This window comes from Bacillus rossius, chromosome 6, assembly GCF_032445375.1.
Source record: "Bacillus rossius redtenbacheri isolate Brsri chromosome 6, Brsri_v3, whole genome shotgun sequence".
In the NCBI taxonomy this organism is placed as follows: Eukaryota; Metazoa; Arthropoda; class Insecta; order Phasmatodea; family Bacillidae; genus Bacillus; species Bacillus rossius.
This window is the reverse complement of record NC_086334.1, coordinates 60,740,408-60,812,496: the sequence shown is the minus strand read 5'-3', so window position 1 is coordinate 60,812,496 and position 72,089 is coordinate 60,740,408. Positions and strand designations below refer to the sequence as shown.

At 38.1% G+C, this 72,089-nt stretch overlaps 1 protein-coding gene across 3 annotated transcripts; it reads left to right on the top strand.

The window, feature by feature from the left end:
• Positions 1-34,636: 34,636 nt before the first annotated feature.
• Positions 34,637-71,862, top strand: LOC134533251 (gastrula zinc finger protein XlCGF57.1-like). Of its 3 annotated transcripts, XM_063370681.1 has the most exons (7): positions 34,650-34,810; positions 38,797-38,910; positions 41,404-41,583; positions 43,441-43,528; positions 53,221-53,387; positions 53,881-54,015; positions 55,403-57,459. In XM_063370681.1, exons 2-7 carry the CDS (start codon positions 38,800-38,802, stop codon positions 55,940-55,942), a joined length of 1,221 nt encoding a protein of 406 aa, XP_063226751.1. In that variant the 5' UTR covers positions 34,650-34,810; positions 38,797-38,799; the 3' UTR covers positions 55,943-57,459. The 3 variants fall into 3 exon arrangements, with proteins under 3 accessions (XP_063226749.1, XP_063226751.1, XP_063226750.1); XM_063370679.1 differs by lacking the exons at positions 53,221-53,387; positions 53,881-54,015; positions 55,403-57,459 and adding an exon at positions 69,187-71,862 and having other exon boundaries at positions 34,637-34,810; XM_063370680.1 differs by lacking the exons at positions 34,650-34,810; positions 53,221-53,387; positions 53,881-54,015; positions 55,403-57,459 and adding exons at positions 34,819-35,587; positions 69,187-71,862.
• Positions 71,863-72,089: the final 227 nt, after the last annotated feature.

Below are 72,089 nucleotides of genomic sequence, written 5' to 3'. Positions count from 1 at the left end.
TTAATCCTGTATATAGTTAGGCTCGTATTTGACTCACTGACTCTGTAACGCCAAAAAGATATTTATACTTGGGAGACAAGCGTATCATGAAGCACAAATATTAGCCTACTCCACAGAAATATGTTTAAAATAGAAAATGGAAGTGTGACAACAGAGTAACATTTAAAATACAGTTACATCAATGGAACACTCCTTAATTATTAAATTAATGTAGTGCCTTAAGAAAGACAGTGCTTATAATCACCATAAAAGCTTATTACTCATAAAGTTTAGCTTTAAAACAAAAACGGGAAAAATTTTCCCTTTTTGAAAATGTAGGTAAGTTTGCGTCATTGGGAATATTTTAATGATTTTTCGAATTTTGTATTTATGCCCTTGCAAACATTATTGATTTTATTTTTTTAATATACTTATATCTTTAAAGTTTATAATTTTATTAAAAAAATATAATTTTACACTTTATAAAATCAATTTAAAACTATTGTTTTTCTTTCAAAACTGAAACTCATCTTTCTAGTAAACAGTAAACCAACATTTACACTCTATAAAAATAACACGTTTACATTGTTGAATAATAAAATAGCATTTTATAATTTTTCTTTCAAACTGATACTGCTGACTTTATCAGTACTGTACCAAATAAGTAGGATTTGATTTCCACATATTTAACACTTATATTAACTAAAATTGGGGTGGTGGATCACAGGGAAGAAATATAAACCTTGCATCATAAACAAATCGAACAGCCGCAGGCCTATGTAAATCACTCTGAATCCTAGAACCAAATTGCCACTTTATGAGCCACCCTACTTGATTGATCGAATGAATTCAATTGAAAAACTGAGGCTTATTTCACAACACCGTTCACTCTATTCATGTCTGGCAAGATATCAAATGGTTCGCATTAAGAATATAGGGGAGAGTTGGCTAAAACGGGGTACTTAGTGTTTATATGCTCATTAAGTGGCTGGTAATTATACCTGAGTATCCATTATTTGCAAGGAAACGCTATATATATCCCTACTGATATTGTGCATATGAAGAGTCGGATCCAGGCAATGTGAAATAAAACATTAATATTTTTCTTTCATGTTGCTTAGTACCCTGTTTTATCATACCGGTCGGATAAAACGGGGTACATCAATGTCGAACATATTAGTGCAGGTATTTCGATACAAATTGAGACATATTTAATAAAAAGTGTTGACAACATTATTACATATGATTTATGACTTGCATGTATATTACAGTTTACTATGATACATTAACAAATAGCACAATAAGGATGTAAAATGTCATCATTATCAGTTTCTGAGGATCTCATTTTTCAAAATGCCTGAAATCACAGACTCTCTGAGTATCAGTGCAAGTTATACAACACATTTATACCAAAAACAATATTCTATCGATGGCACTAATCACAAGTGTAAGAACCAACATCATCACTGTCTATACCTGCACACTGTTCGTGTGCCCATTCATCGCACATAACACACTTAATCCACCCTTCTTCTGATTTGGAGTTTGAATACAAGTCATAGCAGAAGAGACATGCTGCATTTGTTTCCTCTTCATAAGATGTTTCAGAGTTGTCCTGAGTCATTACGGATATTTTACTGCATTTTTTATTACTGTGGCCTTTGCGAGTTGTAGACTCATTAACATGTGACCTGTCTCTAGATGAATTCAGTTTTCTTTTTACTGTTTTGGTATTGGCAGTAGAACTATGCGCAGATGTCTTACTTTGTGCAGCAATTAGGCCTAGTTCATTTTTATAAGGGGAGCTTGTGAGGATCACAGTTTTGCCATGTCTCCTGTTATTTTTAGTTTCAACCTTCCTCTGAGCTATAGGTATGGGTTTAATGTCTTTCGGTGACACAGCAAATGCCGATGTGGCTGTTGATGTGGATGCTTCGAAATCCAAAAGACACTGCGAAAATGGCCCATGAGATTCACGTTGGCTAGATGCAGGTTCAGGTGTGCTGGCCATAGGTTCAGATTCAGCCATGGTAGGTTGTACCAATGGTTGGTGGATGCTTTAAATGGCCAAACTTTGCTGACGAGACATTTCCTCTAGAGGCCTTTCAGTGTTTTCAGCAGGTTGAAACATCCAGCCCAAGCCTAAAACATAATAACTCACACATTATGATGCTTCTTATTTTAAAAAGTCAACATTCAGCAAAATAATAGAGATTTTATTTAGTTTTTTTTTCCAATAAATATATTAAAAAATTAAACATATTTATTTTTTACACTTCTTAGAATGCAATAATTTTAAAGTGCTTGCCTTTCTTAGTAGCATCCTCAAGCGATAAACCAGTTCTGGCTTTTTTCACTCTCGCTTTAAGAAGTTGATTGTGGGACGCCAAACATTTTAGAAGCCTTAAGGTATCCCATTCTGGCAGCCCAAACCTCAGCAACTGCATTTTTCATAGCATCTTGAGACCAAGACTGTTTGTTGGTTTGGCGAACATAAGGCATGATGATTCACTGTCTAAATAAAATACTGTACATTAATTTGTGCCCGAAACCAAATAAATAATGGTTTAGAACTTATGGGTAACAATATCAAATGATCATTGTACTTAAAGCTATAGTTAAGAAACGGTTTGATAAAACAGGGTATAGTCGGATAAAACAGGGTACTACCCTGTTTTAACCGACCACGCAGTACCCTGTTTTGTCAGACTACGCCTTGCTACAAAATAAATTCATTTCTAAGGAAAGATGAGAAACGTACAAGTTAGTACACACACGTATTTATAGTGCATACTACACTCATTTATATGCCCAATCACCTGTATAGTTTGACAGTTTCATTCATCTGCAGTTATCATACAAACAAAAGCCAAAAATTACATCACATCAGTCAGAAAACACACTTTTCTCAATAGACAACGCTTGACGCTGCCGACTGCCACGCTATTTGTTGCTGGCTAGCGGTACTCGTACGAGTAATTAACTGACACGATCAGAGGTAGATGGCAGCACGGTATAGTGGAAATAACAGCGGTACCCCGTTTTACCAGACCACCCGGTTTTGTCCAACTCTCCCCTACTTTACTAGAGTGATCCAAAAAAATGAAAACTCTATAGAATAAAAAAATTCATAACAACTTTGGTTTGAAAACCAAAACGTTTGTTTAGTTTTTTTTTTTTTTTTTTTTTTTCGCAACTGCTACTTCTTGCTACTTGTAAACGAATATTTGTTTATCACACGAAAACATTGAGACCCATGAGAATCGTATCTTGTACTTTGCCAATTTGAATTAACCATTTGGATGGCTTTCTCACAAATTACGAGTTAGTTTGAAAAATATTTTTCAACATAGATAGATAGATAGATAGATAGATAGATAGATAGATAGATAGAGGGAGAGAGAAAGAGAGAGAGAGAGAGAGCTGTTTGAGGCATTATTGTTTTCACTCCTTCAAAAGTAAAGTAAAAAAATGCTGGCACCTATTTTCTGGCTTACTTTGAAAGCCACGTGTTTGTTACAATGACGGGTTGAGTGTGAGGAGAGGAGGGACTAGTTTCACAAGTCGCCACCAGCGAGCGGTAGCTGACATTACTTCCTGTCTGTGCCGCGCCCCCGCAACGCAGGCTGACGTCATTAAAGCGCTGCCGGAGAGTGTGGAAGCGGCAGGGCGTGTGTGTTCAGCAGGCGAGGGCAGCTTATTGGATGTCCGTCTATCAAAGTGACGGGCTTGTTTGGACGAAACAAACAAGATCGTGCCGGTAGCGGCGGGGACAAAGGCAAACGCACACTAGGCCTTGCCCTTGCACGACCTTGTGTTCGCGTCAGCCGATCACAAGCCTTCTCGCCTTTTTGACGCGAAACATGCTTAATTAGAATGCGTTGGTACACATGATGACGTTAACAAAAGAAAATCTCTTAGTTTAAATGTTCTGCTTTGTTTTATGGATTTATGTTTGCATTAGGAGATTTGGTGTGTTTACGAATGCACTGTTCAAAAGTCTCTAAATTTAACTTAACAACAATAAATATATAGAATCTCCGTACTATAAAATTACGGATCATTTCCGTACCTCTTGAGTAGTATATAAAAGGATTTCCGGACATTGGAGTCGGAGTGTGGTTTTGGTGGCGGTGTCCGCCATCTTGGATTGCGACGTCACGGCGACCATATTTGATAACCTGGACCTTGACTTTTGACAATAACCTCGGTGGTCATCTTGGATTTCACCCTCTAGAATTTCACCCTTTAGTTTTTGCCATTTTGGATACTACAAATTTCCCCATTTTGAAAGATGACATCACCGTTGCATTTTTCGTTACGCTCTACATTTTGAAAATATGTAATCATCAAGAAATAGCAGGAAAATTTTTAATATTTATAAAACAATTTATACAATATAGTTTTAATAAAAAAACGTTCCATAATTATATTTTCCGCCATTCAAACTGTTAATGTAATATGTCAAACATATAGACCCGCTCCCCGAACAGCTTCCTCCATGAGAAGCACGTGCTTCCTGGCCTGGTTCTCCATCCTGCTACCTGCATAGGGAGCACCCACTCTCCAACCTGTTGCCTCTATGGGGAAAACCCGCTCCGCGAACAGCTGGCTTCATGAGAAGCATCCACACCCCGACCTGCTGCCACTATGGGGAGCAACCGATCCTCGACCTGCTAATTTTATGGGAAGCACCCGCTCCCCGATCTTCAGCCACTATGTTGAGCATATGCTCCAAACTGCTGCCTCCATGGAGAGCACCTGACTGTGTGTGTGTATGTCTGTGGCATCGTACCTCCCAAACGGATGGACCAATTCCATTCCGGTTTTATTTTTGTTAGTTCTTAGCTATGTTTGATGAAACTCTGTTCAACAATTTTAAAATCATCAGCTCTTTTCACCAATTGGCGTAGGGATCTCAACCATATGATAGATATTTACTTACTTCCACTTGTATGATTAACTTGAAAACTGGCACTGCAATAACATGGTAACCTTGACCTGATGCTGCAACCAGGACAGTATACAACTCATAGCAGATATGTCGTGTTTGGGCTCACTGAGTTCAGGGCCGCAACTAGAGTCTCTGGCACCCGGGGCATGAATGGATTCATGCGCCCCCCCCCCTTTTTTTTTGCACATACCACACCAATAAAGCATGGAAAAATGGTGCTATTTAAGCATTTTCCATACCGACATGTAACAGTTTCTGTGCTACTGTAACTTCCATGCAAATACTTTTTACCAGTTACCAGTTGTAGTAGGAATTACAATGCAAGTGATTTCGGCGCCCCCACAGCTTTGCGCCCGGGGCGTATGCCCCCCCCCCCCCCCCCTAGTTGCGGCCCTGACTGAGTTGGTCTCGGTGAGTCGTTGGCTTACAGGTGGTGACCAAGTTCTGATGAAGTTGGACGCCGGTTGCTGGAATCCAGCTTTATTAAACGCAGACCCACCGAGTTTGGACTCGTTGGCCGGGTCCAGCAAACGTATTCCCATACAGTTTTGTATTTATTGTATTACAATCAGGGGCCTAGCCAGGGGGGGGGGGGTTAGGGGTTCAACCCCCCCCCCTTACCCCCAAATATTTAATTAATTTCTTATTCATCACTCAAACAAATTTCATATTAAAATTAATAAAAAAATTTACCATTACAATATTTAAATTTAAGAACCGAAAACTGCTAAAATAGCATTATTTTACACCTTAAAATCCAAATTTTCCCGGGGGAGGACCCCCCGGACCCCTCGCTTCAATACGGGGGGGGGGGGGCATGCTCCTTAACACCCCCCATACACAAATCCTGGCTACGCCACTGATTACAATTAACGAGTAGTTGCCTGGTAGATGGTGATCAGTTATGTATATTTATTTAAGCTACTGTAGGAAAATGCGCTGTCCCTTAAAAATATTGGTTGTCTGTAAAGTCGGTTTTACGGACGATAATTTAACGTGACAACGTCATAGCAAAACATTGATGAAATGATTGCATACTTTTATGAATAAAATTGAATCATTTTTATTGAATTATCACTATTTTGTATGGATACAAAGAATGAGTGAAATGAAATCTACAATTTAATTGATAAATTTACTTTTATTTGCACTCATTAATTCAAATATTTTTATGACTTTAACGAAGAGATTATTTTAACTATAACTTTTATACATGGTTGCTATTTAACTTCTTCCAAACTGTGTTATTCTGTTGATAGGACGATGATAGAAAAAATAGGAAACGAATGGGAGTGTTTCAAGGATGATGTGAAGGAAAATGGCTTACCCAACACCAAGATGCAGTTAAAAATAATATATTTGCGCCACGGACTCTGCAGCAATGCTAGGAGGAACGGGTTAGCAAAGAGCAATGAAAATGTTACATTGAAATGCATGCAAACAGAATTACGCCACGGACTCGGTCGAAATACTAGGAGGTTCAGGTTAGCAAAGAGCAATATAAAATGAGCGTAACGGGACACAGCGAAACGGGACAATCCTCGTAACGGGACACTTTTTCGTGCGTGCAGCCGGCGTTCATCGATTTATTAGACGTTGTCACGTCAAAAGCTAATCAGAAACTTTCAATAGATGTTGGACGGTTTGCAAGTGGCTCTGCACGACCCGGCCAAGTGCGTGACAGCTCATATTACAGTTGCAGTTGGACGGCTCGGCGACGACTCGGTGCTCATAATTCCGGTTGTGCTGGGGTCGGGGATCGAACCCACGAGCATAGTCGCATGAGATATGAGCGTGACGCCTCGGCGGCCACAGCTGCTGAGGACGCATTGGCAGGAGACGAAGTTGCGTGGTCGGGAGCCACTTCTTCAGCAGCACTCTCCTCTCCTGGCGAGATTTACAAAGACTTAAAGAGGGAGCGGAACGACTCCCTCCCTCATTATGTTTTCATGAACTTTGTGGCTTCTTTTAGCGCCCAATTATCGTAAAGTCGCCACGCCGTGTTCGTGGTATTTTATCCCCTCCCCCAGGCGCGGCGCATTCTCCTCACCGCGCTACGCCGAAGCTGCTTAAAAGCTTCCGCGTCACCTCAGAGTGGTCACCTTGTGAGTGAGGGATTTGACAAGATCTAAATGCTGGAGTGAAGATGGAGTTGGTTTATGCTTCTGGTAACATCACTGTCAAGGAAGAACATACTTTTTTTTTAATTACAGCCGGTAGAGTAACTTCAGGCGATAACCCATCAGAGTGTAAAATAAAAGTAAAATATTCAGGAGTGGAGCACTCGATGGCAGATATGGGATCAATGAATACATTAGTCAGACCACTATAAGGGGGAGGGGCGTGAGAGTCTTACTCCACTTTTCCGGTACGTCCAACAATTATTGTGTATCATACCATAATTATGGTATGTTTAATGGTAGTTATAGTACATGTGCAGGGGTTTTGGGAAAAATTAAAGAATTCAGTATGTGTCACAGAAATAATTTATGGTACACACTCCTAGTCCCACACAACTCGTCCCCTCACCCAGGTTCGCCTGCAGCGATCGTCAGTTGTCGACGAAAATGTCAAATGATGTCACAAACAATATTTTGATTCCATTACTTGCTGCCATTCGGTGCTAGTGTCTATGCAGATGTCCGCCAACTTGGTTTGAGTTACAGATAGTTCTATGTTCTGTTATCGGGAAGTGTTAGTGCAGCTGTTGTGTTATGTACTTTATTTTAAGTTGTATAAAAAAACAGAGTGCGATGGCTTGGCATCGGACTATGAGCACCGCAGTGATTTTGGGGTCAGAAGGCAGACTTTCTACAACTGGACCATCGCCACAATTGAAAAGTAACTGGTTAAATAAGCTATACAAAAGTTTACAGGTAATCTGAGGGAATGTTTTCGAAGTCTGCTGATGTAACTGTTGTAGTATAAATTCCCAATGTACTCGTAAGCGAATCAATCAACCGCTGTTGTAGCGAAACTTTTACTTTCTGCCGCGCAGTAGGACTTTTACATATCTTCAGGTGTCTTTTCGGCGTATCATTCCTTGTAAATTGCTTGTGACATTTATACAGCTTAACATTTTGCGTGAAAGATTCTTAGCACATTCACTCTTCTCGTGCCATCGATCATTTCTGTTGTTCAAAAATATCTTGTCGCAGTAACGAGATCGATGCTCGATAATTGTTGACGAATCACCAGCCATGGAAGTTTCTATCTATGACGAAACGTCGTTCATCGTGGTTTCCTGTACAGCCAGCATGCAGACATTAAAGTCTCATCTGCTGGTGAAACCACGCCAGTTGAAGTCTCCTCTATTGCTGTTGGTGACTATGTTACACATTCCACCGGGGTCTGCGTCCTTGCTGAAGAGATCTCCGCAGTCGATGGCACAGCTTCCATCAAGGTCTTCATGGTTGTCATCGACGATGCCAACGGGATCTGCACTGCCATCGTCGTTGCTACCGTCAGGGTTTACGTAGACTTCCATGGTGTTCAACTTTAAGGATGGTAAATATGGAATCGAGTTCACAAAACAGGTAATTACACGACTAATGCACCAGATGAGACAAACTATGTGATAATTACACCGCCATAGCCAGTAACAAACGGAGAGTCACTTATATACCCGCGGCCGCCGGAATAATATGCAAGTCAAAACACGAACAATTTACATTAATACACGAGTCAAAACAATATTAAAAAGGAAGCACACAAGAAAAGGACAGGCAATTGACACGCAATACACACATGACACGCAATGAACACTCATTACTTGCAATGCACACACAGTACACATGCAATGGACATGCAATGGACACACAGTGCAAACACAGTACACGCAATAAACACACAGTACACACGCAATGAATACACAATACACACACAGGACACCCATTTGACAAAAAGGAAACACATTTGGACGAAAATTCAACTTGGTGTGCACCATAAAATGACCTGGGGAAGGAAGTAATTAGAAAAAGGTTTTAGGTCGATGAATTATAGTTATCAGAGTTAAGAATCAGTGAGACAAAGATGAAGTCTCCCCACGGTACAGTGCATCTGATGATGACTTCCAGAAGGTTATGGCACGAGGGGGTGACAGCATCAACTCGCGCCCAAACTCACAAAAAAATTAATGGTAAATAATTTTTTTATGCGAAACTTACATGCTACAAATATTACAATTCCCTTGAATAAATTCCTTGGTTGGTAAACGCTGAAAGCTTAAAAAAGCTATTGTTAAGATCAATTTAAATAAGTAGTTTAAAAATGTGAGTCAAAATGGAGACTGTATGTTGCTTGCTGTAACTACTCCGTTTAAAGACTACAAGGCTGTCTTAACTTTAGGAAACATACTCAGTTGGCACTATGAATTAGATTAGGCCCAAGGCCACTAAAGGGATTAAGGACGTTCATTAAGCACAGTGCCCTTAAGGAGCCAACACACATGTCTTACATCTCACTTTCCCTTGTGGGCATAATTGGGATTTTATTGATTTAATTACACATGTGCGGTAATTTTTTGTGAACCCTTTATGGAGGGTAAATAATATACACAGTTATACATATTTATGTGTTTGAATAGTTGTGACCTTGACTCGTGCGGGCTGTATGGAAGGGTGTGTTCCACTAGCGGGAAACTTGTACTTTTTGGGTTGGGACCGGACATTACTGCTGCAGACGTACATCGTCAATTTAAATGTGCGTGTAAAATTTAGATTCAATTGATATGTGTAATATATTTTAAATTAAAAATTATATTTTCAATTAAATATGTAGCTCTTTATTTGTAATTATTAAATATGTTAAAAGATTAACAAGATATACAAGTAATGAAAATTTTGAAGCATTTTGTATTAATCTTTGTGGAATAAATAGAAACTGTCTTTGTAATACTGATGAATAATTGACTAGCCCCATAATTAGGTTACTTATCAAATATATTATCAAGTAACAAGAGTTAAGTCAAAAAATTTAAAATGATTGCAAGAAGTAAAAAAAGTTGGTTTATACCTAATGGTTCTGGTGTGTTTTAAACAATGAAGCCACATCAAGTATAGGTAAATGGTTATATTAATGAACTACGGCCTTCTGCCGACTGTTGTCGATACTGATGGTGAAGGCGAGAGCACCAACTAGCTTATATTGCAGCCCTGCGAGCTAGTCCACGGGTCGAGCAGAGACATGACCTCAAGGCGTGACATCACCAATGGCCAGCAGATGGCAGGAGATGTCGAGCAAGGGTACCTCTGGTTGTTATAGCCGTCATGGACGCTATACTATTACTACTGACTTGGAATGGAAACGCAGTAATACTGGTGGTTTCTTTATTGACACACTGCCGTCTTACATGGCGCTATTGTTAACAAAGCTTGTGTTATAGAGCCGGGGATCGCCGCGGCGCCCTAGACTGAGGCGTGAATTAAAATGCTTCAACGAATGGCCATCTGGCCTTTAGACTCTACACAAAGTGCACAGCTGCAATGGGCATACTGCACTGAATTGAAGTTATGATTCCTGATGGTGGTAGGCTACATGAGGTGCTCGAAATACGCAACGAAATTACATTCATACATACTCTGTGCTTAATAAGTAGCGATTACTCCCCAAGTAGTCGTACCACAAACAAAACAAGAACACTAACACTTGGATGCATGTGCGCATACCAAAGGATCACTAGCATGATGAACACTTACATATAATTCTGTAGCAAGGTGATGTTGGGTCATAACACATTAAGAAGCAGTGTGGATGGGATTAAAAGTGGGCCCGAAAGTCATCGGGCCTTAACTAAAAATAATGGTAGGTACCCATTTCACCTAACCGGCGGCCCTGTGCGGGCGAAGCTGAGAAAGTCTGGCGTCTAGTATATGTTACATGAGGTTGGGGTCGCAACCTGTACCCATTCAAAGAAAGCACAAAGAATTATCTAGTACATGAAAACATACCTTACAGGCACGCATTAATAAGTTATGCGACTGGTGAGTTTATGCCAGTCATAAAAGGGCTAATTTAAAACTCGACATAGTGTATGAACTGGCAGTTAATTTTATTTGTGAAGTGGCAGAAGGTAAAAAAAATAAGAATATGCACAGTTCCTTTATGTGTGAACACAAATACTCTGCATCGGTAAGGTCTGGCTCATCTCCATTCAAAAAGATGAAATGGTACAATTCCTTGATGTTTCTTCTGGATAAGAATACGTCTAGAGTGGGATATTCAACTGATGTGGAAATAGAAGGCAATTATGAAGTAAGCAACCACAAATTTTTAATATTTATTTACAAAACTATAAAAACTGTGTTTTTATATTCTTAAATTATATAAGGTAACATCGTACAGCCGAAGGCCACCCCAAAGCCCGACCTGCACCCGCCAGTACTCGGCTCCGCTAACGGAAAGCACCCCTAGCCATGGCCCACCTGAGTCAAGTGAGCGGACCGCAGCCCAAGGTAGAGAATAGCGAACCATTTTAATTACACATGCAACGCACTCCCCGTGCCTACAAAATTCCCCACACAATAATAAATTAATCAGAAACAAACAAAAGCCCCTAACTAATAGAGTGCGACGTAGGAGTGCCCGGGTCACTCACGTGTAGCTTTCTACTAAAACAGCTGTGAGTGCAACCCTTGCGGCCTTCAGCCTAAATTCAGTAGTGAAACGTGTGACGTAACGCAAACCGCCCCAAATTAGCATTATCATTCGCCACTGGAGTAGTTATCAAGAAACAGACAGTCTCCAGCTTGACTCTAATATTCAAACTTATTTTAGACAAACTTATTAAATGTCAATTCTAAAACATATATAGATATTAAGTTAATCATTAAGTTTTATTGTATGAATTTAGAGCCACTTGCTTTTTATTATTAATGTAATTTTTTACGAATAACGGAACTTTAGAAACTCTGGCGCGACAGGGAGCTCACCCCTCCCCTCGCGCAAGGGCCAGACGCGAGTACAGCGCGACTCGCGGACCGGGACGGACGCACGGATCACGGGGAGCCATCATTTATTTGTGTTCATCGAACGTCCATCTGGTAATTATAGTCACAACTGAAACCCTTTATTAAATACTCCCCGTGTGCGCCCGGTCCTTTTCCAGTGTAGGGCCTATCCCAGCCGCGTCATTTTAACACGCCCCACACAAAGCATTACGTGAGGCCGTGCAGTATACGGTACGGGTCGTCTCCCGCCACCCCAGAACTTTAATTAATCGCCCAGTGCACAGGCACAGGCTACATCCAATCGTAGACGTGTTTTTAATTTAGTAGCGAGCCGCGGTCCACACAGGTGGGCCCGCGCGTCGCAATTTACCAATTACGGGATTAGCCGATGCTAATCGAACACTCTCCCTCAACTGCGACTGGCGTGAGGGCTTAATAAGTAAACACACGTAGAGGCACGCAGGTGTCCCTCTCAGATAACGTGTGGAGTGTAATCGTGTACGTAAGAGCACCACAGGGTGCCGTTTTGTCAAGTGTAATTGTAATAATAGTGTAACCAAAACTTCTACGTGTTCCGACGCCTCACTGGCAGTCATGTACCGCTGAGTAGACCTCGCGCCCAATGTAATGAACCAGTGTAAATCGTGAGCAATAAAACGTCCACCCCGCACCACCCGTGCGCGACGTGCGACCTGTAGAACCAGAACAGTGTATGTAAATTAACCTAAACAACCCAACCTAATCAGGAAACAAATTTCATCACCGCCGACGGTTCTAGCGGGCCACGCTGGGGCAACGAACCCACGACCATCACACGGTTAGACACCGAGCTAACCTGGCGCCCCCCCCCCCCCCCCCCCGGAACAGAAATCTCTAAGAAAGCCAGCCACCCCGCTAGGACTTGCGCCCGACCTCGAACACGAGACCGCGGCGGACTGCAAAGGTTCTGGTGCCATAATTTATGGTTTTCATGAATTTAAAACATGTGAAACGAAATGCTGTTTACTACAATTAAAAGTTGTTTACTACAACCATCGTGGGAAGCTCGGCGACAACTGGCGAAAGTGAAAGGCAACGGTATTCTCGGAAAAAGTGATGCGTTCAACACTGTCACTTGCGCCATGCAACATTTGTTGAACCAGTGTAAACACTCAGCACTCGGCAACAATGTCGCATTCCACATGTTGCCCAAATATTAGCTCAGTGCAAACTTACTTTAATATATATTTATAGATGTTGATATCCCTCGATACATTCCTTTCTCTACGGTTAACACTTCTTATTTTCTGGCTTGGTAGAATTTTTGTTTGCTGTTTATAAAAAAAATATTTGTAATCATGAAAACATGTATTATGGGTAGGGTTGCCAACCGTCCCGTATTGTACGGGATTTCCCGTATTCTGTGACTAAAAGAATTATCCCGTACATAGGCAGGACGGGACGTGATATTTCCCGTATCTTGTGTAAAGTTCAATTCACACACCTGCATAAAACTGAAAAAGTATTTTCCAGCCTGCATCGCGCACCACCTGTTATATGTATTGCGACATTGCGAGACTCCGTTTACTCCGCAGTTCACTGGCCACTAAATAGTTGATGTTGACGCCGACTGGTGGCAGGTTGTTGCCAAGTTGTTTTTTTGTGAAACATTGTTTTTTGTGTCTTGTATGTTGTATATTGTGTACTTTATACCCGAGATGAAATTTAATTTAAAGTTGGGTTTGTTTGGTGAAATGAAAAATGAGAAAATATATGTTAGGCATACATTTATTAAAATATATTTTTTTAAGTTGTTTGTTATGGTGTCCTTAGCGGTGGTTCTAATCAAAGGGGGAGGGGGAATGGCTAAGTGGCTTTAGCCACCTCCCCTTCCCACACTTTTTTCCTGAACACATTTTGCATTGGAGAGAGTTGAAGTTAGTTTACCAATGTTCAATCACATATGAGTTATCTGGAATTTTTATACTTTGTTAACTAAAAATATCTTTATGCATTAAATTCACCACTCAAAAAATTATTAGGCCAATACAAAAAAAAATAATATTTCAACCAGGTACATAATTTATTTTCAGATACAAAAACTGCTAAAATAGCACCAATTTGCATCTAGAAATTCAAATTTTTCCGGGGGAGGGCCCCCGGATCCCCCACTCTATTAGGTGGGGTGCAGTGTCCCTTATGATCAGGATGAAAAAGTTGGTAACCCTAATTATGGGTGAAATATTTTTTTTGCATAAAGTTTTTGGCATATAAATTAACCTGATAGTCGTGTTGTGTTTATTTTTCTCAGTTATTTAACATATGTAATAGTAATTGTATATATTAAGTAAAATTGCATGCAGTTGACAGAAAGTTTGGTTGCCACACTAGTTGGGCACATATTTTTTGCCATATGGGCTGTGTCATGATTGAAGTAACTGATAGTTTGTGCCCGGTAAACTCTCAAGGGGCCATGTGACTGAAGACAGCTTTCTCAACTGTCGGGGTCGGTGGTGTCGGAGGTGTCGGAGGTGGCCTGTAAAATGTTGTCCTGATGGGTCCATCCAGTCTCTGTGTTCCAAATGTATCAAAGGGGTGGTATGGATGTGGTCTCTTCCGCAGGCAATGATAAACACTTGTCTGTGATCTCAGTACCCTGTTGTGGAGGCAGCATTACGACGTGGGTGGCAGCCTGCTGGCTGCCGGTGATTTTCGGCAGCAGTTGCATAAACCACTCGGCTGTGTCTTCGGGTGCCAGTAACATAGTTTGAGGGGTGTATGTGTCGGGTTGTGTAGATGTCATCTGCCCGGTGACAGCTGACATCGTGAACAGTCTAGGTGGGTCGTATGAAGTCATATGATGTGGTGATAACTACGGCGATGCGTCACAGGATGTACTCTCAGTGGGTAGTTGGTGGAGTGATGTTGATGTGTGCTGTGTGGCATCTATCAGCTACTGCTGATAGCGGGGTGCTGCCCAGCCTCCCCTCAGGAACACTTGAAATGACTGCACGTGAAACAATTCTTCTCGGGTGTCGGCGAATAACAATTTGGTGTGTTACAAATCCGTGCACTCGTTGCACCAGAGACCATTGGTTTGGGAGTCAGCTCATTGACATACACAGTCAGCCATACATGTGTTCCCACATTAACGTGAGCTGATTTCACATCGACTATCGCATCATATTCTGCCAGCCATAGTTGACCAAGTACGATGTCCTTGTGTAGTCTCTTCCCTACAAGGGTGGTCACTGTTCTTGTCAGATCCTGAATGCTTACCTCCATATAGGTCCATATAGCCCAGCTACATGCCTGGTTTGGTGCTGGTGTCCAGACGTAGCTTGGCCCGGTGAGGTTGCAGCGTGCATGGTGGTATGATGCTTGGGTTCATGAACACGTGGCTGGTGCCCATGTTGACCAGCACCGCTGCAGTTCTATTATTCACCACGACAGGAATGCTGAGAAGCAGATCGTTGGATCATGACAGCTGTCCTGGGATGGGCATGGGGCAACCCAGGCCCTCTGTGGCGGGATCAGTAGGTGGAGGAGACAAGTTGCCTAACTCAGCACCCCATGCAGACCATTTCCCAGTGGTGATGTTGTCGGTGGCTGTAGTGAGGGAATTGGGCATGTGGTGGGGGAATTAATTAGGCAATCACAATGCCAGTGATAGGTCCCCACGAGACATCTCCACACTGTTGTGTTTGGTCAGTGTTCCTTGGTCGTGATTTGTTTTGCATTTCTGGTGGTGTTTGTTTCACATTCATGTCTGCTGGACCCCCAATGGCACTGCTGTCCTACCGCCTTATGCTGTTTGGTGAATGCCTGTTTGGTTGCTTAGGGCGCCAACGGGCCGGGGTTTATGCGCCTGCGGGCCTGTTCGCAGGTAGAGCACGATCGTCTGTCTCAGGGTGTGACGTCACCTTGTGGCATCAGCAGGTGACAGGGGTGAGGTTACGTGTCCTAGGACTAGTGATCAGGGTGGCTTCCAATCAGACACGCTGGTTCCTTTCAACGTTTATTACCACGCTACGCTCATACATGGCGCTGCGTAAGCATGACCTGCGTTAATTCAGATTTGGCTCGGCACGGCACGTCTATTGCGGCTTGCTACTTTATAGGCCTGCTGGCCCCAAGCACAAAGACACAAAGTTACCCAAGTCCTGTAGCCATCCCCCAATGGACGTACAGGTTTACACAAATACCCTAACACAAAGAAATTGTACCGCGAACACGCGGGGGTTAACAATTACGTAGCACAGACACTAAATGGGCACGAAGCCTTACACTACAAAGAGGCGCGTCCCGAAAGTCCTCGGGCCGAATTAATAAAATTACTAGTATTACGTAGAAAAAAAAAGTCCCTTAGAGGGTACACATTTTAAGTTAAGCGGTGGGGAGCTCAAACCGACCGGAGGGTGTCGCGGAGTCTAGAGAAAGTGGTTTGTAGAATTTACGCTATTGAAATTAATGGCCAATGGAACAAAGGTTGATGGACTCCGCGGCGCGCGACGCAGCTTACCCTGTTGAGGCTTGGTGACGAACTGCCGTCCAAAATGGCCTCCGCATGCCTCCAAGGCACTCCTTCCCGCTGAAACGTGCAGTGTGCAAAAAATAATGCAAGCCATGCTTTCCCCTTGTCGCGCAAAGACACAATTTAATAATTCTTAAATTTAAGAGTGTTTCCGTGATAGAAATTGTTTCTTTGAAGCCCCTGTGGATAGATCATGATAAATGATCTAGCGGCATATAGGTGACATCACTGGGCCGGTTGATTGCGTTCGGAGCACCGCGCGCACCTGCACGACCCCTGCGTTCACTATGCTGCACCCGATGACACCCGCATTTCGTCGCACATGCACCCCAGAGAGGCGCCGAGGCGGCATAACAGCCTACGCGAACAAAGGGAGCCCTTGGGTGACGTCAGCACATTGCCGCCCGTATGGGTTGATTGAGTCACAGTGTTGGTCCTGTTGTCCTGCTCCTAATGCCTGGCGGACAGTTTGACCTCCAGGTATTCGATTAGCTTTTGTCACCACACCGTATGTAAGATATTTTCGGTGGTGATGGCATGCTGTACGAACTGCTACAATGAGCCCATGGGGTAGCTCCTCAAAAACGTATGTAGATTGTCCATCAGGAGTGTAGTGATGATCGGTAATGCCCCTTACAGCTTGGTACTGGGTGAGATGCATCGGAATAATTGTAGTTTGTTCGTAATAAAGGATGCTGAGCTTTCCTGTAAAACTTGGGCGTGCACTTTACTTTAGACTGTCCCATGACGAAATAGTGCATAAACGCATCTCTAAAATCTGGCCAGGGTATGACAAAGTGGCCCCACAAGCTCCACCAATGGCATGCGAGCCGTGCAGATGTTCACTTGCATGCTCCACTCACTCGTCTGCTGTTATGCCTACTGGTGGCAAACATATTTCGTACTGTTGTATGTAAATACCCGGATCATCATATGAAATTTCAACCAAATTCTAGTAACATTAACCATCCTGATCTAACCACGACATGTGGGGTTAGCCAGGTGACCATCTCTGTCTGAGTTCTTTGTGTGTCCTGGGCTTACTGTGTGATGTGTACAGCGTGTACACATATCTGGCTTTACATCGATGAGCATGGCCTCTACAAAAGTATTCGTAGATGTCCTTGACGGTTCTATTGGTGACTGAATCTGGGTTTCACACAACCCTGTCCACCCGGCTTCCCAATGTACCGTTTCTGTGTTACCATCAATTTCCGTCTGAGTTGTACCTATGTGTCATTGTGAATACATCTGCATGTGTCGCGTCATTGCCACACGCTCATCAGCTGGTCCATATTTTAGGCAAATAACATTGCGATAACATCGTGTCGTTGGTAGCTATGTGTTTCTTTATGAGTGTCTGTACATGATGCTGTTGTCTCGTATCACGGTGTGAGCACATGGATTGCCACACGCCACCATCTTTAAGTGGTGATACATGGGAAAACTTTGGCAGTAGTTAGTGGGGAAGGTGGGGCTAAGCAGCTCCGCGAATAAGGGTGCACAAATGATAAGAGAATCAGTGAGTTGGGAGGGGGTGGTGAGTTTATAGAGTGGCGGGGGAGAAATTCCATGGCCGATGAACTTGAGACATCTGGTATACGAAGTGACTGTGTGGGTTATCAGCATTTATGTCTCAGGGTTGCAGTTTAGGATCCTGGAATAGTTGAGGGAGGGGGTATAGTGGCATCATCATGTGATGTAGAGCACTCGTGCCCTTCAATTTTCCTGGCCGGCATACCTGTCTTTCAGTAATCTCTCCGCACTGATTCAACGCTGCACTAAGGTTTCCTGTAAGCTTCTGTTCACCACATGTATAGGTGCCATTTGCCATCACCCATGGTCCTGTGTCCAAAACCTTGTTGTGTCCTGCATTTGGCCTCGGCCCCCTTGTGCGAGTGCTACATGCTCATCCCTGAAACAAACATGGCTGCCAAGACACCGCAGGGTATTTTTTACCTAATCTCTATGCCTAAGCTAGTTATCCTGTAAGATGGTGATGCACCCGGCACCCATAGATGACATCTGCTGCAAAATGTAAATAAGTGGGATTCATTGTGTCATTACTCAGGGAAGGAGCAGGCTTCCGCTCGTGTTGGGAGCATCCCGAGTCAGAAATTAGTATATGATCAGGACAGACAGTGACATCTTATAGTACATGCTGCGAAGGCTAAATCTGTAAATATTGACTGTAATGATAATGTAACCGTCTTGTACATAAGCTTGGCTTGTACTGTACCAGTAAGAGATCATTACCCCAGAGAAATCTGAGGAAATAAACCAGGAATTTGTAATTAGATTTATTGCTTTCCGCTCTCCTCTCACTCTCACTCTCTTTCCTTCCTCAGCAGTGGCCTTCGGGATTATGCTCTGTAATCCTTTGCTGGAGCAGCCCTTGGGATTATGCTCTAGCATCCCTCTTCCCCTGGAGCGGCCTTTCGAGGATTACGCTCTAGGACTTTACCCTCTCTCCTCCTCCTCCTTGTTCTCCAGCAAGAGGGAAAGCTGCAGCCCTGCTCTGCCTGGCAGACTGCCCGCCTTCAGGAGCTATTCGACAGTGATGACTGAGGACATCACACCCCAGGAGGGTGTTCACCCCACTTCAAGTCACTCCAGCAATGGACGCTGTTGCTGGGACACGTCAATTTGGCGCCCAACGTGGGGCCTGTGTCAGTCTAGATAGGCTGTGGAATACGACCTACCACCGCTAGAGCTTCACATCACAGCCAGAGCATCATCCACTTTCAGGAGTGCAGTAAACACCTGGTGGCGCCGAACCCATCTGAAAGATGGCATCTGGATCCTGTGCAGCACCTCGCTGCAGTGCACCAGATGGACCAAGCATTCCTTGTGTATGCTGCAATGCCCAGTTTCACCTCAAATGCCTTGGTTTCATGGAACAAGTCATTGAACAGAGATATATCCACATATGCCAGCCCTGCAGACAACTTCTGGTGGAAAAGAAGCCAACAGTTCCAGCTCCCCGGCGATGCTTTGCGCCGAACTGCCCTCGGACAGCCCTAGTCCTCGTCACCTGCCAGGCCTGCCATCGCGACTATCATCTCGCCTGTCTAGGCTGGGAAGGTACACCACTGAACCTTGCTGGGATGTCATTTACTTGCGCCCAGTGTAGAGTTAATCCCACTGCACATTCAAGTACAAGATCTGCAAGTGCACATCGGCCCTTTAGAGGTCAGGATCATGAGGACCCTGTGCAATCCGTCCACCAATGGGAGCAAGCCCTACGGGCATATGCAATCCACCCCACCGAATGGGTGGACCGGATAGGTTCTTTTACTACTTGGGGAAGCCTCTAGATGGTGGAATAACCATGAAGGACTGTATGACACCTGGAAAGAGTTCACATGGGGCTTCCTGAACCATTTTGGAAACCAGCCAAGACTGGCAAAACTTACCGCCCAATTGTATGGTACCAAACAAAAGGAAGGAGAGGATGTCGAAAGTTTCTTACTACAGAAAAGGAAACTTTATGAGAGGCTACACCCAGGGAGAGACCCAAATAAATTTCTCCCTACCTTGTTGGAGCTGATGCGGCCCAACCTACGGCCATTTCTGCGGCATCCGCCTCTTGATAATTTATCCGAACTTATGGTTCGAGCCACTGCCGTGCAGCGAGACTGTCTCGAAACTAGGGGCACTGTAACAAGCAAACCGTGGTCACCACAAACCCCGGTACAAGAATATGCTACCCCCAGCAAAAGATTGCCGAAGTGTTGGCACTGTCCTGAACAAAACTTTCATCAAGACTGCCCAGTGCTCCGCTGCAAACAGTCTGAAAGGAACAGCCTCAACACAGTAGGCCCCTGGAGGGAAAAAGTCGTGCCAACGAGCCCTACCCCTACACCCAAGGCAGAAGACCACAACTCCCAAGCTCGGCTTGAAAGTAGACCGACCCCGAGCATTATGTGCATTTAGCACCACCCACAACAAGAACTGCCAAGAGTCAAGGTGCAACTGGACTCACAGCCCATTCAGGCCCTTATCGACTCGGCCGCCACCACTAATTTTGTGCGTGAGAGTGTTGTGCAGATAACAGGGACCCCTATTAAGTCCCAACCCCAAATGGCCCAGCTTGCCAACCAGGGATCCACCATGACCTTACTGGGCAATGCTGTGGTGCAATGCTGCATAGCCGATGTGGAGATGGAGATCCCATGTCTAGTCGCAAAGGACCTTCGAGAAGAACTCATGCTGGGCCAAGATTGGCTCACGCAGCAGCAGGCGACATTGGACTTCGAAGATAAAACTATACGCTTCGGACGAACATCCCGCCGAATTCTTAACTGGGGCACCACAGGAATGTGTGACCCGAACGCCCCTAATCAAAGTGGTGTTAACACTAATCCTGGAATCTGCATGGAACAACAAATAGACCACCCTATGGTTGTGTTGGTGCAAGGGGACCAGCGACCACAAGAAACTCCTTCCCCATTCTCTGCCACAACCAAGCTGAGCCAAAATATTTCAGGCAGTGGTTTTCAGTGGGGCCAGAAAGGAGGAACCCCAAAGGCGAAATTGATCATGCAGTCATGGAGACAGCCGCTGAGCGGCACCCTCATAAAGGCAAGATGCAACTGGAATAAAGAGTCTTTTCCTGACCGAGGAATATGGATTCCCCAGAACAGGATTCATCTGCAGCCATGGAGACAGAAAACAGATCTGTCGAAAAACCCCGAACCCCAGGAACCTATTAGCCCCTCTCCACCAGGGCAGGGCTGTACCTTCAGGAACCTACGACCACGGGAACGGCTGGTCAGACCAGCCCATTTCCGGCTAACCTCAGCATAGTGCAGTGGCCAGTGTAGGGGGGTCAGCCCTGGGACTGAAGCCCAGGTTACTGACCTCTGGCAGGTGCGACGATCCAGGCCGAGGCCACAGAGAGAGGGGGCGAATTGTCGTGTCCTGAATTTGGCCTCAGCCCCCTTGTGCGAGTGCTACATGCTCATCCCTGAAACAAACATGGCTGCCCCGACACCACAGGGTATTTTTTACCTAATCTCTATGCCTAAGATAGTTATCCTGTAAGATGGTGCCCATAGATGGTGCCTGCTGCAGAATGTAAATAAGTGGGATTCATTGTGTCATTACTTAGGGAAGGAGCAGGCTTCCGCTCGTGTTGGGAGCATCCCAAGAGTCAGAAATTAGCGTATGATCAGGACAGTCAGTGACATCTTATAGTACATGCTGCGAAGGCTAAATCTGTAAATATTGACCGTACTGATAATATAACCATTTTGTATATAAGCTTGGCTTCTACTGTAGTCATCCATCGTCATTCTTTACCGAGCACTGGTTGGAGTAGGTAGTCCTATCTCTCAGCCTAGCCTGGTTTCCGATAACGTAAGCTCAGGTCAGTGGCCAGTGTTAAGGTGATAGGTCGGGTAGGCAGCTGCGATAGTGCGACCTGTAATTGCGACGCGAGACACCGCAGACGAGTCAGGAACGGTGGTCCCTGCTTTTTTCAAAGCAGGGTGCCAACCTTCAGGGATGGAGGAGGGTGAGGAAATGGACTGTGGCGCGGCCACAAAATGCGCGAGAGATGATAGTGACTCGGATGTCACAACAGCAAAAAAGCCTTCAGGGACCCAGATCCCAATCGACTCAGACTCGGACCGCGAGGATGATTTCACAACAGTCAAAAGCCGCAGCAGTAGGCGCAACAGTGCACCGCGCGCGAGCACATCAAACAACCCTCAAGGCGCAGAAGCCCCAAAATATAAACGGGTCCCGTTAATCATCCGAAATTCGCAGGTCGTAAGTAAAATAGGCCCTGTATTTGCTCAAATCGGTGTAAAGAATAGAATGAGCCTAACAAAAAAACAAGAGGTTAAGATCACATTCGACACCAAGTCAGACCAGGACAAGGGGGTGGCCTGGCTTAATGCGAACGGAGTACCACACCACACTTTCTCCCAGCCCTGTGAAAAGGTAGAAAAGGTGGTAATCAGAGGCCTCAGCAAGTATACGCCTGTAGATGCCATTAAGGAGGAATTAACTTCACTCGGTTTTGAAGTTACTTTCATTAAGCAGCTGAGTGCCAAACTTACCGATAGGTCAACAGGCCAGATGTACTACGAGCCTTCTCCCTCGTTCATCGTAAATGTCGCACCGAGCGCGCGAGACATCTACTCAGTCACGCACTTGTATTATACAAGTGGCGTTAAAGTCGAGAGGTATGTAAACCGCGCGGAAGACATTCCCCTGTGTAAGCGCTGTGGTGTGTTCGGGCACACAACAGGAAACTGTAGGGAAACCCCGCAGTGTATCAAGTGCTCTGGGGCGCATCCCAGGAGCGAGTGTCAGGCTCCGGAGGAGGCGCCGAAAGTCTGCCTTAATTGCAAAGCCACAGGGCACACCGCGGCGTGGAGACAGTGTCCAGACTTTCTGCGCAGGGTAGAGGCCAGGAAGCGAGTCGAGGCCGAGCAGGCAGCCCAGAAGGCAGCCCGTGTAGCTCCGCGAGCACCCGCGCTGACAACTGAGCACTTCCCCCCCCCCCCCCCCCCCCCCCCCCCGCGGCGCCCGCGACAACCCTCGTCACCCGTTCGTCCGGACCATGGGGAGGAAACTGGAATAGGAAATCGTTGCACAGGCTTTTTTTTTATGATGGACCCTTTTTTTTGTTAGTTCGTCATTCGCCATGATACAGGTGACCGCGCTAAATGCAATATCACACAATCACACTAAAGACTTCAACAAGTATAGCATAGCTACTTGTAGTTGTAACGAAGTTTCTACATCATTTTTTAAAATTATTCAGTATTATAATAAAAATAATTTGCTTTGAAAATACTCCGCTAAAATGAGTAGGATATTTATTTGACTCGCAAGGGTTGACTTGCTGGCGCCATGTTGTGTTTAGTGGTAAACAACAACTTGCATCTGGTAAATTAGAAATCATTTTAAAATATTTGGTTAGCAAGAAAACGTGAAAAGATAATAATGTCTGGACGATATGCCTATGAGCGAAAATGTGCAGTAAGATACTGTCGTTCAAAACCAGAAGAGCAAAGATTTGTTTCTAATGAGTTTAGTGAATATTTTTATAAAATAGTGCATAACCAACTCCGTGTTCATCAGATTATTAATAATAATGTGTACAATACAGCCTCCATTTCTGGCACAACCTATACATCGTCTTCTATTTTCATATTTCCTGTAACTAAAATTGAGTTATTGTCAGTAGTTCATAAATCAAAAGGTAAACGTTCATCAGGTTTAGATGCTGTACCTGATTTTATTATTAAAGACTGGTATTGATTATATAGTTGACCCATTGTTATATCTTTATAATAAATCTTTTATGCAAGGTTATTTTCCTACCTTATGGAAGTGTTCAAAAGTTATTCCCTTGCATAAAAAAAGGTCTTTGTGACGCCTGTCAGAATTACAGTCCAATATCTCTTCTGTCCTCATTCTCAAAAATATTAGAATTATTAATGTTTAATAGATTAATGTCATTTTTTGAGAAAAATATAATTTTAGTGGGCAGTCAACATGGATTCAGGCGTTGTAAATCGACGATAACTGCACTTTATGAATTTATCAGCATTATAACTATGGACCTACACAGAAGGAATCATCCTGTTGGGCTATTTTGTGACCTAAGTAAGGCTTGTGATAGTGTTAACCATAAAATATTAATTAAAAAGTTAAGCACATATGGTGTAAGAGATACAGTGCTTAATTGGTTAACATCTTACTTGTCTCAGCGTTCACTAGTAGTCGTAGTACAACATATAGATCCCTTAACCAACATAAAATATAATGTTCATTCAGATAGGCAAAACATATCTGTTGGTGTTCCTCAGGGTTCTGTACTAGGACCTTTGCTTTTTCTTATATACGTTAACTATTTGCCTAAAAATGTTGTATTATATGCTGACGACACTAATATATCTATACATGGAGATAACCCTTTAAGTTTAATTGCAAATATTAAAATTTTAACTAGGGACATCATAGATTGGTTTAAGGCTAATGAATTAATTCTTAATAACACAAAAACGTGGCTGCATTTTAAACTTAATAACTTATACAATTTGCAAGACCCAACTGTATCGATTAATGGTTATAATATATCTCAATCAAATTCAACCAAAATACTAGGTAAATATATTGAGAAGAACCTAATTGGAAATCTCATATTGCTCATTTAACTAAAAAAATGAGCTCAATATTATTTGCTATGAGAACATTTTCAAAATGGACTAATCTAAATGCTTTAAAAATTATTTACTTTGGTTATGTTGAACCTCACGATATGGAATAATATTTTTGGGTAATTCCACGGACTCATCTAAAATTGTTCAAATACAGAAAATATTTGTACGTATAATAATGCATGTAAATAATCGTACCTCATGCAGACAACTTTTCAAAAGCTTAGGTGTCTTAACATTACCATTGTTATACATTTATGAATTACATATATTTGCTCATTCACAATTGAATGAACTGCAGAATTTCAATTTACATAATTATTCGACTAGATCAAAAAATAATTTTCATATATTACAACATCGTACAAAATGTTTTGCAAATAGTCCGAGATACTCTGCTATATGTTTTTACAATAAACTTCCACCACATTTTTAATCAGAAAACCAACTTTGTGTATTAAAAAAAAAAAACATACTGAAAGATTTGCTGTTGAGTTCAGATTTTATTCTGTTAATTATATTATGGAAGCAAAACTATGCTAAAAATGTATTATTATTATTATTATATAATGTACATTATTTGTTTTTTACTATTTAATTATTTACGTTTATGTGTATATGATTGTACTTAAATGTGTATTCATAATGTTTAATATTCTTGACGAGTCCTATACTACATGTACAATATAATTGTATATTTTTGTAGTCGACTTGGACATTTTAAAAAATAAATAAATAAAATAATAACTTTTCTTCTTCTCGCTGCTGAAGAGTGTAAACATTTCTTCATATATTGGTTGATTTTTTGCTCATCATGATATTTAATGTATAAAATTCACTTGTCCAATATATTTGTAGAAAATTGTACTCTGAAATGATCTGGCGGATGTAATAAACTAATTAGTAGAGTAAATTATGTTGTTTGACTCAGGTAAACTAGTAATACATATAAATAGCCTATTCAGGTTACCTTTGCATGAAATATATTCTGCATTTCAAAATAATCTGGCCCAAGTAGGTCATACCCTGACTTTGGAGCTTTCAGTATACCCTGTGACAGTTATGGCACTACAGCACCACAAAAGTGAGTGGGTGAAACCCTAACAACTGGAAAAATTACCTTGGTACATATTTACACTATTATACAGCATTAATTTGTTGTAACAGTGTTGTTTTTGATTGTTGAAATATAATTTTAACATTAATTTTGTAAATATAGGAAAACAAGACAACTATATTTACACATTTTATTGGCACCAGTAAACATGGGTTTAGGTTTTGTGTCTTGTGAACAGTGAACCTTTTAATTTGTTATCTTGAATGAAATTTAAATATATTGGTATAACATGTCTGAAGGTACATTTTTTTATTTACAGCAAATTCAATTTCCTCTTTCCTTTTTTCAGAAAGTATGGCACATAAATAAGACATTCATTAATTCATTCATTGAAATAGGTTTCATATCAAACATCAGAGTGATCATGGTTAACTGTTTTTGCCAACTTTTGGACAGTTGTTTAGACAGCTTGATCTACTAGGGCTCCCAGAAGCCAGATTTTTGCAAAACAGAGTACACAGCATTATTGATCCGTCTGGATAAATGTATGCTCATGACTTAGGCAAAAACTGCTATATTTAATTATTCTGCTTTAGTTTTATATATTCTGATTAAAAACCTGAATAGTTCAACAAATATTAACGGTGTTGATTATGGGTCAATGTTAGCCTACATTATATCCCAACCTTCAAGATGCTTCTTATTCTGCAAAAAAATATTCTGAGAAGTGGCGACTGGCAATGCAGTGCAACAGCGCAATTTCACTGAGTAGTTAGTAAAGTATAAACATGTTCTCGCTTCTCAATATGTTAATGTATAGTCTGTATGGCTATACTGCTGCTCCGCCTGAAAGATAGTTTACCTACCTAGCTACTGCTGCCTTGTGAGGACCTGCCAAGCAGGGGTTTGGTTGGGCTTGCAGTGTGCAGAAAGATGTCATGGTCTGTAGGAATGCCACATAGTTTGTGGTGAAACTCTCCCTCCCACCTCCTTGTGAAGCCAGCTGTATGCGCTGGCCAACATTTAAGGCCCATTCTATAAGTGAGAATCTTTTACAAAATGCAATTTTGGCCTATTTGTGTACCATGTAATTCAGCATTTTGAGGTAATATGTTATTAATGTTTAACTGTGTATAAAACCACTGAAGGGGGGGGGGGGGGTTGAAACTGTAAAACCAGTTGTGGTAAAATTGGTTTTAATGGTAACAAAGTAGGATTTAGTCAGGCCTACAGGAGAAAAAAAAACTTTAGTAACGAACATGATAACTAGATTCATTTCATAACATTCCTGACCTATGTGTTAAAAAGTGTAATTAAATGTATTCACACCTGGGTTAGAAGCCTGTATGTTTTTAAAATATAGGTACGTTTTATACATGCGCATGGTAACTTAAACCAAACAAAATGCTCACGAAAGTGATTCCATTCTGGCAATATATTTATTATGGTTAACATGACAGATGTCGGGGTTTCATATGGTACAAACCAGATAATATCAGGCACCTTAACAAGACTATTAGCCTTTCTTTGCAATTTAAAGCTTAAAGAAGGTTAAGTATTTAACGAGTGTAACTTTTAGAAATAAACATGCAGAGATGCAATAGGTCCGAGTTACGCCTGTTTCGATTTAGTACATAATGATTGCCGAGAAAATTCATTACAAGTGTTTTATAAGGCAATATAAAAGTAATTGACCAATTTAGTTTAGAAAATAATATAAAGTAACATCCTTTGTGAAGAATGTTTTGCTTCTCTGCATCTTTGTTTACAAACAAATCGTTAATTTTCTGTATGGCGGGAAAAGCAAGCACGTGGCAGCTAAAAAAAAGGGCTCCTAATGAGCATGCGCCGCACGCTTGTTAGTTCAGGTTTTACCACGACACACATGGTATCGCTGCGGTCGCTCCATAGCAGTCTGCTTAATGTGACACGCATTTAACATGGAAGTTACCACTCTTTCCGTAGGAGTAATGCTCGTTGGTCCGGACACAGTCGCGCCACGCGGCGATGACGCGGCCTCGCCCGCCGGCGCGCAGGGCAGCCAACCTACCAGACAGGTAGCTCGTGCGACCTTCGCTTCCACTGTCGCTGGGCCCAGTGCACCGCGCCGCACTGCCGAGGAAATCGTGCAGGCGCGAGTCGACAAAAGTCAGCAAAGAGCGTAGACTCGTACAGACGCACACGAAACTACTTCACTGTCAGGCCTTGGGGAACTCGCGGAAATTCTCCACTTATGCGATTATTGGAATCTTGTGCAGGCCCTCGAGCCATTTTACGTTCGCATCCGCGCCGCGTCGACAACAAAGCACCGCCAGACCATTTTGTTGGAAGCCCTTGCAAAAGTGCTCCAATAAATGGCTGTAGACATGGGGAAAACACTGCAAATTCTAAATTTTAATGCGAATGGCATCCGTTCAAAATCCTACGAGTTAGAACAATGTTTAGTCGTGTACGGGATAGATGTGGCATTAATTTCGGAGACAAAATTAAAGCCTCACCATCGTTTTAATATAAGTGGTTATACAACCTATAGAACCGACCGCGACACTCTAGGAGGCGGTACAACCATCCTTATTAAGCACGGAATAAATCATCACCCTATAGAAATAACTGGCTTAGAGCATATTGAGGCCACCAGCATAAATATTCGTAACAAAAAAGCGCACGTCTGTATGTCGGCAGTCTATAAACCACCGAACAAGCCTTTATTGTTTAGGGATTTAAATAAATTAATAAATCCAATGCAGCACTTTTTCATAGCAGGTGATCTAAATAGTAAAAACGAAGACTGGGGTTGCAGAAATACCAACCCAGCCGGGAGAAATTTAACTGAGCATGCGGCTCGAAATAACTAAGAAATTTTTGCTCCAAATTCGCCGACTAGCTACCCAACTAATGGGGGCATGCCGCAAATTTTAGATATAGCCATTACCAACATTCCTGGAGCACAGGTTACTTCCGAAAAATTAGATGAGTTAGACTCCGATCATTTTCCTGTATTAATACAATTGACTTTTGATGCCCAGTTTTGCGCGGCAATTTTTAGCCGAACTTTCGGAGTTACCGACTGGGACAAATTCCGCGAAGATTTAGAAACAATTTTTATTGAACCACCACCGATAAATACTCCAGATGAGCTTGACACACAGGTTAAGTTGTTTACTGACACGGTTACAGATGTGCGCAAAAAACACACAAAATTAGTAAACAAAAGAGAATTTACACGAATTCACTATCCAGATGTTGACATTTTAATCATTTTAAAACGTCAGGCGCGAAAAAAACTATCAGCGAACACGAACACCGCAGGCTAGGACTGAATACAATCGCCTAAAAGCCCAAGTTACTCGAAAACTTAAACAATTAAAAATAGATAAATTCGGGAATCTAGTCGCCGAAGTCGCAACACAACCTCGTCAAATGTGGCACCTTACGCGCACACTAAGAGGCAATAATAAATTTATTTCTACTCCCGCGATAATTACAGATACAGGCATACAATATAACGCAGCTGACAAACAAATGCTATAGCTGATATTTTTGAAAAACAATTTTCGCCAAATGAGGATGTAAAGAACCCTCAGTTTACTAGAACCACTACAGTAGCAGTAAATAATTATTTACAAATAGCCACACAAATAGAGCCGGAACTTATAACAGTTCACGAGCTATTACGAGTAATTCAATCGCGACCTAAAAATAAAGCAGGCGGACAATGCCGTTGTCCGGGGTCTCGGGCTCGAGTCCCGGTGCGGTTCCTAGCGGGAGTGGCGGTTGCAAATGTAATGATTCCGGGTGGGCGCCAGACTAGTTCTGGTGCTAGTCGGTAGTTGGGTCGTGGGGTCGATTGCCCTGCGTGGCCCACTAGGACCGTCGGCGGTGTTGCATGGGTTTGAGGACTTCCCTACTCGGCGGGGGTTGGGAATAGCAGGTTGAAAGAAGCGTACGCTGAAGTGAGGTAATAAATGACGTGTGTCATTTATTCGGTCGACAGTGACCCTGGTGTAACGTTGCTGGTTACACGCCACGTCGTACAAGGGTTGACGTTACAAGATACAAATTACACAATTACACGCAACTGAGTCTGAGAGTTACTGAATTACCGTAGCACAAGTTTACAAAAGGGATGTTACACGAGGTGGCGTTAGACAAGTTTACGAATGTTACGTGGAGAGATGCGTCGAACAAGTCTACAAAAGAATTGTTACACGAGGTTGCGTTGCACAAGTTTACAAAAGAATTGTTACACGAGGTTGCGTTGCACAAGTTTACAAAGGAATTGTTACACGAGGTTACGTTGCACAAGTTTACAAAAGAAAATGTTACACGAGGGTGCGTTGCACAAAGTTACAAAGAAATGTTACAAAGTCACTAATTATTCCGTATTATCGTGTCCCTAGGCGTTTCTGAGCCTGGTTACTCAACGAGGGGTGAGGGCGATTGGAGGCGGCCAATCCCGTAAATCTGCGTATTGAGGCGGTGCTCGTGTCCACGGCAGTGGAGCGCGGACCGCAGCTAAATTCGCTCAAGAGTTCCCTTACGGGGAGTGTCAGCACCGGAGCGACTGAGAATTAACAAAAGTTCTGTCCTCGGGAGTCGGCCCGTACCGGATAATGCACCTACCCCGCGGACCAAGTGTGGTGCAGGGGGGGGTGTGATATTTATACGGCCGGATTAGGTCCTGGACCGAAAAGCTGGACCGGGTACACACGGAGAGATTATTAAAAGGGTTTGAAGAATGACTATATTTACCAGAAGTGAACTCGGTGTGGACAAAGGATGATGTCTCTCCGTGGGACGTGCGTCCGCCCCGGTCCACGAGTCGCGCTGTACTGGCGTCATGTCATGGCGTCCGGCCGAGGCTCGGTGGCCCTCGCGCCAGGGTTGACCTCATTACGTTAATTTCTGATCTGATAAGTTAATAAGAGAATTTAATGATGCTAAATTCTTATATTAATTATAAAGGCTGAATTAAGGTCATTTGTCCCTTCTATGAATTGAAAGTTAATATATTTAAGACTTATTATGTTTGAATGTTTTACGTCACACCAGCGACTGTTCGTCTCTTGTCAGATTGCTCTGGTGGGGTTAATGACGCAACACAAGGTTTGAATAATTATGTCATAAGGTCTGGTTGATTGATTCAGGCAGAAGGCCGCCAGGGGAACACTCACACGCGTATTGCTGTAGTTACACACGTGAGTGCCCGGGCACTCCTACGTCGCACTTCCGTCAACCGACTTTAAATTACTACGTAACATAGTTTAATAATTAGTGTTTGTTTTTATACGTGATTGATTGGAGTGACGGTCTGTTTATTTGGGGGAGGCCGGGTTCTACCTTAGTTGTTGGTGGCTCGCCTGACTCGGGTGGGCCATGGCTAGGGGCGCGTTCCGTTAGCGGGGTGAATACTGGCGGTTGCAGGTCGGGCTTTAGGGTGGCCTTCGGTCGGACGACGTCAACCTGATGGTATAAATTTCGAATCACTTAAAAAATTACCTCTTCCAGCACTCGAATATTTATTAAAAATTTTGAATGCAATATTTATTTTAAAAACTTATCCTTCCGAGTGGAAAATCGCGAAAGTTATTACGATTCCGAAGCCAGGAAAAAATGCGGCTTTACCGCAAAATAGGCGCCCTATTAGCCTTTAAAATAGCACTAGTAAAATTTTCGAAAAAATTTTATTACAACGACTTAAAGAGCACTCCGACCAACACAGCATTAACCCAGATAACCAATTCGGTTTACGGAGTGGCCACTCTACATCTCATCCTTTAATCAAGCTTATTGAAGATGCCACCGATGGCTTTAATTCACGAGCGAAGTTTACAGTAGCTACTATGTTAGATGCGGAAAAGGCCTTCGACAAGGTCTGGATTCCTGGCCTAATTCACAAATTGGTGACTTTTAATTTTCCAGACACATATATTCATCTTGTGGCCCATTATTTATGGCGCCGAAAGTTCTTTGTCGCGATAGATGGGGCGAAGTCCTCTATTCGAGATCTCACAGCTGGGGTGCCGCAGGGCTCCCCCCTCTCCCCCTTCTTTTATAATGTGTATACGGCCAATATACCGCGCGAACATGCCCATGTACAGCTCTACGCGGATGACACTGCGGTAGTTTATCAATCTTCTAATTTAAATTTCGCCTTAACTATTGTCCAAAGACAGCTCACATCACTAGAACAGTGGTACACTCGCTGGCGCATTAAAATTAATGGAGCCAAGTCAACCACAATAATTTTAACTAAAAAATGTACAGCTCCTGATCGCGCACTTAAAATCTTTAATCAAGAAATTCCTTACGAAAAATCCGTAAGATATTTAGGCCTAACTCTCGATTCAAGTCTCACCTGGAAACATCAGGTTAATAAAGTTTCCAGGATTGCACTCGGCACTTTAAGATCCCTATACCCAATGTTTAAGGCCCCTCAATTCCCTAGAAGGAAAAAACTTCAACTATACCTGCAAATAGTTCGCCCTCAACTTCTTTATGCTTGCGAGATATATGGCTATGCAGCCCAGTCGCACATAAAGAAGCTTCAAATAACACAAAATAGATTCCTGCGAGTAATATCAGATTGCGCCTGGTATAATAGCACTTTAGAAGTACACCAGCTCCTTAAAGTAGAATATGTCTCGGAATATATAAGACGCCAAAATAGGTCTTTTTATGGCAAACTCCCGGCACACCCTAATGTTTTTATACATTCTATCCCCGACTACGATCCAGCTGTCCAGCGACAATTTAAAAAACCGCGACTTGCCTAAGCCAAGGCCACATACATCCCAGTGCACACAGCACCGAAACGAGTACACACAGCCGAAATGCGGCCCAGAGGGGCTCTAACTCGTTTTTGATATAATTAGCGGTGTTGCCTGGCCAAGTACTGTCCATGCCCATGGTGAAAGTACGCACCGTTGAAGCTGGTCTCGCCAACGAGTGACATGCCTGGGCTGGCGGTGCCGAGTGCTGGGCACACGATTGCGGTTACTTCTGGCCCATGTGGGGCTCTATATTAGTATGTAAATTCATTATTAGTTGCCCGGTCAACTGTACATCACTGTTAGAACTTAAGCGTAGGAGTTGTGGCCAGGGACTCGTGATGAAGGTTTGGGCAATTTCTCTAACTGACCGACTGCCTTTTGCTGGCGACAGGCGACATGAAGCTATGTCCTCTCCTGAGCGTGGCCCGAAGCAGCAACTCACGGGAAACCTTATATTAATCATTTCACGAATTTAATTAAATTAATATAAATTATTTCTTCAGGTCTTCATTAGCCCAGGCGGGGCTATAGTTCATGCTAGCTGTTTTCCCCAGGTACTTTTTAATAAAAATGCAGGTATCATCGCAGTGTTACTAATAATATGCGTACTTTCACTCAGCGGACTATACCTACACGATGATATGCCTGCTTGGTCAGCCGGGTATGTGCGGCCTTGGAGCTATACACTACACTCACACAACGAGATTAATTAGGCCATTTTTGCGCACACTCCACACGCCTCTAAATACAGACATCACGACACTTTCATGCATCAGTTAGCCAACTAACTGAGGGGAAAGGGTGACCTCCCCCCACCTGACATCTACACTATTAAAAATAGAGCCAAGCAACAAGCGACAGCTATTTTACTTCTTTCTGGACCGTGAGCCACCCTTAATCATAAAATCGCACACTTCGCGCCCCGCCGTCGTTTCCAATAATTCGAACAAAGTGACGGGGTCACAATATTTATATTGGCAACCACATAGCGAGTTATGGGAACGTAAGAGTTCCTGGTATCGCTGTCACACGCTCCCGGCCGAGCATATGAGGAAACGGCATAGTCATCCATGCTAACCACACGGCCACAAGACCATATTATGAGATCATTACCCCAGAGAAATCTGGGGAAATATGGCAGGAATTTGGAATTTGGTTTATTGCGGTTTATTGCTTTCTGTTCTCCTCTCCTTCACTCTCACTCTCACTCTCACTTTCACTCTCACTCTCTTTCCTTCCTCCAAAGTGGCCTTCGGTATTACGCTCTGGAAACCTTTGCTGGAGCAACCCTTGGAATTATGCTCTAGCATCCCTCTTCCTCTGGAGTGGCCTTTCGAGGATTACACTTTAGAGCTTTACCCTCTCTCCTCCTCCTCCTTGTTCCCCAGCAAGAGGGAGAGCTGCAGCCCTGCTCTGCCTGGCAGACTGCCCACCTTCAGGAGAGCTATTCGACAGTGATGACTGAGTCAAGCCACTCCAGCACTGGACGCTGTTGCTGGAACACGTCAACCTCGAGGTGAATTCGTTGTGGTAGATGTGAATTTCCTTTAAGAGCACCATACTAGTCTCCAGAGCTAAACCGGGAGAGGGTTGGATAGTGACCCCAAGTGGTACACTGAGTTTGAGACTGCTATAGTTTGTGACCTATTATAACTATTATTGCAGCACTCCCCTGCTCAGCTTAAGATGTTGATGCCAAACTGTTTGGTCAGTACACTTTAAAAACATGCATTTGTCGGGATGCCACACAGCTGTGTTTTCACATAACACACTATAAAACAATGTAACACAATTTGAACACGAATAATTAATTATAATTTTTTTATATATCTTGGCACTACAGAAAAACATAAACTACTTACTTCGTTTTTATATACCATGTGTGTGTGTGTGTGTGTGTGTGCGCGTGTATGTATGTGTATATATATATATATATAAATCAGCAAAAATATAAGAAATGTTGGGAGACCGATCCAGAACTTCAAGGCTAGTAAACATGTTTTCTTTAAACCGAAATTAAATTCGTTCATATATAAAATTGTAGATAGTGAATGTTATTTTTCAAAATTAGTATGTTCTTTTTGGGCAGAAAAATAAGGTAATCTAAGGTTTAAGAGATTTTTTTCTCTCAAACAGGGTGTAAAATGAAAATTTAAGGGTTTTTAATATAAATTTAAGGGGATTTGAAGTTGGTCCTAGGGGAATACTCTGTAATAGTTGGCATCGCTGGTCCATTGATAGTTTCATGTATCTATGGTCGATATATTTATTTTCCGGCTTCGAATATTTGTTTGGTTTTAAGTTAAATTATTTATTAATGTGAAGAAATATTTGTGTGTAAAATATTTTATTGGGAATGGGATTTGCGTATTAGTCAACCTGATTGTGCTGTATTGACTTTTTTCAGGTATTCAATAAGCATATCAATTTGTGTGGATACTACTTAATATTGCGTGCACTGTAGAATTGATTAACTATTCGTTGTTTGGATGCCGTATTTCGTGGTGTTATAGATGTTTGCAGCTGTTATTGATATATTACGTGTCTAAGGACCCTATTGCTTACCCTCGTTCAGTTTCCAATTAAATGTATTAACCGATGGTGTTGTATTTCATATTATTGCAAATAATTATAAACACAGGGTACTTTAAATTATTTTCTTTTGAAATGAATGTTTTGTATGGATTTATCTCAATTAAATGTTAATAAACATAGAGGATAATTGGTGTAGATCATGGTAATAAAGAGATGTTCTTGAACTCCCTGAAAAAAAATGTACCTATAGTTAAAATGGTAAATATTTAGAGTCGCGGTATATGCGGAAAAAAAATGCTAAAAATCCGAAAATACTTTTATTCTATGCTCTTTCACTTCCTCTTTTCAAATCAACCGGCGGAGATAAGAAATTCCAAATACTTTAGGAGATATTGAATTTTTTAATTTTCATCACAATACCTGTGTATTCATGCGGCGCTCACAATTGTTTCTTGTTTACGAGTATCTATTATGTTTCTTATTGGACAATTTTGTCACATGACAGTTCCGTGATTGGCCAGTATTCAAATGAACCAATACGTGATTATTTATTTATTTATTCCTGTTCCATCGGAGGTATCGCGACGTAGGTGAACGATTACATCATTTCCTTCTAATAGCAAAGGAAATGTACCCGCCTCCAACTTAGGTGAGTTTTTAACGTTTCTAATCTTAAAGTCTTATTTTTTATTTGGATATTGTTGCGCAAGTAATAAGTAACAAAAAAATTTTTACGTGAGTTGTTAATGTTCATTGTTTGTCCGGGTTTGTTAGGTCAGGTCAGTTACATTATAAATACTTTAAAACTAAAGAACCATTGAAATTAAATCATATTATTTTTAATGTACACTTAGTTTGAAAGTATTCATAATGTAACTGACCTGACCTAATTGACCATTTTAGTTCCTACTGTTCATCCTTTGTCCCGGTTTGTTTGGTCAGGTCAGTTACATTATAAATATTTTAAAACTAAACAGCCATTAAAATTAATTCACATTATTTTTTATGTCCGCTTAGTTTGAAAGTATTAATAATGTAACTGACCTGACCTAATCGACCATTTTATTTATTACGCATTCACGAACACACAGCAAAATAACAAAAATTTTGGCGTTCAAATGGTTGTACAGGTGTTGTATTGCAAAATTAAAAAATTCGATATCTCCTAAAGTATTTGGAATTTCTTACCTCCGCCGGTTGATTTGAAAAGAGGAAGTGAAAGAGCATAGAATAAAAGTATTTTCGGATTTTTAGCATTTTATTTCGCATATACCGCTAGGTACTCTACATATTTACCTTAGTTCCAAATTCACTAAAGGAACAAAGGCAATATTTGCAGAGTTTTTCTTTGTTAAACTGTCAAGAATGCTTTAGTTAAGATAATTGTTTTACAAATGCATTCGTTTTGGTAATTTTGAGGATGAAACAGCAGGATATTAGCTATTTCATACAAAAATTTTCTCATACAATTACAATGTAGGTATGAATGATAATGATAAATGAAAATCTAGTAATCAGAATGGCTAGAAGCCTACCATAATCTTGTACGTTCTGTTCCTGTAAGATTTCCATGCATAACGATGCAGTGTAAAACTACCATTTCATTATTCCATACAATCCTAAGTGTAAAAATCCAGATGTTTGGATGTTAGGATACTTGGCTAAACTAAGTCATCACTAAGCTTAGTAACCAACATGCTGCAAATTATTAATGAATCCATTAACAATGTACTATTCAGTTGAGTTTTTAATCTATGGAAAAAGTAATAACTAATGATACTTGTTGCTGTTATTGCAACCATGTTGATGTTGTCAGGGGCTCTGCCCCACAAAGCCACATCAATACTTCTCCTTATGGTATTTGAAATCCCCGCCGACAACGTGTGTGTTTGAGTACGACGCAAACTACCCTAGAAGGCGCAGTGGAGTCAATGCTATAAAAAGTATTTAATCATTAAGCTTTTATCTTTTACATTAATAATAATAAGTATTGTAAACGTTTTCTGTCAAAATAAGTGTTCATGTCTTTCCAGTTTTATATGACATTATTATATTCAAGTACCGTTTAATAACAATGTACCAGGGCTACCGAAGGCCATTGAGGTACAATTGTTATCTAAAATGTTAAGAGTATTTTAAGGTTTAATTAAATGTCTTGTAATTTGAAAGAAAATATTCCATCTTAAATTACGAACATCAGCACACAACTTGGGTTTACCTATCGTTACTTGAGTTTTGGCGTGATTGTACTGAGTCTGACGAACCACCTCAGCAGCCATGTCTTGCCCCAGTTGAGTTTTTTCGCATCGCCACCCGAGGTAGGACACTTCCAACTCACTGAGGACTTCATCTTAGGTAACCACTGATGTAGGTAATTTTGTCTTCCGTTAATTAATTTAAATTGTTTTTCATATATCCTCTTAGGCTACCTTGGGGGCATGACTGCCTAATAAATTTATATTTATATCCGCTCAATGAACTTTGTCACAACGTGATCCTATTGTTCAGTTCTATTGCAATACCTTACTTATCAATACATAAAATAAGAAATGAACCTTTAACCATTCACTGTTACATTATGTTTTCAAAATAGTTACTCAATAACTTACCTTCTTTCTTCATGTTTTTACATTAAGCCAACATGATAGCAAAGACGAAGACTAGTGAACTTATTTTTCTCGTTCTGTAACTGTTCTTTTCAACCCTGTGTATGTGTATATGTGTGTGTATATACATATATGTGTATGTATGTGTATATATGTATGTGTGTATATGTATGTGTATATATGTATGTATATATGTGTGTGTGTGTATATATATATATATGTATGTATATATATATATATATATATCAGAATAACACTTTTAACTGACAGAACAGAAATGCTACATACTTGAAAAGATATTCCCGGGTGAATTACCCTGCCTGCCTGGGTTGTGGTTGTGATCAGCTACATAGTTCACAGAGTTTATATGCATGGCACCTTGCAGGGGCAGGGGTGAGAACTGTCGTGACTTTCCGAGGTCACAGTTCTCACAGCAGTGTTGCCAGATGTATAACACAGATGATAGATAGTATTTGTAACATAATTCAGTGGTATGTATCATCGCAGTTTGGATTTTATGCAAAAAATAACAATTGTTTGAATATTTTACAATAAACGTGTGCGTGTATCTCAATGCAAGCAATTCAGTTTATTTTCCCTTCAAAATAACTATATTCAAGTAAATATCTAAAGTGAACTCTGCCAGTTTAGCGCCCCCAGAATGTGGCCCCCGAGTCACAAGCCCCATTGCCTCCTTGTAATTACGTCCCTGGATTTATAAGTATAAGACAGGGGGGAAAAAAAGTTTGTAAAAGGAAAATGCAGGGAAATTATCTAGAGTTAGTATGGAAATCCTGTTAATTATTTTTGTATGAATGTAGATATGCATAAGAAAAGTACAATTATACCATAAATGTAACTTGCTGTGTGGCAGAAAGGTTTGGTTTCTGGCCTAATTGCACATTTAATGGCTTAAATAATAAATAAAATAATTTTTAGTCAATCTGTTTATTTTTTCTATTTAGATTGTATTTATATTGTCACATCTCACAGGAACATTGTTGTAGCTCAGGCTAAAAAAACAACATAATTTAAGAACGCAACGTACAGCAAACTGTGCAGAAGTGGAGGGAAGGGTGTAACTAGGCAACCAACAAAGAGGATATATAAACAAGGAGAAAGAAAAAGGGATGAATATAGTCTCTCGGCCAGGTGAAATTCTTTGAGGCTTGTGTGGATTTTCAACTGCCGTAGTTCAGCAACCCCACTGTCAGCTCAAATTAAAAATGTAATTTTTAATTCTTTTTTCCAGGTAATGGATTGGTGGAGTAAAGATGTTTTCGGCAATGAGTGCTGGAGTAGAAGCCTCGACACATCAGGCATAGCTGTCAACCCAACTATAAAACAAGAAAGTGATGAACAGGTGGTAAGTTGTAGTTCTTAGCTTTTGATAATGGCTTACTGGTTTCCTGCATCATCTACTTTCGTAGATGCAGGATATATGCATCAGCATCCTTGAGTAGTGACTGGCAGTGAAGTATATCCTGAAGTAGTAACATAATGCATTGGTGGGGATAACATCTCGGGCAGGAGAGGGGTGCTATTTGTAAAAACCAAAACTAATATGGAACTCCGCAACTTTAACTTTGCTATCGATTCGTATCAAAGTTGAAAAGTCAAAGTTCATAGAAACCAACACCTACTTCTAACTTATACTTGGTCGGTTTAATGCATTATTTAAATGTACTCTGAATATTAAGATTTTAGTATAGGGTAATAAATTACTTCCGGATTCTAGGGCGCCAATTAACCTTCATAAACTGTATATCACTGATCTGTCCAGCCAAATCTACCATGAAATCTAAATATTAACTTTGTCAGAACTATATTTTTAACAACTATCTGGCCAGGTTTCATTACAACCATACGAATACAAATTCCTGCATCATAGTCAATCAGCAATATCTTAACACATAAATGCTTATTTACATAACCTTTTAAGATAATACTAATATAAGATTTGATATTCCGATTTCCATCGGTGGTGATTAGCCAGTTTCAGTTAGTGATACAAGTTAGTTGGTTAATAGATATATATATATATATCATATAATTAAGTCAAACAATATTATTCTGACTAAGCTCAGTGTGAGTAAAGCAATTGCAAGAATCTCTTTCTCTCTAGGGTACTCTAATAGGCTTAGAGTTAGTACAGAAATGAACTGAAAATTGATACTAAAATTGATTAAACAAAGCATTCAACAAGGCAAATTAAGTTAATACAAGACAAGTAAATATTAAATAATATGGGAAGGAATAATATCAATGTGTGGAGATGGAATTTGGAATATCGCAAAATTACATAAACACTTTCCAAGTTAACATTTACATGCACAATACATTAAGTTGAGTACATACCGTTCGATGATACATAGAATTGGACAATAAATTAATCAAAGGATATATCGACGATTTTGTACGGTGCTGTTCAAACGTCACGTACAATAGGATGTGTCACAGTACAAGCTGAGTTGAAACAGCTAACAGCACGATGGAAGAAAGTGGAATCGTCAGCAGCAGTCCTCGTCGGGCGTGTTCTTTGCATTGCAGACGTGTTCCAGACGATCGCTGCGACTTCTCTTCAAAGACAATTGTAGTACCATCTCGAGTAGAACGCAGTTAAATTAGTGTAATTCAAAGTTTTTCAGCTCATTCTCAAAGTTCCCGGTAGAATTTGACTTAAAAGTCTTTGTAGCTCAACTTCTTAAAACATAGTTAGTTTAGTAACTTCAACATATCTTGAGTTCCAGCTAGTTACATATATCATATCGTAGCAAACTATAATTGTATTTCATAATTTCTTGATGTGCATTTATATTTAATTACATTGTCAGTACTTTTGAATAATATTTCATTTCATTACCTCAATGTCTTGTGAACAGTAATTTATTTCCTTACACTTCTGATATCATAAAATGTTCTACCATTAATAAAATTTTCTTACAATAAAGAATTCCAATCAACAGATTGTCTTTTTCCTTTACATCATAAAGTCAAAGCACTATTGCATAGAGCAATTAATATAAATGTTATTTTACAAAGAATTATCATTTATGGTCGGGAGAAACAACACAAAATATTCAATTATGTGAGATGTAATATCACACTAAGAAGCTACAATTTGCCTGCTGATGCCATTCATCTCTGTGATCAGTTTAAATACAATTATTGGTAATATATACTTGTTATGTGTGGTATTCATTGATTTTATATTGAAGGAAATTGATTTTCTGAAGTTAGTTTCATAAGGAACACCACTGTGGCCTGTAGCAGACAGACATGACAAGGGGAAGCTATGACGTTCAGATTACGGATTTTATTCAAATTAGTACACTTTTAGTAGTCCATTAGGACAACATGATGTGCAAGTAGTAAGGCGTACTACCTGGTGAGCAAGAGACTTCTACACGTTGAGTATGTACTGGTGCATTGTGACCATGAGTGTGATATGGCGGTGGTCGAGTGGTTAGTGTTCAGACTCTGTAATCTCGGGATAGAGTCCTACTTAAGTATTTTTTTTTATTTATGTTGTTTTTTTTTTTTTTTCAACACTGGTCTTATTCTTTCATATATATTACCATTCAAAGGTTATATAATGAAAAAATACATGTATTTGCATGACATTTTATTGAATTTCTAATTTATTTTGTTCACTAATTTTTTTTTACAGAAAATATTGTATTTACAATTATCTACATACATTTTCAGCAATTTTTATGTGTTTTGGTTAGTTGTTTATTTGTCCAGCATCCATGTAATAATGCGTGCATGGCAACTTCCTGGCACTGTTGCACTGTTGTTCAGTTATTATCCTTATCCTATTAAAGTCCTACTATTCTGTGGCCCCTTTAATTTTCAGGAAGATAATTACAACTATGACTTCGAAAGCAGTGTTGAGAAAGACTGCAGCCATGAAGATGACAGTGATGACGTAGATGTCTATAGTCGTGAAAAAACAAGTGTTGAGTGTGTCAATGTTCTCAGATCTGATGTCGCCATGACTTCTTGTGATAATACGTTTCCTAGCACTAAAGCGGAGGTAAGATAAGTAAATGTATTGTATTTTCCTTACAATTACACACTGTAAATGACATAAGACAAAGATTTACAGCCCTAGTAATATAATTTATCTTCAGTTAATATATATATCATACGCCATGTTAAAATTAATCTCATTGGTGTAAGTACCTACTACTACTATTTTTGTACATATCACAATACCCGTTTTTCATTTGATGTTAGACACAGGTTTTGTCTCCAAGAATAGTGTTTGCCAGTTGAAATATGTCACACCTAGATCATAATTATGTACAATTGGGTGCCTTTTTACTGCTGTTTGATAACCCTAAGTAAATGCAAGTTTGACAAAAAAAAAATTGGGAAAAATCATAAATATGTATAGGAATAGCCATTAAGCAATAGTAAATAAAATAAATTCCCATGTAGGTAGCATAGGTAACATTTTTCTTATAGCCTATTCAATTTTAGCTTTTTCGTATTAATGAATTATTTCATGGCTGGGTCAACTAATTAGTGTCAGGCTGTCTCAATCACTATATTGATCTGAGTCCTTTAACATTTTATAATCTGTATTATTATGGAGATTGAACTCCAGGTTGTCTTCAATGTAGCTAGCAGGACCCAAAATCTTTCATTCTCGGGTGGAGTTTAATATGTTTTGTAAGTTTTACAAATTTTTATATTTTGAGGTTAGCAGGTAAGGTTTTGTAAATTGTGAGCATTTAGATAATTTTTTTTTTATATTAAGATATGAAATATACATAAGTATATAATATTATCATATAGGTCATTACCATTAATGCTAAACATGATAAACTTACAAAAGAAATGGACTAAACTATCGCCAGAATTGTTACAAAAATATAATTTGTGTTGCATATAAAAGAACAATTTCTGACCTTAAAAAGGAGATTGAGATATTTCACCCAGAGTAGAATCTTAGAATTTTGACAGGTGGGAGTTGAAAAGTTTCTTATGTGTCTTGAGATTATCCACTATACATGAGGAAGAATAACAGTAGTTTGTATAGGTCTACATATTGATCAAACAAAGCTGTTGGCTCAAATGTAGTGAGTTGGTGCAGTGAAGAGACACTGGACTCCATTTCAAATCATATGGTTTAAAATCCCATTTTAGCTATTCTGATATTGGTTTGCCAAGGTTTCCTGAAGTCATAACGGGTAAATGCTAGGATGTTCACTACCACGAGCCGTGGGTGAATGCTTTTCCAACATTCCTGGTCTGTGTTATGGGATACAGTATCAGCTCTAATGCAGACCTTTTCAGCGAGCTATGAAACCTCAATTGAAGGAAAAAATTTCATTATTAAAATGAAAGGATTGAATGTGTTGCTCACTTTCATGTAAAAAATTTATCATAATTTTACTTGTAATAAAAATTCTTCACAGATTATTGACTATGTTTGAAGGTAAGTTATAGAACCTAGTGTACTAATTATCAAAACATATGTCTTGGTATGATGTTCACTGAGACAGCCCTTCTAACAGTTGATTGTGTAAAAATCTTTCTGAAACACTTTTTCCATGTAATATAACATTACAAAATAATTTGCCTCATTGTTACTATATTGTATATTAATATTGTAGCTGATATATATTAGATTTTTTTGTCACTTATTGTCATGGAAAAGAAAAGCATAATATTTCACCTTGGATTTAATAATTACATGTAGAAGCACACAAGCTGTTTATACTAATACTAACTTGTCAAATTTTGTAATTGAAACTAAAAATCTTCATTTTCTCATTAAAGTGTAAGTTATATAATTTAAAAGGATCATTATGTGTTAATAGTTGTGATAAGTGATTTAGTTTGCTGTTTTGGTACTATGTATTATAAATGTTCTTGGACACAGGTAGCTGAGGAACATATAAAAGAGGAATATGAGGACGTATTCATTAGTGAAGATCAAATTGTGTGTGGATTATCAGAAGAAAGTAACAGTAAGTACATATACAAGTTTACTTTTGACTGAAGTACTCAAGCTTATCTTATATACCTTACATAATTTAACCTTATGTAACCAAAACTTTAATTTACTTATGTTTTAGCTTGGCATTTTTTGGTTTGGAATTTAACTACATATTTAGCAAATACTTTTATCTTGGAAGAAATTATTTTTGTAAATGGAACAGTTTCTGGAAGATCTTTTGTTCCAAGTCACAGATCAATCATTGCAGTTAAAAATGGTTTTGCGGTGAAATAAAAAATTATGGGCCCTTGAAAAAATGTGTTTATAATAAATTACAGATTGTAACAACCCAGATTACAGCCTTCCTCATGCAATCCAGCAATAATTGTTTGTTATAAATTTTTTGTCATATTTCAGATTAGGTTTTCAAATGATTTAAAGTTTTTCCTTTTTTCGAAGTTATTGTAAAGATAATTCTCCGGGTTTATTGTTTTTATTTTTAAAATTCATAAGTTTATTTTTGAAGTAATTTTTTTTTGCTGGCATTTTTGTGTGGGAAGGCGTGCTGCATGATTCTCCTTCGTTTTTCCACGACCGAGGCTTGTTTCACACGCTAGGTGTGTGAGTCAACGGTCACGGGAGTGTGAGAAAGAGACAAAATCGCTGCATCGTGGGAACAGAAGTAAGCATTTCATTGAGCCTCTGTTGTCATGCGCCGTGATTGGCTGAAAATTACGTCAGCGAGCCGAAGGCGTAGTAATTACAAGACTAAATTTAGCGGGAATTTATAAATAAATGTTTCAGCTGGAACTGTATAAGCAGGGTATGAAAAAATCCTGATTTTTTTTTTAAAAAATCAAAAAAATCCGATTTTTTTGATTAAAATCGGTTTTTTTTTTATTAAAAATTAAAATACGATTTTTTTGGTTAAAATTTAAAAAATTGTAATCTGTGTATTATACAGTACATTTTCATGACTGTTTTCATGACTTGACTTTGCTCTACAGTATAATTAATAACAGATTAATTCATTTTGTAAAGACAACTAGCCTAATTTTCTTTCTTTGGAATAATCACATTTTACATTGCATAATGTTTTAAGGAAACATTAATGATGTCAGTTTATGAAAATTGTTTGTACAGTAACATAGTTAACATTAGTAAAAAAATATGTCTTATAGAAAATAACTTCATCATTGAAAATATATCATATTTAAATGTAACTTTGTCACTTCTGTCATCCCTTATAGTCTTATAGTCCAATTGTTCTAAATAAAGTAATTTAAACCAAAACCACAATTTACTTTTTTTCTTCTCAGAATTGCACACATACGAGAGTATTCAAAGTAAAACTTCTACATAACATATTACTTATTTAAAATTTTAAACAAAAATACAAGTTTTGCAGCTTTTTCTGTACCCAGTCGATTTCTTTATGTTGACTGAACCAAACCAGACATACCAAAGAACTGAAAATTTCCTTCCTACAGTTCTACATTTGACATTGTTGGAAGACAAACCTGTTGCCAAGGAGATATGACACACACAACACAAACACATGAGGTAGAGGAGAGAAGAGAGAAAATGAGATGGCATTTAAAGTTACATTCCACCCACCTATATTTAATGTGTTTCAAAGTAACTATAAATACATTGTAGAAGAAATTAAGTACTATTCAATTTTCATTATATCTTTGCAGCAGTCAATTTTTATGTAAGTAGGCATGATTACTTGGTTTAAACAATACGTACAGTATAGGAAATATTAACGTTCATATTATCATATTATAAATTGATTTTATTCACTGATTTAAAAAAAAAAATCACATGATTTAAATCATGAGATTTTTAAAAAAAAATAACATTATTTAAATCATGACTAAAATCACGATTTAAATCATGCTGATTAAAATCAACATACCCTGTGTATAAGTAAATATTTAAAGAAATATGGAGTCACGCTTGTACAAATTTGATCAATTTCTTGAAAGAAACCTACAAAATTGTAGAAAAAGTGGAGATGGGAGTACTATTTCTGGTTTTATTGAAGGAGAGGACAAATATAATGAATTTATAAATGGTTTGAAAGTTGTTGGTTATTCTTTTGCTACAAGAACCAGCGAAAAATATAATTCTGGTAGGTACTAATTATAGCCTAATTTTGTTACAAAATTAATTTGTACCTAAGGAAGAATCACTTTAAATACAAAAATATCATATTCTATAAAATTTAAAGTTTGTGAGATATGCAGTACTCAAAATGTTCTTAAAGTGGCAGTTTTTTTATTTTTTGCTACAAGAACTGGCAAAATATATCATTCTAATATGCACTAATTATCTATATAGTTTCTAAGCTGTAGTAAAAATCTTGTTAGTATGTTACCAATATAGGAACATAATTTGGATAGGTAGGCTACTGAACAAATTTTTACTAAAAGTAGAATCACTTTTAATGCAATATATTCCTATAAAATGCAATAAAAATTTGTATAAGAGCATGTACTACAAATGTTCTTAAGGTAACTATCGCTGGTGCATTAGCTCTTGAAGCATGGCACACTAAGGGCGACACTGCTTCACTCATTACAAACTTCTTTGTTTCTACGCACCAGGCATGGTGTGCAGTTTTCATATTGGTAGCATGCCTTTGTAAGACTTTTAAACAGTGACACTTTTTTTATAAGTGAACTTTTAAAGGTAAAGACTAGTTGCTCTTTCCTATATGTCTTGCAATATTAGGTTTCAATTTTTACTTTTTTTTTCGCTGTTTTTATATAGTTGCTTCGTGAACATTGGAGGATGTACAAAAAATATCAGTGTGCCACCAAATCATCTTTGTTTCAGCAAAAAATTTCTGCTAAAATACATTTTATAAATTTTAACAAACACAAAAACTAATCAAAAAACTCAAATTATTTTCTGTTCTTACAACATTGGTAACCAAATCTTTACTACTTAACCCTCTTAGTGCCAGCCTCTGCTAGGATGGTAGTGCTAATAGTGCCAGGTCATTTTTAACTAAATTGCATCTCTAGAGTTTAATTTTAATAACTTTTTAACCTTTACTGTTATAACTATGAAATTTTTTACTGTTTATAGATAAATGTTTTCTTCTGTCTTTTATCATGTTTAAACATAAAAATTTTCATCTTATTTTGTTTTTGTTGTTTTTTAAATTAAAAAAAAAATAATTATTAAATTTTTTTTATGGATTGTAATGTGGATAGGGAGTAGTTTTGACAGTAATATTCTTTGGTTTGAATTTTTTTTTAAATATTTAATTGTTTTTCTATATGATAGTATAGTAGTAATGTAATTTTTTCCAATATTTATTCTAATAATAATTTTTTGAAAAAAAAAAACATTGCTTTTCTAACTGTGTACAATACAAATGAAATATTTTCTTAGCGTAACTCCAACTATATAGTGTATTTTGACTCCTTATAATTTTTTAATAATTATAAGTCTGTTATTAATGTATTTAAAAAGTAAACTATTTAATTAAAAAATTATGCATTGCTATTGTATGTCTTTATACAAATTTAGGTGAAAATGACTTTCAAATTTTAGAAGAAAAATATTGTCTTGGTTTGATCAGCATTTTGCATTATCACATTTTTTTCAATTAAAAATATAAAACTAATTGGTAGTTCATGATAACAACAACGATAAATCCATCACAACTATAGTCAAATACATATTCACTGGTCCTAGCAGCTGTGTTTACTAAAACAAACACCATGCAATCCTTTATGGCATTTTGCACAAACTGTCCTTGAACGCTTTCTTTTTCCTCCCTGACGTTTACTCGATACACTGCAAACACAACATTCTTTTTCTTTCTTCAATGGCAGTTTCAGAATTCCTGATGACCCCACACTTTCGTTAGTGTCACCAGGTTGTTAGTGTTGCTGTTCTAGCCACTCTTTTCCGAGACTGTCCACTACAGCAGCGACGAACTCATATCTTGTCAGAATGTTACCATCTGTATTCATTTTGTACAAAATATAACTGTTGAGTACCATACTGCCAAATATATTGAAACATACTTTTTTCCAGTATTTCAATGACCTTCTTTCGTCGAGATAACAATACAGCATCATATCACTTGTGTCTATACCACCCATGTATTTATTGTATTTGTGAATGATTTCTGGTTTTTCTCGCACTCTCTCTAGTCCGTGCCGTTTTTTAGTACACTGAACATCTTCTGTTTTTCCATTTGTTGATAGTAAAATTACTGGTTTTGTTTGAGATTTCTTTTCGCGATATGCCAATAACAGCAGTTCATTACTTTTGAAATACCTTTTCTCCCCAACCTGAAATTTATTTTGCCTGTGTAATTCGGCTGGTAGATGCTTCCTGTTCCGCCTAACAGTGCCAGTAAGGTAAGTACCTTCAGAATAGAGTTTCTGTGCAACTGGTACACTTGTAAAAAAATTATCAACAAAAATGTGATAACCTTTTCGTGGTAAATTCACACCTGATAATAGCTTCATTATCACAGTGTACCCAAGACCATATAGTTTTATGCTAGTCTTATCTAATTGATCTTTAGCACCACGGTATACATAAAATCCCATGCAGTAATTGACAGTACTGTCACATAGCATCCAAAATTTTATTCCCCATCTATGGTGGTGTTTGTTGGGAAGGTATTGAAGTAATGAAGTATGGCTCTTTGTTCCGACCAAACTTTCATCAATGCTCAGCATTTGGTATGGAGTGAAGTGGTGCTTGAAAACATTATTTGCGTGGTCAATAATTGGCTTGAATTTTCCTTCTGGATCATAGTTTGATTCGCCTGGTAGACCAAGGTTTTTGTTATCCGATAGTTGGAAAAATTTTAGAAGTAGTTGAAATCTATTGCGAGAAAACATTTTTCGAAACCATGGCATGCTGCGAGAAGGAACAGTAGACCAATATGAGGAAAGTGTAGGCATTTTTATGAGGCCCATATTTATTATACATACTACAAATGCTTTCATTTCAACAACTGAAGTTTTTTTCCAAGAAATAGCTCTTGAACCTGTACCTAATTTACCCTTGTTCTGTGATAAAAACTGCTGAGCATATCTATTGGTTTCCTTTACAAGAAGCTGTAGTAAGGAAAAAGTAAACATTAGCTGGAAATATGCTATGGGCTTCGAGTTTCGAGGGGGTAAATGTTTTGGTCCAGCATTTTCTAAAAACTGGGGTATGTTGTGTTTTGGTGGTGAAAAGTTTTCACAAGAAGACCAGATTATATTATTTACGTCAGTCTGTTCATTTTCATCGGACGAATCACTTGAACTATCGCCTGAATTCGTACGAAGTGATGCACCGGCTGGAATATAATTATCCGCAGCCACAGGAGTAAGTCTCGGTGTGTTTGAAGTAGATGGTAAATGCTCTTCCTCATCAGTACTTGTATCGTTGTCGCTTGTTGTATCACTTTCACAAATATCACTATCGAGCGAATAAAAATAGTCGAGCATTTCTTTGTCATCTTTACCCGCAATGTAACTTCTTTTCCGAGACATTATTATGAAAACGAAAACAAAAGCCTTGATCGCACAAAGTTTCGCGGTAGTATTAGTTTGAAACAGAGTAACATCACTTTCCACTGAGAAATAGGCGGGAAAACGTGTTTACTATGACTACTACAATAATAATTTTCAACGCAGAATAACCAACGGTATAAAATCCTACGCAATTTGTAATATCCACGAAACTGGTAGTTACATATATCGTTTACATAAATGAACCATTGTTGTCATAACTTTGAAAAAAATACATTTGTAGAAATTTCTGGAAAACAGTTTATTTATAAAAGAATTAAAATAAAGAATTTACAAAAGAAACAATTTTTTTTCAAAAGGAAAAGTGTTTCTTTAGAATAAAAAATGCAGCAAAACGCGGTTTCTTACGCTGTGCGATGTCCAGCAGTATGACACTCATACTCTCTGTTGTGAGAAAAAAGAACTAAATAGTAGGGCACATACGCTACCTGTTTACAGAAAAAGGAACTAGATAGTAGGACACTTCATTAGAGAAAGGTAGAATGCGCTGCTAGTAACAAAAACCTGTCTTGAAAACGGAAAAAAAAATCGGGCCGATTTTTCGGCCCTGGCAATTCTCGCACAACAAGGCAAGGCCGATTTATCGGACTTTGGCACTAAAAGGGTTAATATTTATGTCAAGTGTATGTCGGTGAATGAGTCAACCTGCGTAGCGCAGTTGGATGCATGCCGGCTTACGGTGGTTGGGGTGTCTGTGTTGGAGTCCCCAGTTGGCCACAGGCATAAAGTTGTATCTGTCTAAGTTTGTCACCCATTTATCAAAGGCTATGAAACAGTCAAAACTATAAAAATAAAATAACAAGGAAATCAAAAGAAGGGTGGAGGGGGGGGGGGAGAATGGTTTGCTGGTTGGTAGAGAAAATCACCAGCCAGAAATAAAAAAAAAGGGTAGAGTTTGGTTTTGGACTTCGAAATCCCAGAATCGAATCTCAACCATGTAATATTTTTTTTACTGTATTATTTTATAGTTTATTGTTGCAATTAACTCTATTTTTTTTTTAGCAAAATATCAATATTATTAATTTTTATAACTTTTAATAAGTAGCTCAGTCCATTGGTTTCATTACTTTACACTAGCTAGGCATTAAACATTTTATTTTTTTACTTATATAAAAATTAATCTTATACAGTGACACGGGGGGGGGGGGGGGGTCGATCGGTCGGCTTTACGGTGGATTGTTAGTGGGCGCCACCGCGTGGTACGGCACGTGGACCCGGTGAGACTCCTAACTCAGGGCGTGACGTCGCCCATGTGAGACGTGATATCCCCCCTTGAAAACATCTAGCACTAATTCCTGTCTGCTCTCAGCGTCGGGCACGCTTTTCCCTACGAAGTGGGCTTTCAGGCGTCCCACACGCCGTCACTCTCCACGTGGTCACACAGATTGAAAATAAAAGAATAATACGTGAAATTAACACACCTGATTTATTCCGCTAATTCCGCTCACACACGTACACGGTTGAAACTATACAAAACGCCCGCGGCACGAATCGGTTTATAGGTGATGAGCCACCACGTGGTCACATGTTGAATTACGTAGTACAAGATAAAAGACCAAGACTGGCCGTAAATTAATTAATAAAGCAGTCCCCCGACCGAGAGCTGCTCCGAGGACTAAAAGAAAGCGATTGAGATGAAATTAAAGTTAACAGAATTACTTCGCAGAGAATACAAGCGGTGAGGTCCCTGGAGTGCTGATGCGTCTGCTCTCGGTCGTTGATGGCGGAAGACTGGGCTGAGATCATGGCTCGCTCGACTAACATGGCGTCCTCCCGCCGAAACAATTACCGTTAAAAGATATTAGCGAATTCGTGCCACGGGAAATTAAATTAACATGACAATAAAGCTTTGAAAATTATGTAACAATTTTTGAATGAATTTTAAAGATTGTACAAATTATAATTATTAAGATTTAAATTTAATTATTGTCTAGCTTCGGGTTTCCTCGGGAATGTCCGGAAACGCTATGATATTTTAATATATAAGTTAAAAAATAAAAGTACATAAAACCCTCCCGGCCGATCTGCTGTCACGTTGCACTTAGGGAATATAAAAACAAACAACACAATTACATATACTTATGTTTTTAGGGGTACGGCGCACTGGCTCGACAGCGCCCTCTTGCCGGGCGAGCACACACGCACACACACGTACGCACGGGTAGGCGGGAGGTTTGAATGGAGGGTGGATGGTGTTTGGGCGGTGGCATATCGGACTTACAGGGGGCTGTAGGCTCGAACGATGTCAACAGTTACAGCGATTGTTTGGGAATAGGTGCATGCATGCTTGTTTTTTATTTTTATATAATTTAAATATATAGTGTTATTTCGTGTTTGATGAAATTTTGTGCCATTGATCTTCAAAACTAGAAGAACAAGTTATTTAAAATCCACCCCCATTTTAACCCCCACCCTCCTTCCCCTTAAAGTTGGATTTTATTACTTTGAGGGCGTTCCGGTGTTAAGGTTTGAATACTGGTGGAAAATAATGGGCGCCACCACGTGAGTGGGCACGTGGACCTGGCTTGAAACTCTAACTCAGGGCGTTACGTGGCCCATGTGCGGCGAGATATTAGCCCTCCTGATTTTAAATACAACACCTGTTCCTAACCAAGCCCGCTCTCAGCGTCGGGCATGCTTTTAATTAACCGCAGTGGGCTCTTAGGGCGTCCCATACGCCGCTGACTGGTTAAGGACCCACGTGGCTCCATCCCCCCCCCCTCCCCCCCCCCCCCCACCCCCCCCCTTCCCCCCCCCCCCCCCCCCCCCCCCCCCCGAATACAAAGACACGTGACTCAATTAAGTTGGTTTTTATTTTTACTCACGTTACACGCCCTTACACAATCCTTCCTTGATACTGTTATAAAACGCCCAAGGCACGAATAGAATTAGGTAAGGAGGCGAACCACGCACGTGGTCGCCTCAAGCCGTTACTTAATACACGGATGACCAAAAACTCCGGAGAGTAAATAATTATTAATTAAGCAGTCTCTCCGACCGAGAGAGGCCCCGAGGATATAAAGAAAACAATTTGAATAAATTACTTAACAGAACTAATTCTCGGTGAAACAATGGTGATGTCCTCGGGGTGTCTGCAGAGACGTCCGCTCTCGGCCGGCTGTAGAAGGAGACTGGGCTGAGACAAGGGCTTGCGGAAGGCAACATGGCGCCCTTCGCGCCGAACACAATTACCGTTAACATCTTAGCTATTGCGTGCCCCGGGTTATTATTGAAAATAACATGAACTCTTTATAAAAATTAGTACATCACATCCATGACCAGACTGTCTGTAATTATTACTGATATGGTAGAAAACAGTTTAAATCAAGTTACATGCTAGTTCCTCCGTCGCCCGCTAGGGAGCGTCCTTGTCCGTGCTTGCACGTATTTTATTACAAAAACATCATAAATTAATTAAACAAAAGACACTCACATGCATAGCCGTCGTGACACTATTTTGGGGCGAAAAGAAAAGGATTACAATAATTATTACTACATATAGGGGTGCGGCGCACTGCAGCTAAGTGCCGTCTTGCCGGGCTACCAACACACGCGCACACGCACAAGCGGGAGGTTTGAATATGAACAGAGATGGTGGTGTTTGGGCGGTGGCATATCGGGCTCAAAGGGGCCACAGGCCTGGACGACGTCAACTTCTGGGTGAAATTTCACCCAAATTACAAATAAAGAAAAATAAAATAGTTTTATGTCTATTATTACATTTCATATTGGCTTTCTTTCTTCAAAATTAACATCACTAGTTCCATGACATGAAAATCTCTTGGTAGGGATACAAAACATGATTGAGATGTATTCAGTTTAAAAATTATTGTCCTCCTGGTCTGCACATCAGCTTGTCAGAATTGCACCACTGCACTCCACATGAACTACCAAGCAAATATTTTGCATGTGGAAATGAAAATGTGTTGGATATTTGGACGCACAGTGTTTATTCCATTGACACCAATTTCCTCATAACTTACATTCCATCAACCCTGCACTGCAGGTCTCACCACATTTCATTCTGTAGTGATCATAATTACCAGACTATACTCCAGATCCGATTACTCTACAGTCTACACCCTTGTATACAACTTAAATCACTCTGTAAAACTAAAGTTTGGCATTGTAAACACTTCATTATATTTAAATGTTTTTCCAGGCCCAAAGGAAAACCCACATATTTGTTTTAAATATGACTGTGGGAAACAATCCCATGTTCCCCAAGTTGATTTTTTTGGGTCACCATTCATCCTTCACAAAGTGACTCACTTAGAATGTTCCCAAGGACCAAAATATTATGATACGAAAGCAGAAACTTCTCAAATGGTAAGTAAATGTTTGCAAAATTTCTAGGCATCAGAATTTTTTAAATAGTAAGACCTGCAATTGTTAACTAAGAACATATTTAGTTACTTCCTCTTTGCAATAAACCATTAGTATAAGTAGTGTGTTATCTTTTTTTTTTAGTTATTTGATAATATTTAATCTAATTATTACTGAACTGTTATAGCTGACACTCAACTTTAAAATACCAATTAACACAACGATCATGCACAGAATTTCATTTTGTGTAGAAGAGGTATATACTATTTGCCTACTGTTTGCTTTAAAATTCTTTCCTTGTGTTGGGAATGATAAATGTTTTGAGGATATGAAGGTGTGTCTGTCCCCCTATTCCTCCTGCATTAATACACAACCTTTAAAATGCTATCTTTAACAAATGATTGACAAAATAAAAAATTAATAAGTAGACTTTTTTACTGTTATTAATTAAACAGCAACTCTTTTATATATAGAAAATTTATGATTTGTTTTTCAGGAGGATCATCCCAACAGTAAAAAAAAGATTTCATGTCTGCAACACCAAGAAATTAGGTTGCCCTGCGTGGATAAATGTCAAGTGTATTCAGGTTTTTTTCTCAAATCACACTTAACATGGATTAAGAAAAAACTTGTGAGTTTTGAGCTAAATTTTTCATGTTACAAATTTTTTTTATTTCTTATATGTGTTTAAATTAATAAATTTATCACCAATATGAACTTGTAGTAGTTTACAAAGTAAGTTTTAAACAGAAAGTGAAATGGCATAGTCTACAACATAAAATAAGTTTTGAGCTTTTGACTGAACAGTTTTATATTCATGACATTCTAGTAGATGAACAATTTCTAGTAATAGTAAAATTGTTCATACAAGTATGAACACAGGTATAAACAAGTCAACATCTATACTTTTTTCCCTTGTAATCCAGTTTCATGTTCCTAAGTCAAGTGTGGAGTGATGAGATTAGAATGGTGCATAGACAGAAATAATTGGTGAAGTAAAAGGCAGTACCCTTATAAAACCCATCAATTACCTTATGGTAACATCCAATATTTTTACAGTTTCAAAAAAATTGGTTTTTATTCTTCTGGAAGCATGTTCAGTTAAAGAATTTGAATGACTTAAAAACGTAAGTCATTACCAAGTTCATGATCTACTTAATTTTTTGGAAATACACAAACTGTTAACACAATGAGGCCCATAAAAGTTATCACCATTTTCCTTACATTTTTGTCTAGTATTTACAGGCTCTAGCATTAAACCATTAGGAGAAAATAATTGATTGCCTCTCAAGTGCTAATGCCAATGATGTAATAGTCACACTAGGCCATGAAGTAAGACATTCATTAGTATTCACAGCCATATCCTGTTGTTTTTCGTAGCAAAAAATGTTACAATATTAAATCTGTACTGCCAATCTGGCCTAAACAGTATGATTCAAGATGGTGAGTAACAATACCCCCCAAAACATAATATGATTGTGTTTTACAACTGCCTGCTACTAAACAATTCAAACTAACTAAATACAGTTAAGATACATTACAACTCATGATTGATATTTTAAATAGATTTATTTACATATTTTTTCCTGTGTTTGGAGTTTAATATACTAGTAATATATTGGAACATGAGCCTTGAATATACGTACAATATTTGAAATAAATATACTAAAAAATTTGATTATTTATTTATTTAGTTTGGTATGATTCAAACCAGTACATACTGTGTATTTGGTAAAAACAAACATGATTAATATAATTTGACATCCACACATACATTTTTAACACACATTTTTGTACAAGAGCATTCACTAACATGTATTTTCAGTAAAATGAAGTACATAAAAAATAAACAAAAAGGTATAAATAACATAAGTACGTAAGTAATAAGGGTATTTTAAATAGTACAGTCATTTCAATTATAATGGAAATAAATTATGTAATAATATTTGTACAAGTTGCTTACATGCATACTTTACTTTTGCACTGGATTCTGAACTTTCTTTACATTATTTTTTCAGGCTTTACAGAATCTCAGGGAAGCATTGAGACAAACACTACGAGCTGAAAGTCACTTGCATTTTTACATCAAGGCCAGCACAGAAACAAGCAACACACACACAACTGCTTCAACAGAAATTTGTCAAAGACTGGACCGAAGCATCATGAATGAAATCAAAAGAATAGTGGGCAGTGGCATAAAATCTGTACGAGATGTAAAAATGCTGCTCTCTCAGCCCATTGAGAAACAATTTGGTAATTGTCAAAATTACCCTGACCAAAATAACAGTGGCTTCTTCCCCAGTGACTCAGTAATATATGGTTACATATACAGAACAATTTATGATAAGCATAAAACAACCATTGACCAAGAAGCCTTGCAAAAAACTTTGGAGGATTGGAAAGCTACAATTCCTGATGACTGTTTTTTTATAGAGCCTAGGAAGAGACGGAGAATGGCTCTGATGTTACCTTGCTTTTCTGTCACCAAACACAATGGCAAAAAGACTTACTTGGGCGTTATGGCCAAGTATGTTTATTGGATGCGACCTACAAAATAACAAAATATTCTATTCCTTTATTTTTTCTGGCCGTAAAAACTAATGTTGGATACAGTGTAGTGAGGACATTTGTCATCCAAGCAGAGAGTACTCATTTGATTCAAGAGGCTCTAAGTATTTTTAAAGAGTGGTTACTGGACTGGAAGGAAAAATTTTGGATTACTGATTTTAGCGAAGCTGAAATATCTGCTATCGAAAACACATTTCCAGATTCCACTGTATATTTGTGCGCATTTCACAGAGAACAGGCATGGCAAAGATGGTTAAGAAAAACTGAAAATTCAGTTTCTGGAGATCCACAAGACATTTTAAATTTATGGCGTAATGTTGCAAACTCATCAACAAAAGAACAATTTCATATTCAAGTGAATAGCTTGAAAAACCGTGATATCATGAAAAAAAAATCCAAAAGCTGAACAATATTTTTCAACACAATGGCTCTCTGTAGCTTATCGATGGGTTCAGGCATTTCGTGAAAAAGACTATGCAGTTGTGATCAATACCACAAATGGTGTAGAAAGCCAGAACAGAGTCCTAAAACACTCTTACTTGTAACACAATTCTGCAAAATCCCTTACAACCATGCTAACAACAGTCATCAAAAGTTATCTTCCTGACTCGTACAAAAAGTATTGTTTAAAAAATACCACACCCAAATTGTACAACCCTCAAATTCCAAAAATACCTCCATAACAGACCAGAAAGTTTTATAAAACACATTTAACCAAGACTTATTACAGCTGAAACTGAGTACAACAGCAGCAGTATTGTGGAAATTTCTGTAGGACTTTTTGGAGTTCCACAGTCAAATACCTAATGCCAATCAGTTTTACATGGTAAACTTTGATGAAACTACCCTGCAAACATATGTGTGCTGTGTTTTAGTTTTTGCCATCTTGGGACTTTGATAAGATGAATGCAGCATACAAAAATCATCCGTGGATTACTTTAGATACCAAACACAGCTATTACACTCATAGCAATATAGACACTCCTGAACTTCCTTCAGAAAAAAATCCAAACAAGCAAAATACTGGTCAGGATGAGCCTGTAATACATTCAAATCAACAATCAGGCAGTGAAAGTGATGTCAGGGACATGCAGAAGATGCTTCGTGAACATGCAAAAATTGCAATGGATTTGTCATACATGTGCACCAACACTGAAGTCTTACAAGAGACAATATCATTACTCCAGCAGCAGAATCAGAAAATGAGACTATTGCAACCAACTTTATGTGGCTTGCCTCTTTTATTGCCAGGAAACCAGCCAAACCATAAACTAAGATCTGTAAAAAATGTAATGAAAAAGTACAAATCCATTCCCCTAAGAAGAAAACCCAAAAAACATAAGTCGCAAAATTTTGTTCTAGAGTAGCTCCCAGACCAGCATCACATGTATTTGTATTTGATAATTTTTGTGTTTATTTGTGAATGTATTGTTTGTACACAGCATCACATGCATTTGTATTTGATATTTTTTGTGTTTATTTGTGAATGTATTGTTTATACACAGCATCATCCCATGCATTTGTATTTGATAATTTTTGTGTTAGAACTTTTTGTACATAATTTTTTGGAAATTGATTTATTGCTTTTCTAAATTAAATATTTACAAAATTTTAATATAAAATAAGACATAATTTTCTCATTAAAATTGACAATGTAGGTATGAGTTTTGATATAAAAAAAAAATGTTAGAAAATATTTTTCCTGAAATTCAGTGGAGCAAACAAAACTACTAATTTTTTAAAGCAAGAAAGTTTTGTATTTTTACTTAAATCAATTTCTTTTGTTTGTATTTAAAACAACTGGTGGCCCTTGTACATTCAACAAACTCAGTTGAGTAAAAATGGATCAATCACTTGAGGTTCCCTTTAATCTCTTTATTTTACTGTGTTTTATTATTTAGATGGTCCGGTATTGGTAAATAATATAGCCATACCACTGCAACAATGGTAAAAATACAATATTTGAAAATTTAAAGAGCAAAACCCATTCGGTCCTAACCAGCAGTTTCTTGCAGCAGGAAAATAGTGGAGGGGGGAGGATGAGGGAGGGAAAGATTATCGGTTAGACTCGGTAGTGACCATGGACTTTCGGGGGTTCTGAGTCACTTACTTTGGCAAGGCCTAAATATTTTGGAGAGGAATCCAAGCAGTAAGCCTGGTGGGTATGGAAGAGCCCTCAGAGAAAATGGAGCCTTTTCTGGGTTGGAAGGGGGGGGGGGGGGGAGAATTATGATGATGATGTACAGTTTTGTACAATTTTTTTGTAATTTATCTTTAAAACTATCTAAAGTCTTTCCTGGTTAGTTGTACTTGGGTAAGTTTTAAAATGCTGACATTGAAATTCTGTGATAATGTGCATTGTCTGAGGCTACAAATTTAAGAACGTTTTATGTAACATTGAATTAACGAACACTCATTTAAAATCGGTAAGGTATTGACCATCATGTTAAATTACTTGCAACAACAATTATGTTTTCACACATTTTCATTAATGTTTGTAAATATTTTTAAAATAAAACTTAACAAGCAAAGGAAACAGATATGGAAATGGCCGGCATGATGCCCTGCTAGGCACAGAGCCACCCCTTACTGTATGAGCCTATTTATTCACTAATATTTACATACTAGTTTTTTAAATTGTACTACACATAAGTCTCTGAACAAAAGAATGCTAACCTAATTATTATATTTGCAAATCCGGTGTCTTCCTTTGTTCTGCCATAAAACCTCCTTTGCCAGCCGAACAGTTGCTTGTCACCTCGAAGACAGCCCATTCTGAAGTGCAGGCATTGTTTAACAAAATACTACTAGTCAGCTTATGCACACATGTAGCCTGCTGTGTTATAATTTATTTACTGATTTTGTGGCGAAGTTATGGCTTTTAACCTTCTCTTACCTTAACCATAGTACTACATAGCTTCAAATAATCATACTTTATTAACTTGTATATACTAACCTAAACTTAAACCTAGCAACTAAAACTCCAGACAATTAATTGCACTACTAATTTAAAATTACAAGAACTTAAAACAGGAGTATATACAGCAGATATACAAGTGGTTAGAAACATTGCCTATTCATATAAGCGGAAGTGGTTGTAGAATCACTAGTGACATTTAACAAGGTATTTCGCAACCTTATGTTTGAAGGGGAGAATGTTTCTGAGCCTCACAACTCTGCAGGGAGTCTGTTCCAGACGTGCCATAAAAAGATCTTGCAGTTTTATAACTGTGCTGCAAATTAGGAATTAGGTACTTTATCTGGTGCCTGGAAGTTAGAATCATGTCCAAGGTTACATCCTCGGGGCTAGGACCCGCCAGAAGTATCCAGAGAGACAGCAGTGCTATTGATGGGAAAATGCGATCAGCTTGGGTAGCCAGTATTCCACCAAAAATGCCACACTCTCGGCAGACTGGCCATCTCTGGAAGCCCCCTTCTGTAAAAAAAATATAAAAACAAAAACACTTTATAGTATTTAATCATATATTTTCATGAAATAATTTTTTATTCGTAATAGTGGTCTTGAGATAGCATGACTTATGTATTCTTAATGCAGTAATTATAAGTTAATTAAATATTTTGTAAGTTGTGAATTGTGTAATCTCATAATACTGTCAGTACTACTATTGCAATATTTACATAAAATAAAAACTATTCATCTAGTAATAGTGAAGAAAATGTTGAAAGCTTAAATGTCAACTTAATGTAGAGAAGGTATATACATATTTGTATACTGTTTTCTGAAAAATATTCGTAGAAATACAATTATATGTTGGTACTAGACTTAGTGTTATGTACATATACATTTAAATAAACTATAGGGAACTGTATGTTTGTCTCACTACAGCACATCTATTTTCAATAGCCTATTTGTATTCCTGTGAGTGCAACTGTGAACAAAGTTATTTAATACTGAAAATGTGAAGGTCGCACTATGTTTTAATTTCCTTGGAGCAATTTATTTAACTTATTTTGTTTGCATTACGGTAGAATTATGAAACATTAGGGTACAATATTGTTGTGTGGCCACAAACCTAAGACAAGTATTGTAAACTGCAAACCAAGGAAAACCATTTGAGAGGGAATAAATCATCACTGGTAAGAGCCCTCTCCCCCCCTCTCTCTTCTCTCTTTCTCTCTCTCTCTTTCTCTCTTTCTCTCTCTTTCTCTCTCTCTCTCACTCTCTCTCAAGAGAGTAGGGTGGTCAATGGACCTTTTGATCCTTTGGTACTTGATGCTTAGGGTTTTAGTTTAGTATATTGCAAGGTTCTGCATGAATCAAAATTTAAGATATAGGAATGATTAATTATCATAAGTTGGAAAAAAAGTAAAATAATATCTTTTAACTTATTCAATGTAGGTACGATCATTATTCATTGTTATACCACAACCTTTGATTATGTTCGGGATCTTTCGATGTACTAAATTAAAACTATAAGCATCATATACCATAGTATCAAAATATATGGTAACATGGTGTCAGGATAGGGATCAACTTGTATATGTGATACAGAACTTTTGCTATCACTGTTATGTAACAAAGTTATGTCCACAATATTTTTGATGTACTAAATTAAAAGATCAAGCATTATGTACCACAGGATCAAAATATACAGGATTATGCCATCAGAATCAAGGAATAAAATTGGCTATATTATATAGAATTATATTTCTGTAGCTAACCTATCAAAACATCCCACTATTTCAGACACTATTTAATGTAGTTAACATAACCAACCATTTGCACCAATTTACAGTATTTTAAATGTAGCTAACTTAGTCTATCCGAACATTGTCATTCAAGATTGTCACAATACTTTGAATACATAAACCTAAGGATTTGTTAGAACAATAAATTACTTTTAACATCAAACCAACCTTGTTTGGAATTTATATTGGTTTCAGATAGTCTTTCTCCTTCATAATTTAACCTCAATTATACCATTTTTTAAGAAAAAATGTATTTAGTTGCATCAGGAAATTACCTACACTGGAACAGTAATTCAGTAAGTACAAAAAATACTTCAGAGACACACTTTTGAATTATTATTTTTTTAATTTAATCATACACTTGCAATTGGGCTTCCACTAATGAAAATTGATATTCTATAACTATGTGGGCTAAATATAAAAATAATTACCCTCAAAGCTAGCTATCGGACGTTGTGAAAATGTGAATTTGAAATAAATAACGATAATGCTTTGCAATTTTGAATCACCCAAAACATCTTGGGTAAAAACACATACTCCTCCGTTAAAGCCAAATACGTTAATTAGAAGCAACAAACAAAATTACAACATTCTTTATATATTTCACTATCTTACACAGCTCTTAATTCTAATGGCAGTCTTTCATATAAACATAAACAACCACAACGCTCAGTCGTAAGTAACCAACGATTATCCACCTCCGGCAACAGCACCTTACCTCTTGGAAAAACAACCACCCATCTCACTTATTTTATTCCAAAACATTTTGCTGTGGGTGCTCGATGTGTGTGAACAGTAGGTTACCCGTCTGGCCACCGGACCGGGTAGTCATTGTCCGAGCGCCAGGCCGAGCGGTCATTGTTCGGGCGGCGGGCCGAGCAGGCCGTGGCCGGGCGATGGCTCAGTGTTTTATATATTTTTTAAGTACATTTAATTTTTATGTATTCTGTTGTTCCCAATACAGTGTGATTTTTTACACAAATAAATATAACAGGTAATACATCGAACTTTGTGTATAAATTTATAATTTCTTCGTGACCTGCAACCTGTATGTTCCACTCATCACCAAATTTGAGCTAGCCGGAGGTGGTGAGTGGTAACAAGATACCAAACAAACAGTGCTGTTTTAAGTAGCACTTATTTTTCTTTTTAATTTCTTATTATTCAAACATTTTTATCTGGTTTTCTTGAAACTGGACTGTGACTTTCAGGTGTATCCCTACAACCCTACTCTTTGTTCAGTTTACATGGGTGAAATGATTTGCATACACATTGCTGACAATTTCCCATATATCGATGTATTCTGAGTACCCATCATCAGCTGTTTATATATTAAATATAGGTTCCTCTTCAAAATAATTTCTCATTCATTTAAATAATATTGGTGATATTTTTCAATATTATATCAAGGTAAAAACTACTGTAACCAACAGTAAAAATTATTTTCAAGAACATAATCGTAGTGCAAATTAAACTGTCACTAACTATAGCAAAATCAAAACAAAAAAATTAGATATTTTTTAAAACTTAAAGCCTAGTAAATAAAAGAAAAATTATTAGGCCTGTGCGTAGCTTCGATTTAGTCAAGTGAATCAAATTGAAAGTCTTTTTAATATTAGATTTGACTTCCCCGGAAATTTGCTATTGTTATTACCATGCCAGATCAACCAGGGGTGTCCTACCAACCATTTCAGATTTGGATGAAATTTGGTACATGGTATCTTCAGACAAATATAAGAACCTGTATTTTTCATTTTTGAAATATTGTCTCTAGTTTGGAATTTGAAGCCCTTCCTAGTTTCCCTTTGTTTGGTGGAATTTTTTTATCCGCAACCAAAGTCGAGTGACACATCTTTCTTCAACTTACATTTGTAATAACAGTTAATAATGTAGAATCATGAAATTCTCCATACTTATTCAGAATTTTACGTATATTTCAAATATCACTCTTAAAATGTGATTAAATGCCCGGAAGTACATGCAATGTATGTTAGAATTGGAAAAAATGAATTACCAAACATTATAAACACCAGTTCATTAAACCTATTATAACTTTTTTTATTAATCTTTACAATTTTGGGCTTGGTACCATTAGAAATAGTACAAAATTTGTGGAATAAAATTTATGGACATTTACCTTCCTTCTTTATAAAAGCAAGTTCTTTGTGAAATAAGTAGTTAAGATGATAATAATAAATCAGGTTTTTTGTTTACAAAATATTTTGTACATGTAAAAGTAATTTGTAGTAAAATTGTTATTGCAAAAATTTTTGAAATAATGATTTACCCTTGTTGGAAATGCACATACATTTAATATACTGTAGGCCTATATATGAAAAATACAAATGAAAAGGAGAAGAAAATGTTTGAAGAAAAGTTATGGTTCAATTAATATTTGTTCACTCAATCAGTTTTCATAATATTGCATCATTTTGCTTAAATGTAGAAGATGTAATATTTAATATATTGCATTATCTAATTGTTTACTGTAGGGTGATCTCATAGAAGTCTTAGGAGATGCTATTTTTCTGTGCACTTCAACAAGTTGTCTGGGATTGTTTCATCTTTGAGTGTTGACATGTAGCTGGTTTTATTTATTTTTTATAAGTTACTTGCTTTGTATTTTCTGACATAAGTAGGTAAAACTGACAGTTTTTTTTTACAATCTACAGTGGCTATCAGTTTATATGAAAAGTGTAGTGTAGGTCTTTTTATTAATATTGTGTGTCATATAAATACATACATAGACAAGAACATAATTCTTAATGCTGCTGAACTTCCTGATGAAGAAACATAAATTCTGCTTTGGAGGATAGATGGATTCACTCTGCATTCAAATTCAAGTATATTTTCAATCCACTATGCATCACTCATTAAATATTACAGGGAAGCTTTTAAAAAAATGTTGTGACCCAGCAAAGAAACATAAAAGGTCTACAAAAAGGGTCATAAGACCTATATTTCTTCAAATGGTCACAGATGCAAAAAGGAATGCTGGTGTTTTGTTAGTTCCTGGACAAAAGCTTTGTTCCAACTGTAGAACAAAGTTATTTCAAGAACAAGAGTTTGAAAATTCACAGAATAATTCTAACAAAGAGGAAGGCCCAGACCCTCACTGGCTTACACTGACGAAGAAGACCTTAGTGACACTACACCATTTAAAAAGGAAGATTTTAATTTAAGCATGAGTACTCTTGATGTATCACCCTTAAAACTAAAAGGACTTTCAAAGCATTCAAAATTAATGTATGGTAAAAGAAAGATAGCTGATGTCAAAAGTCAAGTGAAATCAAAAGTAGTACCATCAGTTTTGAAGCTACCAGATAATGAATTGCAGTAAGGAATTACTGATGAAGACTTAACTTGAAGAGTCTGTTATTAAGAGGAATACAAGTAACTTACATTTTCTAATCAGTCAGATGAAAGAAAAATTGAAATATGCAACATTCATAAGAGAGAAGTTCACACATTTTATCAGTTGCACCTAATTCCTGGTTACGAAAGAAAATTTCAACATAATTCAATGTTTTTGAGTACATAGCAAGTTGGAGAAAGAAAAAGGAATTATTTCATATCCAGAGCCTTTGTAAGGTCAATAGTTTTCTGTTGAAGTTGTTGAAAAAATTACCAATTTTTATCAAGCAGATGAAAACAGCAGACTAATGCCAGGTGCCAAAGATAAGATAGTGTACACAAAAATGTTTATGAACAAAAGCACCTAATACTCTGCAATTTTAAGGAACTACACACAGCATGCAGAGAGAAATTTCATTGTGATAAAGTAGGATTTTCTAAATTCTGTGAGCTGCTGCCGAAATGAATGGTGTGTCACAGTTGGTCAGCCAGGTACACATTCTGTCTGTGTTTCCTCAACACACCAGAATCCAATCCTCCTTTAAAGTACTATGAATTTAGAAAAATCAAAGCTAAAGGACCTTATCAATTTACTGGTATGTGATAGTGAAAACCATGATTGCATGTTAAGAATCTGTCCTAACTGTCCAAATTCTGAAAAAACTACAAGAATACGTAAGAAACATTTTTACTGACTTTGATGATGAAGATGAAATTTAGTTTTACCAATGGGTAACCACTGTCAAACTTTGTGAAACAGAGGAAAGAAAACATTCAGCCAAAGGAAATACTAGTTTTCATGGACTTTGCAGAAAACTATTCTGTACTTCAGAAAGGATGGAGAAACATGTAATATGTCTTTGTGCTTTATCTCAGATTACCTAAACCATGGTGTTTGTTCTCTTTGTATATGAGGTTCAAAAAAGATTGAGCTTACTAATTCATGAAGAATTCCTTAACATTAATCAATTGTAGTATATCACAGACGGTAGTGCAGCACAATACAAGAATTTTAAAAGTTTTGTCAACCTCTGCTATCACTTGGAAGATTTTGATTTAAAAGTATCTTGGACCTTACATGCAAAAAGTCATGGTAAAACAGCTTGTGATGGCGTTGGCTTTGACTACTGTAATTCTGTAATATTTTTTTTTTACTCATATAAACTTATGTACTGTATGTTTGTACAGTAAACAAAAATTCTATCAACCAAAACTTTTCTTTAGGTGTGGTGAGGGTGTGAAGGTAAATATCCATAAATTTTATTTTACCATTTTGTAGCAAATTTTGTGCTCTTTATAATGGTACCAAGCCCTAGATTGTAAACATTATAAAAAAAAGTTATGATAGGATTACTGAACTTATATTTACAATTTTTGGTAATTCATTTTTTCCACTTCTAACATAATTTACACTTACTTCTGGGAATTTAATTGCATTTTACGAGTTACCTATATTTTAAATCTAAATAAAATTCTGAATAAGTATGTTGAATTTCATGATTCTACATTAATAACTGTTATTATAAATGTAAGTTGAAACAAGATGTGTCACTCGACTTTGGTTGTGGATTAAAAAAATTCCACCAAACAGAGGGAAACTTTAAAGGGCTTTCAATTTCAAACTAAAGCAAATATTCAAAAAATGAAAAATGTGGGTTCTTATATTAGTCTGAAGATATAATGTACCAAATCTCATCCAAATCTGAGATGGTGAGTTGGACAATGTATATCTTGGCTGGATGATCTGGCATGGAATGACCCTAGTTACGACATTGGTAGCAGGGTAACACCAAAAGGAATCCTTTGAAACTCACTGAGTAGGTTGCAAGCTTTAAAGATAGCAATCTGCCCACTATGCAGGTCAAGAGAGCTTATTACATATAACTTAAAAACTTATCTTACTTAGATTTTCTATCTGCAGCAATGGATAAGCAGCAAGGAGTGTGAAGCAGTTAACTGTGAATACTCAATGACCATCCGTTAATTGTGATTGAAGAGGTCGTTTACTCTCTTCAATTATCCCTTCTGAACGGAGCCGTTCGATTTCAAACATTGCAAATTGCACATCTTTTTTGGTATGCTTTCTATATATATATATATATATATATATATATATATATATATATATATATATATATATATATATATATATATATATATATATATATATATATATATATATTCTGCTATGGTCTTAATATTAGATTCATTAGAGAGGCTTTAACCCACCAAATGGAATTTCAGTGAATAAATTAGTATTGTGTTGGTCAATGCAATGTAAATATTTATAGTTCCTTCACATAGTACTGCAGCGATTGGTCATAATTGTTTTGAACAAAGGAATCTTATAGTATATATTTTGATCTTTAAAACTCATAGTATATATTTTGATATTTAAAACAATCCTAACACAATTAGGGTTTTTAAACATGTGTGACTGTTAATACTGTGGTATATGTCATTTGGGCTCCAGCGAAAAAGACACATTGCAGTCAGTCATAAAGAAAGACCACCACGCAAGAACAAAATTTGAGAATTTAAGTTTTGTGCTGCTATAAACTCAGAGCCAGTTGAATATTAAACAAGCACGGTACTTACAAATAAATCTTCAAACTACTATTCACCTGAAAATCTAGGTCCAGAAATGCAGCCAACTGTTATTTAAACATTAGACCCAAGCATTGAAGCCAATTGGTAAAACTAAAACATATCCTGGAATGTTGTGACCATCATGTTAATGTGGTTCTACAGGCTGTCCCATAAGCCAGGGTACATAGGGAAAATACAAAATTTACAAAATGTGTTGGAAATGTTGACCATTCTGTTCAATGCAAAGGCGCAGTCTTTTCACCCAGTCGTGGATAACACGGCGAATGGTATCTGGCGTGATCTGTGAACAGGCTGCAATTATCCGCTCGCGCAGATGTGCACAGGATCAATCTTCTCTGCGTAAACCAAGGATTTCAGGTGGCCCCACAGAAAAAAGTCTAAAGGCGTAAGGTCTGGGCTTCGTGCTGGCCATTCCACTGCTCCCCGACGTCCCAGCCAATTTTCAGGAAATTGCTCATCAAGCCAGTGCCTAACTGCCAAGCTGTAATGGGCAGGAGCCCCGTCCTGTTGGAACCATGTCGGAAATTCCCCCTCTTCGTTCAGGACACTTGGTAATGCTTCATCACGAAGCATGTCCAGGTATGCGACACCTGTCAAGGTCGTCTGGAAGAAGAAAGGGCAAATGATCCGATCCTTCCATAGCCCGCACCATACCATGATGCGTTCAGTGCCCTGTTCTTTTGCTGGGTCCATCCAATGAGGGTTTTTGTCAGACCAGTAACGCGTGTTTTGCCGATTAACTTCACCAGAGACGTAAAAATTTGCCTCGTCACTGAACAGAATTGTGCTTGGGAAGATGAGATCCACAGCACATTTATCCACGGCCACTCACAGAATTCAATTCGACGATCTGGATCATCTTCGCTTAACTTCTGTAGAAGTTGAAGTTTGTACGGGTGCCATTTATGCGCTTGTAAAATTCTGTGGATGCTGCTTTTGGAAACATTTGTTTCGGTGGCCATTCACCGCAGAGATTTATTGGGACTTCTTACGAAGTTGCCAAGAATTGCTATTGATGTTGTTTCGTCAGTCGATCATCGTGGGGCAGCACTGCGAGGTTTATCTTGCATGGAACCTGTTTCCTTAAATTTTGTCACTAATTTCTGCACGCACGAGAATTTGATCGGTGGTCGTTCGGGGTTCAGTCTGTTAAATTCTGCAGCTACGTCCCTAAAACTTCTTCCCCCGCACAAGAAGATTATCTGAATACGTTCCTCTTTGCTCAAACCCATCTTCTATTGGTCAGTCTGAAACAAACAAACAAATATCATGTTTCTCCTATGTACCCTGACTTATGGGACAACCTGTAGTTTACTGAAGCTTATTCAGCGTAAAATCAGTTCTGGAAAATAGCCATTCCCAGAGCTCAAAGGAGAGATAAATCCAGGGCTGAAGCCAGGCGTCTGGTGTATTGCACAGGGTTAGGGAATTACAGGTAGTTAATAGCAGACATCAAGAGACAGTTATAGCAAATGTTACTAACTTGAGGAGTGAGCAGCCCATTTTCATTTTACCTACCATTTGTGTAATGAGATAACCAGTGCATTAATGATTCCCTTGTAGCATTCTTGTTTTGAACCCTATTTGATATAACTTCCTTAATTCATATTCATATTCCCTGAACTATATCATCGCCACACACAGAGAATGTATTACAGTTATGCACTTAGCTCTGTGGCACAAACAATTAATCTGTGCTGTTTTGCTAGCACCGGGCTTCAAGCGACATCAATTGTCATCTGCTCTTCCTCCATTGCACATGTGATTGGAGCAAGAATAGTGAAGCTCAGATTCTTTATATTATGTGTTTTAAGCGAATGTTGGTAGTTAATCCAAATCAAATTTAAGAATCTGTGAACAGAATACTTCATCCTGCTTTTCCAGCCACTATTGTGCTGTTTCATCTCAAGATCTAGAGTACGAGTTATTCATGCATTGATATTTGTAGATACATTCAGCTTTATAAGCTGTATAATATAATATTTTCTTGTAAAAATGGAACAAACATTAAGTCAACAACCCCGTCCCCCTTATTTTTAGTTAAGAAGCTGCTGTAGTTGCTATTGATATAATTTTGATTTGAGGACTAAGCTTTTATCTGTATGAACTGCAATGCAATAATTATCTTTGGTACAGTGTGAAATTAATACTTGACCTTTCTTCCTGTAAATATTCTGAGATCCATAACTCTGAAAATATTGATTTTACCTTTCTATTCTTTATGGCAAAACCTCTATCTCTAAATAACATCCAAGCCCGTACTTTCAGAATGCAGTTCTGAGAAAGCGTGTGGCTCTAGATGGCAGAACACATTAACATGTCACAAATATATTCGGAATTAAATACCAGTGGCTTGTATCAACCTGTGTGATCTATTATATGTTTTAGCCTTAAACCTTCCTTTGCAGACCTGCATGTAGCACAGTTTTACAGTTACATTTCTAAGAAAATGAAATATGTAAATGATTTCACAGCCATAATAAACATAAATCAGTTTCACACAATGCCTTAATTTTTTTTTATATTTTGTTTATTTTAAAATTGTTTTCTCTTTTTCCAGTCTTTCTAGCAGTCCAAGAAGAGAGAAGTGACACCATCAAAACTGACTGTGTGACAAATTTGGATACATCAAAAAGTTCCTCTATTTGCCCAGGATCTAATGCATATGTACAATTAAGAAGTTACTTGGATTCAAAAATGTCCAACCAGTACAGTAATCAAACAAGAATAATTTATGAAGATTGTTATCCAAATGAAGAAAGTAATAACATTCAAAACCATTGCCCAACTAAAAATATAAGTTCCTTTAATTTTACATGTTCTGCTAAAAGGGGTTTGACTAATCAAGCTGTTTTAAAGCATTTTGAGTGTTACATATGTAAAGCTCGTTTTCATAATATTGTCACCTTGAAACAACATATTATTACCCATAGGACTGAAGAAGGGACATTTAATTTTGAACCTGAAAAGTTTTCTAGTATTCTAAGAGAACACACATACGTTCATGACACTGGGAAACCATTTTCCTGTTCAGTATGTGGTGTAAAATTGTCTCACAAAGGTTCCTTGGTTGAACACATGCGCATACACACGGGTGAAAAACCATTTTCATGTTCTGCATGCAGTGCAAAATTTTCCAAAAAACGTACTTTGATTAATCACGTACGCATACACACGGGTGAGAAACCATTTTCGTGTTCAATATGCAGTGAAAAATTTACTCGGAAAAATTCCTTGAATGCACACATACGCAGACACACGGGTGAGAAACCATTTTCATGTTCAGTATGCAGTGAAACATTTTCTAAGAAATATTCCTTGGTTGAACACATACGCATACATACAGGTGAGAAACCATTTTCCTGTTCAATATGTGGTGAAGAATTTTCTCACAAACGTCACTTTAGTTCACATTTGGGTAAACACACAAATGATAAATCATTTTTCTGTTCAGTATGCAATGTAAATTATTCTTCGAAACATTCTTTGGATAGACACATATTAACACACACAGGAGAAAAACCATTTTCATGTTCAGTATGCAGTGCAAAATTTTCTCAGAAAGGTTCCTTGGTTGATCATACACGCATACATACGGGTGAGAAACCATTTTCATGTTCAGTTTGCCGTGAAAAATTTTCTAAGAAATATTCCTTGTTTGAACACATGCGCATACACACGGGTGAGAAACCATTTTCATGTTCAGTATGCAGTGCAAAATTTTCTCATAAAAGTTATATAAATTCACATATGCGTACACACACGGGTGAGAAACCATTTTCATGTTCAGAATGTGGTGCAAAATTTTCTTTTAAAACTTCTTTAATTTCTCATATACGTGTACACACAGGAGAGAGACCATTTTCATGTTCAGTATGCAGTGCAAAATTTTCTCAGAAAAGTAGCTTGGTTAATCACACTTTCAAACATACAGGTGAGAGACCATTTTCATGTTCACTATGTAATGCAAAGTATTCTTATAAAAGTTCTTTAATTATTCATATGCATACACACAGGGTAATTGGGAAGGTGGCAAGGGGGGCTGGAATACCATAGGTCCGGATATTAAGGTGTCCTGGGAAACAGAGAGACCTGATCACGTTTGAAGACTTACAACGCGTCAGTTTAACCTGATATTATGAATAAATTTACATGTCTGTAAAACTTAAATAATGGTATATGCACAATTCACATTTACAGTCATGACCACAGTAGCTTTATGCAAGCAAAATCCCCTGGTTAAAAGTTATGAATAAAAGAAAATAAATAAATAAAATTACTTATAAAACCTTATTTAATAAAGTTCATTTGGCAAAATATGGCAAAATGACATTAAAATACTAATAACTAAGTTATTGGCCGTAGGGGAACCTACACCGCAAACACAAATATATAAGAGCAGACTTGAAATTCGTTGCTACTTACTATTTTATTTTATTTAAAAATCCATTCACATAAAATGTAGTGTGCTAAAATTTTCAGGAAATAATCAATAAAAAAAAACATAAATCAGGTGCTCATTAGCTGAAACAAAATCATATATAATTAAAGGCTAACACAGATCAGAAGAATTTTTAGAATATTGGTTTTGTGATATCTAGGAAATAATGCAAATGAAAATTTAAAAAAAAATGTGGTGCCAATAAATTAGTTAGGATTCCTCGTTGTTCTCAAGATTTGAAGTCGTCATTGTGTAGATTTGTTTGGACTCCAACATGAAATGTCAAATTGGCTACCAGATTTGACAGATAAGATATCTCCAAAAATCATTAAAGACATCATTGAAGTTTATAACTTTAAGATTGAGGTTCAAGTTTGACATTGATTACATAATATCTATGACACTGATCAATAAAAATTTCATTCAAAAAACACATTAAAAAAGTCTTGAAAAAAATAAAAGTGATTCTAATTTTTTTGGAAACAGGTTTTGAAGTGTTTACTCCTGTTTTCTCAGGGAATGTACCTGCTGTTATTCAGAGGAACTGCCAAATAATATGGGGATTCAAACAATGGCAAATTTTAGGATTTATTGAACTTGAGACCCTTGTTATTGTGACAGTGTCTGTCAGTTCAAATGTTGGTTGCCAAAATCTGTGATGCTGCACTTTGTTGGCCAAAAATCTGTGTGTAAGATTGGTGAATTTATGTATTACACTATGGAGTAGTATTAGAATTATGTTTGTCTTTAACCATGTATATTATATGGATGAAAATTAAAAATTCTTATGATGTCTTTTGTATTTGGTTGCAAAACATACTTGATTACCAATGTGTAATCAAGTTGAGTACAGTAAACTCCCTATTATCCGCGGGCGGATGATCCGCGATGCGGATTATCTGCGCATGCTACGAAAAAATACAGCAAATATGTAAATCTGTATTTTATTACAAGTGAAAAAATTTGAACTCTACTGATGAGTGTATTGTGTGCAGTATACAGTGAAACACCGCAGGCCTTCT

Bases quoted from the DNA above. Each gene is read 5' to 3' on its own strand.
- LOC134533251 (XM_063370679.1), top strand. From the start codon at position 38,800: ATGGATTGGTGGAGTAAAGATGTTTTCGGCAATGAGTGCTGGAGTAGA. The intron at 41,584-43,440 runs GTAAGATAAGTA...TCTTGGACACAG, and splicing joins TTCCTAGCACTAAAGCGGAG to GTAGCTGAGGAACATATAAA. The intron at 43,529-69,186 runs GTAAGTACATAT...CTCTTTTTCCAG, and splicing joins ATTATCAGAAGAAAGTAACA to TCTTTCTAGCAGTCCAAGAA.